This window comes from Pezoporus flaviventris, unplaced genomic scaffold (genome assembly GCF_033815535.1).
Source record: "Pezoporus flaviventris isolate CSIRO_AGI_PZ_B2104156 unplaced genomic scaffold, CSIRO_AGI_Pfla_v1 ptg000013l, whole genome shotgun sequence".
NCBI classification, from domain to species: Eukaryota; Metazoa; Chordata; class Aves; order Psittaciformes; family Psittacidae; genus Pezoporus; species Pezoporus flaviventris.
This window is the reverse complement of record NW_026892561.1, coordinates 23588187-23657992: the sequence shown is the minus strand read 5'-3', so window position 1 is coordinate 23657992 and position 69806 is coordinate 23588187. Positions and strand designations below refer to the sequence as shown.

The 69806-nt window shown below is 48.7% G+C and overlaps 3 protein-coding genes and 1 long non-coding RNA gene across 5 annotated transcripts; 1 reads left to right on the top strand and 3 right to left on the bottom strand.

Moving 5' to 3' along the window:
- Positions 1 to 15914: 15914 nt before the first annotated feature.
- On the bottom strand, positions 15915 to 20367 carry LOC133268701 (cytoskeleton-associated protein 5-like). Its single transcript, XM_061452187.1, has one exon. The coding sequence runs from the start codon at positions 20204 to 20206 to the stop codon at positions 16433 to 16435; it is 3774 nt and encodes a 1257-aa protein (XP_061308171.1). The 5' UTR covers positions 20207 to 20367; the 3' UTR covers positions 15915 to 16432.
- Positions 20368 to 25998: 5631 nt separating this feature from the next.
- Positions 25999 to 27775, bottom strand: SST (somatostatin). Its single transcript, XM_061452186.1, has 2 exons — positions 27529 to 27775; positions 25999 to 26513 (listed from the first exon to the last, which is right to left on the bottom strand). Exons 1-2 carry the CDS (start codon positions 27664 to 27666, stop codon positions 26301 to 26303), a joined length of 351 nt encoding a protein of 116 aa, XP_061308170.1. The 5' UTR covers positions 27667 to 27775; the 3' UTR covers positions 25999 to 26300.
- An 8164-nt stretch (positions 27776 to 35939) lies between these two features.
- On the bottom strand, positions 35940 to 54502 carry BCL6 (BCL6 transcription repressor). Of its 2 annotated transcripts, none has more exons than XM_061452184.1 (10): positions 54386 to 54502; positions 45613 to 45651; positions 44410 to 44577; positions 43109 to 43330; positions 41988 to 42971; positions 41282 to 41463; positions 40022 to 40189; positions 38557 to 38687; positions 38014 to 38151; positions 35940 to 37252 (listed from the first exon to the last, which is right to left on the bottom strand). In XM_061452184.1, the coding sequence occupies exons 3-10, from the start codon at positions 44568 to 44570 to the stop codon at positions 37109 to 37111; spliced, it is 2130 nt and encodes a 709-aa protein (XP_061308168.1). In that variant the 5' UTR covers positions 44571 to 44577; positions 45613 to 45651; positions 54386 to 54502; the 3' UTR covers positions 35940 to 37108. The 2 variants fall into 2 exon arrangements, with proteins under 2 accessions (XP_061308168.1, XP_061308169.1); XM_061452185.1 differs by having other exon boundaries at positions 44410 to 44580; positions 54386 to 54492.
- Positions 54503 to 56560: 2058 nt separating this feature from the next.
- On the top strand, positions 56561 to 67651 carry LOC133268698 (uncharacterized). Its single transcript, XR_009743146.1, has 3 exons — positions 56561 to 63779; positions 65229 to 65432; positions 65978 to 67651. It is a non-coding gene; the product is annotated as an uncharacterized LOC133268698 (long non-coding RNA).
- The last annotated feature ends 2155 nt before the right edge of the window (positions 67652 to 69806 follow it).

Here is a 69806-nt window from a genome sequence, read left to right as displayed (position 1 = left end):
AAAAAAAAAAGGGGGGGGGGGGAAGCAGCTTTGTAAACAAGCTCTCAGGAGAAGCCCTCCAGCTCGCCCTGCTCACCTTCTGCAGTCAGAATGCGAACACCAGCTTCCTCCTTCCAGATTCTGAGGTTCACTTAAACATTGCCAGATGGAACTGCTTTATTTTTTATTTTAAATACAGTTGGGAAACTCAATTGTAGTTTTGATTCTGCCACTGCTCAGCTTCTGATTTTTCTGGCTTGACTGTGAGCTGCACTTGCAGAGGAGAACAGAGACAGGGTATCTGGAGCCCTGGCTGCACAGGGAAAAGACTTAGGAATCACCCATTACCCAGGCAAAGCTCTCTGCTGGCTCGTTCTTTCTCTATAGGTTGCTCAGAGACTCTGCACCTCAAATGGGAGCTGCCTTGGCCAGACCTTAGGGTGCTAATGTATAGCAGGGTTGTGTGGTATCATTGCTGATGCATGGAGTTACTGCCAGAATGCAGCCAATCCAACACTCTCAGCATGTTGCTTCCTCATATTTACCTGCTGAGAAACTCTTCTGCAAGAACATTTGGGAATGAGACACCCAAGCACACCATAAATAAGCAATCACATTTTTGTTTGTTTTGCTATCCTCTGACTTTTTTATCCTCTCTTCTCTATTTTCACTTAGAGGTACTCAGACCAGACATGACTGCAATGGATGCCACACAAGCCACCTGCAGCTGCCTCATCCCCGTGCCAGGGCTCTGGAGCAGACACTGGCCGAGAGGTCAAAGCAGATGCTGATAACAATAAATGCTGAGATTAAACCCAGAAGAATAAGTAATTTTCTTTATGCCTTCCAAATAAAGCCTATTCCCATTGAACAGGGGCTCATTATTACAGCATCATGAGAGGAGTGATGTTGCCACATAACTAATGTGATGATTTCAGGTACAGTTGCTGATGCCTGATTAAACATTTCTGGGATCAAGCAGACTGCTTGGATTGAATGGGCCATTATTCTATCCTGCTAATAGCAGACTCACAGAAGCACATTATAATGAAACCTAGGATAAATGTCATCGCTAAACTTTGATGTGAAGAGCTTGTGGCTTTATGCATATCCAGGCATGTCGGGTGAAAGGCAGAGGACAGATTCTGCAGCATCCTTCAGATCGGCACATGGCAGCATGTTGTAGTTGTGCTGTACTGGGGGAGCTGGGGATAAAAAATATAAGGTAATTCCAGAGACCTGAAGGAGTAGACTAGACCTATTCCTACTGCCTGAACTGACGATAATGCCTGCAATGGCCTGGGTTCACAGAAGCTGGTGTGGGAGGTGGGGAATTGGACCCTGAGTCCCAAGCCCTGACGTGGGTTTGGGGATGCACCTGAGCACTGTGGGCAGCATTGGTCTCTGCACTGGTGTAGGATGAAGGGGGTTAGAGGGGTTTCAGAGAAGACTGGAGTGATGCAGGGGATGGGAGAGCTGCCTCATGAGGAGAGAATGAGAAAGCTGGGACTCTTAGAAGGGAGAGGAGAAGGCTTGAGAGGGATGAAATCATGCAGGCTTAGGTAAAGGTGACTTGACTTGTTCACCACATCCCACAGCACACTCACTGGAACTAGCAGGATACCTATTTAAACAGATACAAGGTGCCAGTTTTTTTCACAGAGTTGTCACATTTCTGAAACACAGTGCCTGGAGGTTGTGGAAGCTGACAGTGTTAACAGGGTCAGTGTTGCTGTTCAATGTAAGAGCTGGTGTTGTTGTGGCTGCCCTTCAACCTATGGCACAGGGCAGAAACAGCATCAGCACAGCACTACCCCACTGCTCAGTGCTTGGCAAACTTTCCTTGTTTCTCAGTGTAAGCTATTCAAGCAAAGGCTGAAAAATTCCAGGGGTTGCTTTGCAAGTGGTATGTTTGTCATTATCAGCATGGGGTGTCACTTAAAACCTGATTCATCCAGATCCCCCTGGAATGACATGTTTAATATGAATTATTTCTCACCCCACAGCAATTTTCTGACTGATCCTCGCTATGGATCTGCAAGATATAGAAAATGGTACATATCTCCTTCATGAAGCCAATGTGGAAATTAAACAACTTGGTTAGTTAAGGGACTTATTTTCCCCCTGAGCAGGAGCCCAGGCAGCAGAGCTGGCAGGCTGGTTTATCACTTTTGTTTGCAGGGACACAGCCGCCCTAGTCAAAGCCCCTTGGGGACACACCGTGTCCAGCAGCCGCTGTCAGGTAGCATCTCTCACGTTCAGTGCTTTGGCTTCCACCCCTCTTTCCCTGAGAGAAAAGCCAGCCAGGGATGCTCCTGTAAAGGTGAAGCCTTGTAAAGGTAAAACCCCCAAAACTGTTCAGATGAGGCATAAGAAAAGGGGTCCATTTTTTCATCCCACGAGAACCTGCCTGCCCCACCTAGCATAAGTCATTTCCCACTCCTCTTGGAAGTGTTTTCCATCATTTCTCTGAGGTTCTCCTCCAGCCCTCACCCTAGCTCAGTGCCATCTTGCTGGTCCTACCCAAGTTTCCCTCTCTGAGCTGGAGATACTGGCCCAGCCCTGAGAATCAGGGAGGCTACTGTGACCCAAAGTTCAGCAGAGAAAGCAGTCCTGTGGCTGAAGAATCCCTGGCCCATTTGCAGACTGAGGTAGCCATGCACAAACAGAGCCCTGAGCAGGACCAAGGTTTACAGCGTGGGCAATGCATAGGTCTGAGTCTGAAAGAGGACCATTGTCTGCTCTGCATAGCTCAGCCACAGTGCTCCTGCATGGGCAGCTCAGAGTACACCAGACACGTGTGACAGCAGTGTGTAATGAATGTGTGTGAGTCTCTGCATGTGTCCGCCCCATTTGCTTGCCTCTGAGAGTACATATGTTTGCAAGCGCACGTGTGAACCTGCATGTCCAGACTCCTAACCCCATTTCTCTGTGAAGAAGCCACTCAAGAGCTCTTTCCAAGTAACATTTCCAATAAAGAAACCTGCGTAAATGGTGCGTAAACCTTTTATGAATCAAGCCCTTAATCAGGACGTCGGGTTTCCGAGCACATCCTTCAGGCCTAACAGCCCTTTAATGCATTCATCACATTAAGAGTTAATTTACAACACGCGGTTTGAGACAAGCTCTCGGCCCTTCGGTGAGGATCTGCCTGAAGTGCGAGCCATGCTTTAACAACCCAAATGTATTCCACTCTCAGGGAAAAAAAATTACCCCTGATATTTTTGCCCTTCAAGGGAGACTCTGGGCCATGGAACAACATAGCAATGGTCTGACAGGACCACCACTGCGTTCATGAATTTTAGATGCCTGTGAGAAATTATCTATTTTGCCGGACCCTTGCTGGGCTCAATCAGTTCCTCCGTGGTTGGTGATAATTAAGAGCCAGTATGATGCAGAGAGGATATTTTAGAAACTGCTTGAGAACAAGGCTCCCATCCCAGTAGCTTTGGCCTCTTCTCTGCCTCTCAGGACATGTCTCTTCCCTCTCTTCCCCTAAAAAGGTTTCAGTGTGTTTGATGTGTTCCCAGTTTCCAGGAAATCAGCTTTCATGTCCAAAGGTTGTATATTTCTATGCAGAAATGATAATTATATTAGGAAGGAAAGGAGTTCATTGACTAACGTCATCTGCCCATGCAGGATGTTGGGAAGCCTTGGGGCTGGACAGCAGAGCACTGTGGTTGATGCAGAGCTACTATCAGAAAGGCAAATCTTTCCCTACTTCTCTTTTTTCTTGCTCTCTCTGGTTTCTAAGAAGATGGCAATTTACAGACCATTTTATTCTTTTGAGATGGTATTATTATGGAGCATAGCCACAAATCTGCTACTGAAATAAAAAGGCCATGTAAAATGCTTTGTTAAGCAGCATCTTACCCGGGTAAAAACACTTTGCAGATCCAGAAGGTCCCACTGTAACACTTACTGCATTGCTTGTCTCATATCTTCTTTCATCTTCTCTCTCACAGTAACAGATCAAAACCAGGAGACATGAAGGGAAATTGCAAAGCCATCTCCCCCTTCCTCAACCACTCCATCCAACTTGATGCACCAGTATCGCTGCATGACACAGCTACCTGCCTCAGCCTGTCACAGCTCAGCTGCAGACATGGGCTCCACTGTATCCTATAGACTCATACCAGGAGAAGGGAGATGAGAATCAGCTGTTCCCCTCATTGAGATGGCCAGAAAAGCTTTACAGTTTTGGATGAAAAAGGGCTATTTTAATTTAAATGAAAGTCTTTTTCAAACCATACCAATTTCAGCATAATATTGTCTAGGAAAAAGAAGCTTAAATTATCCTGTATTCATATGCTGCCATTGGATGATTTCCAGTTTTCATCTGTTTTGATTCAAAACCAAACCCACAGTTTATAATACATATATATTCACAATTTATAATATATATATCTTATGTAGCCTTAAAAGTCACAGCAAAATGAAGATGAAATTACTAAAACTAAACATTTAAATTAAAACAGATTTTGCAAGTTAGTAACATTGGAAAGATTTAAAACTTTGGGGTTTTCTACTTCAGAACTGGAAAACAAAGAGAAGGATTTGTGGAATTTTAATTAAAAGATCATGGTGCTCCCACCCTGTTCTTCTGCTGATGGACTGACATGAGGAATACAGGAAACATGGGTTCACATCCCTCACCTGCTTGACTTGGACTGGAGATTTAGATGTGCTTCTCCTACAGAAAAAAAGCTTTACTTATCTGTCATGGGATTCTCTCATTGCCCCTACTCAAATTGTTCCACTTTTCCACAAGGTAAATAGAATATATCTGTTAAACTTTGCCTATACCCTGCTTAGACCAGCATCCCTCCATCAGTAAGTTTTCCTTGGCCTGACTCATTTTAAACAGCTGGCGATGAAGATGGCATTGCTTTTGTGAGAAGTTTGCTCAATCATCTCTCCAAAATGGCCACTATTCCTCGATATGTAGTTTCCTTCCCAGTCTCTCTCTGCTCATTCTTTCTGTTGTGTCTGCTGTTGTCTCCTTTGCTCAGCAGAAAGTGTCTGCCCGCAAGCATCTTTCCTACACTGCAAAGCCTGGCTCACAACTGGGGACATCCGCTCTCTTTTCTTTTGTACAAGGACCACAGATAGCTTAATGCCAGCTACTGAGTTTTTCCTGTGTTTATACAAGATGGTGAAAGCTGTATGGTGGTATTGACAAGGCTTCAGTTTCTCAGCCCAGGCAAATACTCCACTGACTTTTGCAACAGAGCAGAGACAAGTTCTCCGCTGCACAACAGGCAGTCAAATAATCTTAACACAATTTACCACAAATCTCTTGATCCAGTCTTTGAGTCTGGGAGCCTTATAGCATGTAAATACATATGAAAGCCTATTAGCTCCTTTGATCATATTAACTTGCTGGTGTGCACAATTAGTTTGAAATCTTTGTCTGAAAAGCTCTATATTAGTGCAAGAAGAGACGCAGGGGAGGGCTTCAGCCCATCAGAAGAAAATGACTTTTGAGAAGATGAGTATTTTGTACAATTATCTGATTCAAAAATAATTCTTGCTAGTCTAACATGGAAACCAAGTCCATCTGTATGATAAAGAGCTCTAGGACAGCGTTGAGCCCTCTGCTAGGCATGCCTTGAGGCAGGCACTGTCCATGGCTGTAGGTGGACACAGTATACTAAATAGGGTGGTGAGAAATAGTGGCAGAATGGACGACAATGTCAAAACCTTAATATTAAAGAATTTACAATCTAAATAGACACAGTGTTTAGGGAAGCAAGCATGATGTTGTTCCTGTTTTAAAGATCTTATCAGTGGCTGGTATAGAAAAATTTCTGGATTAAATACTGAGTTTCCAGTCCTGTATCTTCTTTTATCAATGGGATGATCACTCCCTTTCCAAAAGGATCCAGTTTTGTGTTCTTTGAATATGTGTTGAACAACTCAGGATTTTATAGTAACTGTAGTTTCACCTTTGCTGTTGACCAGATCAATTTTATTGCCTTGAATACGCTGGTCTGGAAGGGATCTCCACTCTGTTTTCTCCAAACTCTGCCTGACATCCCATCATCCTTTGAGTAAGCTATTCAGGAAGCTCACTATCTTTGTGAGATCATCCTGGGCTCTGCTGAGACTGATCCTATCTCCTGTCTCCCACATGGACCATTCACCTGACAATTTATCATTCTTAACCTCTGCAATTAGGTGAAAAGATCAAGACAGTGATAGCATTGTTTCTCCTATATAATGCATGGGAATTACTACGACTCATAGATTTCTGCCTCTGACTTGGTCTTAACTGCTCGAGGAGGCTGGAGCTGTAGCCTCCCAAAGGAGATATAAAACCCCTCAAAGCCACTTCTCCACTTGTACAATAACAGCAGTGTCTTATCTGCAAAGACCATATAAGCAGTAAACCACTCCAACTAAGCTGGGCCCAGGCAGGTTTCCAATGTTATTAAATATGAGGATCGGTTATGGGGGGGAGGGAAGAAATCTAACCCTGTTCAATAAGGGTATTCTACAAGGAGCTGGTTAAAATAATCCATAATGCTATTTAGACATGTTATTTTCTTGTTTCTAGGTCCTCTGCATGGTGTTAGATGTTTGATAGTGGCTCTTCCACTAATCACCAGCAAAAGGATAAAAAGAGCATCCTCTAAACACTGTGCTGGTATAAAGTTCATTATACCACATCTTCATATGTGCAAGACCCAGTGAGCTCAGCGCCTCTATATAACTCTTTGGTCTCGGTGCTACCAAAATACAGTGGTTCTTCCTTGTTTCATGTGTCTGGCAGTGCTGATATGCTCTGGTCTTCCTGGAAAAAGCATATCCTACACTGCCTGAAAATCTGCTAAGCTCCTCACTCTGCAACTCACACTGCTGTCATACCCTTAGCTGACCGTCAGTCTACACAATTAAAGTGCTTTGTTTTTCGAGAGGGAGAAAGAGGTAGAGATGGAAGAGTTACACATGCCACATGTTTTGCATTTGTACACAGGCTGATTTAGCCTCTTGCAAAGGTTTAAGCAGAGCAGCAGATGGTCTTCTGGCCACCCTAAAGGACCTTTTTGGCAAAGGGATCCAGGTCCTGACATTGCCTCACTGAGCCCTCGGTATTTTACGCATCAGGAGTGCACTAAGGTGGTTAGAGGAGAATGTAAGTCCTCTTTGAAACCTAACTGAAGTCTGGGATATGTTTGCCCTGGGTATGGCATCCTGGTTTATGTCACAGCAAACTGTTGGCTTATACCAGGCAAAATGTTTTGGTGCACAGACCTAAACCTTCAGAAGTGGGAGGAATCAGGCATATAGGAGACTCAACAGTCATCAGTCACTTGGCATTGGATCTTCCAGAGGATGTGAGACCTCATCTTAGGCAGAAAACATGCACATTACAGATTAAGTCCAATTTAAGACCTGACTTTGTCCTTCTAGACACAAACAGTATCGCATGAGGCAGCGAGCAGCAGTGGGTAGACAGGAGGATTGCTTCTCTCTTAACTAAGCTAAGTGACACATACGCTTTTTTGGCATTGTGGGGAGGGACTCTTTGCTAAATGAAACAACAGCTAAGTATTTCCAGGCTTGTAATAATTTGTGGAATTGCAGAGAAATTAGTTGTTTACCAGTTGAATAGAAGAAAGAGAAGAAAATAGCAGGAAATGCAAACATGAGATCTCTTTTCTCTGCTCCCCTGTTAGTAACGGTTCTCTGAGCAGAGAAAACCCAAAAGCAGCCCTTTACCTTCACAGATGACTGAGATGATTTTGCAATTAGCCAAACTTTCATGTTGCCTCCTGTGAGCTCTGTGGAGAGCTCACATGTATTAATACAGCCTTGCTTGTCATTTTTACCCTTTCAACTCACCTTGCTGGCTGCTCCTCCTTGTGAAAACCACAGGAGCCAGGCACAGGTTCATACCTGGACATGTCTTGTACCCAGGAAAATGCCACAGAGCTGCTTTGTAACATTCGTGGCAATGAGGAACAAATGAAGGTAAAAGGAGCTCTGCTTCACTGTCTGGGGCTTGCACTGGGTGTTGGACCCCTGCAAATGTTACTGCATCAATGCCAGTCTCAGAGACCACTGTAGCAAAAGTGTTGGGCTCTGCTAGAATATCTGCTGGTCCCCAAGCAAGGAGGCACACAGGAAGCTCAACAAGCCCTTTAGCTCAATCATGTCCTGCAGGGTCACAAAGAAACTTGACTATCCAGGTGAAAACTAAGGAAACACATTGCCTCATTTACAGCAGTGATTCCCTGCTGATGGATGAAAATCCCCATAGCCTCACAGGTGGATCTTATCTTAAAATCACAGCATCACACAATGGTTTGGGTTGGAAGGGACCTTAAAGCTCATCTAATTCCAACCCCCTGTCATGGGTAGGGATACTTCCCACTAGACCAGGTTTCTCAAAGCCCTGTCTATCCTGGCCTTGAGCACTTCCAGGGTCTTACTCTGAGCAGACCTGGTCTGTGAATACCAGCTTATCTACTACATTCTCTTCACTGAATCTCTATTCTTCCTTGGGGTCTGCAGAGATGCTCACTCCAGTGACCCACCTGGGCAGAGGAGCGTGCTGGGGACAGGGTAAGAAATAACCGTAAGAAGGCAAGTGTTAGCCAATATAAAATTGGATTCTCTGTTCTGCTAACCTTAAACTTTCCAATGAACAGACATCTTTTGCATCTAGTGGAAGGTGACCCACAGCCAGTGTAGTCTGCCTGTGTGATGGACTCAGGGGGCTGGAAGAGCGATATTCCCCAGACATGTGAGCACAGAGTCAGGACGTCACTTGTGTGCGTCTGCTTTCATCGCTGCTGAGCACTGACACACGCTACTGTCACAGAAGGGAATCTCTCAGGGGTGCCTGTCCCTGAGCACCAGCACTTGTTCTTGCGCAAGGACGCAGACATGCAAAGTGGTCTCTCAGCATGAGGCACATACCTGTTACTGGAGCACTTTGAAGCAAGCTAAGGTCCTCATTATTTTCTGAGCCTGGCAACAGTGCTGTCGCTTCATCTGAGGCTGTTTCTTGTGCTCCTGTGGAGCTGACAGGAGTCCACCCACCCCCAGGCAGTGCACTCCTGCAGGGCCCAGACTGATTGCTGAATTGCTTTACAGACCAGGACTGTATTCACACTACCAATAATCAGTCAAGTAAGGAGGATCTGGAGAATATCCTGAAGACCTAATCCTGGCTAGATCTTTGCCAAAGATGAACCCGCAGACCATCTCTAGCCCAGGCAGCCTTTTCTAAATGTATACGGGAAGGCAAATAAAGGTGGCAGAGAGCAGCTGGAGGCAGGGAGGTATCTCAGATACATGATCAGAGCTATCTTGGTATTTCTTTTAGGTATGAAAAATTTTGATTAAACTTTTCTCCTCATCCCTCAGTGGGTTTTATTTCAAGCTCTGCAGGTCAGTTTGATGAAGAGACAGTGCTGCACTGCAGACCCCAGAGAGTGAATGGTTTCTTTGCTGGACTGTTTGCTGAGGTAGCATTTAGTCACGTTTCTCACACCGGCAGCAGCTTCAGCCTGATCCTGTAGGAAATCCATTGTGAAGAGCATCACTAAAAATCCTGTGAATCACACTGACCTCAGCAATGGGACTTGCAGGGATAGGTGTGTACTGTGGAAGGGCACAGTTTGGGAGAGGCATTGGAAAGCCAGGTTTCAGGTTACTGGTTTGCTAAAAGTCTGAAGATTACCTGAGTTTCTTGGGCATAATGGCAAGCTTCCCAATCATGATGGCTTCTTTCCATGGGCTTCCAGAGTTCTGAGTCACGCCAGGTACCTCAAATACTCTCAGATCTGTGTATTGAAGTTTCTCAGAGATGAATTACCATGTGTAATTGCTGTGATGGGTAACGTGGCAAGGTATTGAACAGGGCCCTGGAGTCATTCAGGACCTACATTTGCCCCTTTTGCTCAGATGGAAAATTAAATTATTCTTAAAATAATAAATGTGCACCCTGGAGAGAAATGCTCAGCTGCTCCCTCAAGAGGTGCTGTGCTGTTCTTGTGTTGAGCAAGGAATAATGAAGGTAATTGAAAAGTTATTACTTTGGGGCAAATTTATCTTGGATTGTATAGCCTTGCAAATGCACTTGGCTGGCGAAAGAAATCCTTGTACTGCAGCAGGGAGAAGAGCCGTACTTTAGAAAACCAGGCCATCAGATCTGGGGTCAGATTCTGCACTTCTGTATTTCTTGTCTGCTCACAAAGGTTTTGAGCTAATCCCATGCCAGCTGGTTACATGGTGCTGCCTGACCCAGCCAGGATGAGAGTGCACAAGCTAATGCATACCACTGAGGCTGGGGCAGGCTAAGACCTCCACTGGCCAGGCTGTGGAGGAGAACTTGCTAAGGTGCAGGCAACTGGTCAGGGAAACAGTGTGCTTGGATATAAGCAGCCTAAGTGCTGTATGGAAGATGTTGGCCCTAGTCACATCAAGGAAGACTGCAAGGATTTGGCCATGCTTCCTCTCGCTGGTAACAGCCATTCAGTCTCTTCCATGTAATTTTGTCTTTGTGGCTGTAGCCAAAAGGTGGAGATGGAAGTGGGATGGGGGAACCAGCAAGCACAGAACTGGATGGACCATCTGGCTTTAAGCACAGTGAGCTGTGCTTCAGATATGGTGCAGGAGCGGCTGCATAAACATCCAGCATGAAAGTGGTCCCCCCTGCCCTGCACATCATGAAGAGGGGAAAACAAGATAAATACGAAAGGGAAGATTTGTTCCTCAGTGTCTTCCTGGGACATGGCCTGGCTGCAGGGAATTTCAAAGCAATGCTTCGAAACAAGAGTTCTATTTGTTTCTTTCTTCCCTTCCCCCATTTGTTTTTAAAAATTAATTCAAATAAAATGAAAGTTTTCACATGTTTGGTACTTTTTTTTAGAAAAGCTCTTAAATAATTAGTGTACTCAAAGTAAACAGGCTCTTCATGCTTTATTACCTGATGTATATTATGGCTCCATTAATGTACTGTGGCACTTCTGCCATTTTCCGTATTTCAAAATGTTTTAAAGATGGGACTCAAATCATTAACATTAATTGCCAGCAAAACAGAAATGAACCTTCTAAAAGGGAAATCATTTTACAGCTCTAATTTGATTAAGTAGTAAAGCTCATTGTTTCCATCTTAGGTGGATGGCAAAAACGCAAGGAAAGTTAATATTTATTAATCTTAATGTGTAGGCCAGGTAATTACATTGCCCACTGCAGCAGTGAGGACTGCATGACTCTCACTTGCTCTCTTGCTGTACGTTTGCACTCCTTTTGGGTAAACAGGAAAGAGAGGAGGGTTTGTTACTAATTAGAGAGATGAAATTCTCTTTCCAAAGGGCTCCTGATTTCAATCATGTGCTCAGGACGATGGGTGCATGTAGGTAATTATGTTGGGTGACAATGGGCAAAAACCAGGAGTGGGTGAGCAGCTTTGGAAGGAGCTATGACTTATGCACACAGAAGTACATGTGTAGGCATGTGCACATACAAACACACAGCCACACATATGCTCTCCCCATGTGGTGTTCATTTCCCACACAGAATCTTTCCACACTTTCAAAATTACTCTTTTCCCCTCATGGTTTTGTGTTTTGTTTTGTTTTTTCCCCCTTTCCTTGCAGCCTTTAAGCAAATTCAGCTGAGACATGGAGCATCCTAATGCTGTGAGCAGGATCAGCACCACACTCTCACCAGCATGAGCAGTGGGACAGACATGTCAGGGGCATTGCTGGAACCTGAGTCTTGAGATTAGGAACTTTTAGGGCTGCTGTGCCTCTCCCTGTGCAGAGCATGACAAGGAGACAGAGCAAAGGCTGGGTCAGAACAGAGCAAAGCGTGCTGGCTGCCAGGGAGGAGAGGCTGCAGACCAGGAGAGCTCTTGCATCCCGTGGATAATTGCCTTTCCTTGGCTACTGTTTCGAGCCCACCTCAGGACAGCCGTGTCTGGAATGCTTTGCCTTTAACAGCCTCACTTGCTATGTGTCTGTAAATTTGCTCACTTCCGTGACTGCACTGTGCACTTGTCAGCATCTTGGCTGATAGACACCAGGAACTTCTGTAGGAAAGATGGTTTTACAGGGCAGGTGTAGATCAGTAAAATACATATGTTGGGGAAAGACAGTTGTGCAGGGCAGTTAAGCCCCATCACTGATAAGTCAGAACCATGCCAGGCGCAGGGAGCTTTCCTGCCTGATTTGCCTGTGTCTGTGTTGAGCCCACTTTAACCGCAGGGGCTTCAAGTGGCGAGCAGAGCGCTGTCTTCAGCTACACCATGTCTGTTCGAATGGCAATCCTGGCTGGGACCTGCAGAGCCAAGGCAAGTTTGCCCCCACAGCTCTGTGGACCAGGCTAGCTGGTGGTGACCAGATACTAAGCCTGTGACCTCTGGATCAGCACTGACCCAAATTAACACAAGCTATGTCAAAGAGTATTCATGCTGGCCATGAGCAAATTTAGATGTTTTCTAGCCTCCTCTCAATCAACCCAGTGAAGAAGAGCCCCTGAGCATCACAAGTCTACCATTTGATTTCACCACCAAGCCTGCTCAGTATCTTGCAGGATTGGCCCTCCTGCATCCTGCCTTTTAATTGCTGGCTGATTGTAATATAGGATTTTATTTTCCCTATAATGACTCTTGGGGCCCCCAGATGTTCTCCTCGAGTGTGGTTGCGTCAGCACTAGAGACTGAATGACTGATACCAGCAATTTTTACAGCTTGAAAGAGGAGAAATATGTGAAGGGGATTTAATTTAGCTCCAATATTGTTTCTTCATCTTCAAGACTCTACAAGAAAAAGACACCAAAGGTTATTTTACAACAAGAGGAGGGAGAATTAGCCTGAGAGGGAGAGATCACCAAGCTAGCTTTCTAATATCAGTTCATTACAGAGAACACATTTGCACAGCCACTTTGCTGCTGCTGTTAATTTAAGCCTGGATGATTAAAAGCTGTAATTGCACCATTTTAAATAAATGTCCGCTATCTGGATTATTAAATTTTTAATTAGTGTGGCTCTGTCAGATGTTTTTATCCCTCTGATTGATTTGTTTATACTGTATTTATTTATAATTCATTGATCTCCCTGACCCTGCTATCTCCTGAGCATGCAGTTTGGTCATGATTCCAGCAAATGGAAGAGGGCTGAACCGGGAAAGAGCAAAAGGTATCAGGTCAGCTCTCTCTTATGAGCTCTTTGCAGCTGTTCTTCTTCACCTCCTGGCCATGGTGCTCTTTTGCTCTTTGCTCTTCCCCAGTGCTATGGGGGAGGATGAACAGCCTGGAGGACTGGCTGTCTGGGAGACAGGGTGAATTGCTGTCCAGCAAACCTCAGCGCATGGTGCTGGCTGGAGCATCTCAGCACCCCAAGGTTTCATCCTTTGTGTTAGGATCTGTTCCTTAACCATTGCTTCACAGGCAGAAACCTGCTCCTCTGTCTCTGGGGATGGAAGATTTCCCTGGCAGAAGGCATGATTTCTGGGCAGGCTGGGTTACATGTGCTGGAAATAGTTTTTCCAAGGCACAGGCCTCCACTGCCCAGAGCTGAGTGCAAAGTTCTGCTCTCTTTCTTAACATGCGCCTGTTGTGCAAAATCCAGAGCAAGCACCTAGACCCATGCTGGACCATGAGACCCCACTGCCTGATGTTTGCTGTTAGGGTCAAGCAAGAATAACTTGCAGCTCATCATCTTGTTGTTCAGGGCACTCCTGACTGTTGCTAAGGGGCACATGTGAGAACATGCTGAGAATATTCAAGAGGCTGCTTACTCCTGAATAATTCCAGGACTCTGCTGAAGAACTTATCTCCTATCACATGTGATGTCTGCAGGACAGGGACTGTCACTTGTTCTGACTTTGTGCTGCACACACTATGAGAGGTTTCTAACTTCTGAAAGGGCCCCTGAGGCACTCTGATAATGTGACGCATCATTAATAGTCTGCCTACATGGCAAATACTGCAAGGCTTCCAAACACTTGACTTTCCCTCATTTTCTACAGCCTTTGGAAACCTTACAAATGGTTCAGTGCTGTCTGCTGGTTAACAGTTTTTTCTCTAACAGTGTGACAGATGCAGCACTGCAGTTGCAGTATGGGACAGGAAGACAGCCTGGTGACAGCACACTGCCAGAGAGGCTTTTGCAAGGGGAACGCTATTACTGGACAAGTTTCGTTGTGGTCTGACAGGGCAGTAGGTGTACAGAGGTGCATCTCTACAGAGCATTTCCAGAACATGGTAGAGAGGAAGCTGTAAAAGCAGCTGCTTGAGGGGCACTGGCTACCAGCAGAAAGAGAGCACAACATTGAAAGAAGCCTCTTGGAACAGCATGTCCGGTTGCCTAACCTCACAATTTACACATGAAGAGCACCCACTTGTGTTGCATGTAAGCTACAAAACCCCAATCCAGCCCCAAAGCTTATATCCTTTAGCACAAAAAGAGAAGGTGTCCCAAGGACAAAGTGGGAAGGAATCAAAGAATAGACACTGTAGAGGCATCAGTCATGTTCTCTTGGTGAATCCTTCAGCTACCCAGCCAGAAAAGAAGGCAGAAAGTAAATATGGACATACCAGAGCCTGATTTCATGGGTACTGGAGCAGCCCCTGGGCAGGTACGGCACTGGATGAATGGATGGCCATGACTTTGTATCAGCATTAGAGAGCATTTTCAGCAAACAAGTTATTCTGGCCATTCAGAAAGGGTAATTACACTTTGAGATCTCTGGGGTATTTTTTCTTGTTGGCCAATAATCAGACTCTGTGTTTCTTTTTTTCCCATTTTAATTAAAAATACAGTTTTGCTATGTTCACCAGGCAGCTAGCTCGCTCTGCCTGAGTACAAATGCTTAATAGTATTTTGTAATTGGCTGGATTATCTATTAATAAATAAGCCTTGTAATTTAGTGAGCATCCTTGAAGTGCTCACTGTTATATCTGGCACAAAGCTGAGGACTCCTGCCTTCAGGAACTCACAGGCAAGAGGGGTGTTGAAGACAAATTGTTTTACATAAGAATAGCAGCGTGCCTTGGGAAATGTGGGAACGATGGGCTGGGATGTGGCAGTCTTTCTGCAGTTGTATATAGCACCTCTGCTCTCTTGAACCCTTTCAGTTTGACAAGTGGAAGTGGTTTTGAAAGCCTAAGTCTTAATTGACTTTACTTAATAACAAAAACCCAGAAACTTGTACAGATCACTTTCCCCAATGAATTTCATATTGCAACCTTTGCCTTTGGTAGGCTTATTGTGCAACTGATAGTAAGGCAGAGATGCTGTTTGAAAGCCCTGATCTCTTCAGGCAGCTCCCAGCTTGGAACAAGGGCACTCTTAGTCTGACACTTTAATAATCATGATGTTTCAACAGCTAGAAAATCCCATGAAGTGCCCCTGCGGAGGTTGTCCTGGCAGGCTCAGCACCCTGATTGGTTCTCAGCCCTGTGCCCTGGCCAGATTTGTGTACTCTGGGTTCAACTTTGCCCCAAGGCATCAGTCTCATGCACCTTATTTTTTTAACGGTTAAAATGTTGTGCTGTGACATGGAAACACAAAGACTTTGACCTATGGAAACAAGCAAACCCTATACCTGTTCTCTGCAGTGCTGAGGGAACCTGGGAGACCCTATTCCCTTTGCCTAAAGGAATCTCCTGGTCTTCAGACTTATCTCCTCTCTGGCTTTAGGAAAAGCAGCAATTTGCTCTTCCTTCTATTTATTTGCATCACCTGGAGAAGGAATCAGTCTTTGCTTAGTCACCCAAGGAACCCAGCCTGAGCTGGAGTGACATCTCCCTAGGTACACACATGCTTTTAATGCTCCCCAGCTGACTACTTGTGCCCCAGCACTACCTGCCCTGCTCTTTCCTCTTCTGAGCAACAGAAACATCAAACAGAAACTGGGGCTGGCTCCTGGGGGCTGCAGCCCTGGGGTGCCAGCTCACAGTTAACTCACCTGGTATTCTTGCTGGAGTTTTTTCTTTATTGTTTTGTGGTTCATGTCATCTGTCCATTGATGTGTGTGTGGAGGAAGGCTAGCTGGTTCTGAGGTCCTGGTGCTATTTCTGCTGGTGTTTTTTCATGCCCCCATGGACACCGCTATGTGCAGTCCTGGTAAGGAGGGAGAAGCTGGCATTGCCATCCTTCAAGGGAAGCTAACTGTAAGGGAGCCTGCCATGGGCTGTCTTGCTCTCAAGGCTGTGTTGCTGCTGAAGGTTTTCCAGGTGGTAGGAATGGCATCATCTCCTTCCCCTTTATGGTCCCTCCTGAGATCCCAGTTGACCTAAGGAGAGATGCTTCCACCTTAGGGGACATCCCCAAGGGAGGAAGAGGAAGTTGCTCTCTGTGTCTTATTCTGGATGTTGGCCAGGCTTTGCTGCACATAGCTCTGCAAGAGGAGGGGGAGGTTTTCTAAGCAAGACTCCAGCTTTCCCTTGGGCCATTTTTTCTTACACTCACATAACCCCTCTTGAGCCTGCCTCAAACTCTCCTAGGAACAAATTTTCTAGAAGATGCTCTCTCTGGCCCTTCACCTGCTTTGTCCTTTGCAACCCTGCGAGCTGCCCGGGGGTTCTCCTTCCTTGCTCGTTCAGCTGTTTTATTTGCCTCCTGCTTGACAACAGGACTGACTGTCTTTTGTAGGTAAGCTTCCACCTCTGAGCCAGCTGCATCATCAATCAGGGTGAGGTGGTCCAGGATCTTCACTCCTTTCAGCTTGCCCAAGTGATGCAGCAGAGTTTTCAGGGCCCACAGCGGGAGTTTGTTTGTGTGCTGCCTCAGTTTTTCATTTGGGAGCGCCTTCATCATCAGCGTGTGGGCATTCAGCAGGATTTCATCCAGGTTGATGATGCTGATGGTGGCTGGGAGAAGCTGTGTGGTCTTCAACAGGCACTTGGCCAGCAGGTCAGAAAACTTCCCTGGGTTGCCATTAACAGTCAGGCTGTCTTGAAGCAGCTTTAGCAAGGCACAAATAATTCTTGTCTGGTCAGATTTTTCCAATACCCTTTTCACGAGGACTTTAATAGACTGCATGAGCTTCTGATCTTTCTCTAGGTGTCCATCCAGCAAGTCTAGCATTAAGGCAGAGAGACTGCTCATTACAACCTTAAGCACTTCCACTGAGGCCTCCTGAGCTAGCTTATTCTTCCGGAAGACACAGGTACAGGCCTGAATGACACAGTTACATTGCAGAATGATTTGTTCCTTACCCCATTTATCGTCTGCTTCCTGTTGCTGGTTGATAAACTTGAGTGATTGAAAGCTGGCTACAAGGAACTCATTAATGTACCCAGACATGGCTTCTACTTTGTTCTCTCTCAGGATCATCTCAATTGCTTTCATTGCCTGGATGCTGGTGTCAGTGTCGTCACTGCTAATGCGACAAATAAGGGAATTAATGGTGGAGGTGATGTTATGACATGTGTCATCAGTGTCTGAGGAGATAGGCAGGGTTTGGAATTCAGGGATTGTTTCTAACTGTATAATACCCTTCAGTCTAAAGAGACTGTATTTTCTGGAGACCAGCCTGCTCACTTGCTCACCTACCTTTGGAGGTAGTGGCTGGGGACACATCATATTGAAATTTCCTCCTTGAGAGGTGGTGGGCTCTGGCTTTGAGGGTGCATCTCCTGCATGCTTACAGGCAACTTCAGATCTTGTGTTTGAATCATGCTGAGGTTTCTCACTGAAATGCTTTGCTGAGGAAACTCTTGACCTGTCAGGTTCCTGTTTTGCAGTCTGTCCCAGCATCCTCATATGTTCTTTGGGAAGATCCCCAATCATTTTAAACAGGGCTTCCCCATGAGTTTTGCAAGCTGTAACCATAATGTTTAGAGCAGCTTTATGAACAGCAATGTGCTGGTCTCCAAGGAAAACAGCTATCGTCTTCAAGGCTTTCCTAGGGCTTGGCTCACATACGTCCAAGCCATAGGTTTCAAGGAGATAGCCCATCTCCACCAGGCAGCCTTCCTTCTGCTTAGTGTTATTGGACTTGATGCCTTCCATGAGGAAGCCAAACACCTTCTTAGGTGGATATATCAAGCACATCCTCTTCAGGATGGCATGCACCAATCTGAGAACAGTTTGCCTTGGCTCCCCCATCTTCAGGATCAGGTATGGCAGAAATGAAACGGCCTCATTATCCATCAGCTGGTACTTCTCTTGGATCAGCAAGTTTAGCAGCAGATTGAGGTAATCTAGGCTCTTGAAAAGGACCCATGTATTGGTGTCAAAAAAACGAAGGGTGAGCCATTTCAAGATCAGATCCAGACAGCTGATAACTCCTTCCTTCTCTGTCTCTAAGTGCTTGGCCATGATGGCCAAGGCTTTGATGTGGTGTGGGAAGCTAGGGTGGAACAATTCCACCTGGAAGCTGCTGGACACACAGTCATTCATCTGAGCTTTCAGCTGCTTAACATACCTGTCGCTAGGAGCTCTGAAGTTCCACTGCAGCACTTTGCTGCTTTTCTCATCTCTCATTCTCTGCTCTTTCCCACTGGGAACAATAATGAAGATAGGTGCCAGTTTGCTGACCCCATCCTTCTTAGTGGAATTCATTTCTGCTTTTTCCTTGGCTAAATCTGTGCCTTTCAGGACTGTTTCTCCAGACTCCAGCTCCTTGAGACCCCGGTTCTCCTCTCTGCTGCTATTGGGTGCTGGCTCTTTAGCTGGTGCTTGTGAAGACAAGGTTGTTGCTGCAGGTGGTGTGGTTAGAATGGAGGGGACAGTGATTGTGGTGATGTCTCTAGGGTGGCTGGGAAGTGACTTAGCAGAAGCAGAGGACTGGGCTGTCAGACTGTCATTGACATTCTCCAGTATCGCAAGCACATGGTCCTTTGCAGCTGCCTTCAGCCCACTGGTGGCTTCAGCCATCTTCTCAAAGCCAAGGTGCATTATGAAGAAAGGCAGGGCTGCCTGTGAGGCTCTCTGCACATCCCTGTTGCTGTCCTGCAGGGAAGAGTAGAGGTGAGGCACACACCGAAGCAGGTCTGAGGGAGCTGACTTGAGTGTTGGCAGCTGTTCAACCAGCCACTGCATCAGCTCTTGCTTCTGTAAAGGCATTTCTTCACCTGGATCTTTGGAAATGTCCTGCCCATCCAGCCACTCCAATATGTTCATCTGTGCAGCCCAGGCATTCACAGCAGCTAGGGCGGCAGCTCTCACATTGCTCTTGCTTTCCCTAAATAGAGCAATGAGGGGAAAGCCCAAGTCCTTCATGTGCTGTTTGACATTTGAACCCATGGCTGTGGACAGCTGCTGGAGGACCCTTAGGGTCATCTGTACTTGGATGGGGTTTGAGTTGCACAGACAAGCCCTCAGGGCTCCTGGGAGCTCTCCTATGTTTGGCTGGATGAATCTGGCACCCTGAAGGATCACTGCAACCTCTTCCAGGCCCTCCCTCTGGATGGTCCAGTTCTTCTTAAGCAGCTTTGACTCCAATTCTGGTGTGATCCTGTCACTAATGTCTATGGCTTTAGTCCTTCTGTGATTCCCTGGGTCCTCCTGGACCCTGTCATCTGGGCATAACCTGGGGTTGGCACGACTGGGAATTGGTGGGACCTGTCCATGCAGTTTTTTCAGTTCAGCATCTACTTGGGGAAGGAGGGGCAGCTCTTCACTCTCAATCAGTGCTCTTAGGGAGTCTCCCATGTACAGGTAAATAACACCCAGCAAGGTGATGGCTGATCTCTGCACACCTGAGTGAAGAGCAGCAAGAGCGATCTTCAGGGTCTTGACCAGTGCCTTGGCCTCCATCCCTTCAAAGCCAAACTCCAGAATTGCTTTTGACGTCCAGTCCAAGACCTTGGAATGGATCCTGGAGTTATTCTGTGAGAAAGCCAATGACATAGCTGCCTTTGCAGTCCAGGGCAGTGAACATGCCTCTGCTATAGCTGTTAGGGTTCCTTGAGCATTGCTGCTACATAGCACATCACCCACCATTTCCACCACAATTTCTAATGCAATTTGAGCAGATGTTCTGGAGAAGTCTCCTTTCTGGGCTAGCAAAGTGATGGTGTGAATCTTCTTCTGCATCACCTGGAGCTTTGTTTCATCGTGTCCTTGTAACAGCAGTCTCACTAGGGCTTGGCATGGTATCTCGCTTGTCTTCATCTCCCTGACAGTCTTCTGAATTGTATCCATGCTGGAAATCCTCTCTTTCCAATTGTTGCTTTCCAAATGTTGTATGCAGGTTTCAGGGAGAACAGCTGCTGCCTTTTCCCTACACTCTTCTGCTGAGAGCTCTGGTTCAGACATGTTGCTTGAGCTCAGTACTCCTCTTTTCTGTTGCTTCTGTCCTTCCAGGGAGAGTGAAGTTTCCTTCCAAGGACCCTAAACCAGGAGAGAGTATTACTGGGTATCCCTGCCATCACCGTGCTGATGGAGATGTTAGGGCAGCAGCTTCGGGCTGCATGTAGCCATGGAGCAGCCCTGGAGAGCATCATCCATTATGAGGTTCGTGCAACCCTAGCTGTGCTGAGGAGACAGCCCACAGGGAGCCGCACTGATGTGGGGGTGTCCCATTGCCACAAGCAGCTACCACTCTTCCTATAGTGGAGTCTGAGACTCTAAGATCCAGGTCCACTTCTTGTAGCTGAAGACATCAGCACAGGTAACATCACCTATGGCGCCCATTGCCTCCAGGGGCTGTTTATTCAAGCCGTGTAAGATGCAGTGTCTTGCAGCCTAGAACTCTTGTGTCTGGGCAACAGTGACACACATTGTGCTGAAATGCCACCACCATGGGCCATCTGGTCCCCATCGCTCTTCTTACCTCTGCCCCTGCTGTTGCTGCTTAGACTGTAGAGTTCCAGACGAGCTGAGTGAATAAGGACTTGTTTTGGATGCTGAATAACAACAAAAAAATGCCAGGGGAAAAAGATTTGCATGGAAGCAATTTCTTACAGGTTGCTGTTATTGAAACTCTGCTGCATTCAACCCTAGATAGAGTAGTTCACTTATTTTCATCTTATTTAACTTTCTTCTGACCCCTAAAAAATTGACAACTCTTGATATGAGAAATGAACAGCAGGCACTTAGTTTTGGGGAAAATTTCTGTTGGTGCAGACCTCTGTCTCCAGCCCATCTTCTGTGGTGAGGCTGTAGCCAGAGTTCGGATAGCCCCTGGCACACAGGACATCCATCCTCTGCTTTTAGATACAGATCATAACTAGGGCAATCTGTGCTCTTTGGCTCTCTCTGCTGGCTGCGGTGCACCCCATTCCAGGGCTTATGCTCAGCAATGTCCCCCCACATTGCACCCTTTGGGGAACAGGCTGACAGAGATGAGCAGAGATGCAGAGAAAGAAATACTGTATTTGAGCCTCTGGGAAGAATCACAAACTCTGACAAGCACAAGAAATAAAATAGGGGGAAAAAAGAGGTAGCAGCAACGATTTACAGCAAAGCCTTGCAAATGTGACAGCCAATTTCCAGGGGCATCCTTTTTCTTCCTTAAACCTCAGTCCTGAGCAAAAGGAGGGATTTTTCTTGAAGGCAGAACACAGATGTGCGTAAAGGAGCAAACAGTCTACCTCAGGGCGCAGCAGCACAGGCTGATTACTGCTCCAAGAGGGATTCACTGACTTGTGCTCTGTGCCCAGGGGGATCTCCTAACAAGGGCTGAGGGACGAGCAAGGGAGGGTCCAGGACCGACTCTCAGCACACCTCTTGGGAATGCTTTACCAAGGCTGGAGGCCAGGAACGCTTTCTCTCCCCACACCACAGAGAACTCCAGGCTGCTGGCTGCAAGAGCCAGCTGCATGGGAGGGAGAGGCAGGCAGTGGAGAGCATCGAGAGGGGTGCTCTGGTGTTGTGTGTGAGACCAATTGCCTCTTTCTCTAGTCCAGCAGCCAACACAGATGATAAATGGACTCTGGGTTTGGGTGCATCATTTTATACTTTATCAGTAGGAAATACTGGGTACCTTTACTAAATTCATTTTGTTAATTGAATTACCAGGTGGGTTTCTTTGTCAGATGATGCTGGAAATATCATTTTATGGCACAAGCTGGCATTTGTACTATACATATGAGAAAAACTGAACCATATTTGTGACCTTGTTAATTTTTTTCTTGTGTTTTACAAGTTATGGGGTAAATCTCCTAAGGCTGGGATTTAAAAAGATCTTCTGAGGTACATAATAACCAGTCATTCTCAGAAGTGCAATTACATGTTTGCAAAAGGTAACAAATAATTCCCTAATAAAACAAAGACAAAGGACAAGGAGCTACTCAGTGTAAGTGAGTTTTATTGCATTATTCTGATGAGAAGCTGTCAGAGTCAGAAGGTGTTCAGAGAGAGCAGAGAGTACAGTCTGTTCCTTTATCATAATAACTTTTATTGCCTAGGTATAGCTTTTTTCACCCTGGTCTATAAACATCCTGCTGCTTTCCTTTCAGAGAACTAGGACTTGGTGGCAGCAGCAAGTGCTCTTTCTAAATGCTTGCTGCTGACCCATAGGGGGACTGCAGGTTGATCCGATGTTCCCCAAAGGTGCTGGGAGTTGGGCAGGATGGAAAGGAGGAAGATTCCTGTGGTGAGAACTCGTCTGGGAATGTGACATGCTCCCAGTAGCTGCGGATCAGCGATGGAGAGATGGTGTAATGCTTGTTAGGAGCCACAGAGGCAAAGTAAAGGCAAAGGAAGGGCAGAGCACCTTGCAGGCTGTTCTGGGTGGAGGGTAGCTGTGCCCATGCATCCAGGGGCTTGGTCTTTTCTGCACAACCAAAGGGAGTTGACTGGTCCCAGAATGGTCCTAGGCAATGAAATCTGGAACTCACAGATATTTCCTCTGTTAGAATCACTTGAAGTTGTCTGTCACTAACAGTCCTTCTGGGCCAAGGAAGACTTGCCTTTTTTACCAGTTTGGGCTGCACATAAAGAAAATCCTGGCCTGATTCCTAGAACAAGTGACACCCTGACCCATATCATTAATCAGAGAGTTTGCTGCTGGGGGTGGCTGAGAAGCTTGTCACTGACTTCCCATTGGGGAATATGTGTTTCCAGGTCTTATACAATCTTTTCTGGTTTTCATTAAAAGCATCTTTTCAGACGGCAGTTTCAAGCCCTGTTATGTGGCTCCTCATGGACATTATGCTGCACTGCCTCAGATGAATCACTGGGTTGAAGGTACCTGCTGGGATGGGGATTGTTCTCGGTCTGCCTGTGACACCGAGTGCAAGAGGGGAGATGAATCAGCCATGTGTGGATCATCATAGCCCCTAACCTCCCTCAGACCTGTGCTGAGGCTGCTCCTCTGTGGAGCCTCAGCTCTGAGCTGCAGAGAACATCACTTGAAAACCTCTCGCAAAACCTGCTCCCCCTTTGGTAGCCTGTGGGAGCTGAGTGCACCTATGCACTCACCCCAGGTTCAGCCTTGCCCAGCAAGAGTCTTCCTAACCCAGGACGCTGTTTTGTGGCTGCATTGCCAGGGATTAAGTATAAAAGTTTAATCTCTAGCCCACAATGCCCACCTATCACAGAGAAACACGAAATCTGTCTTTGTCTTTCTAGTCTTTTCAGCTCAGCCAGGCAAGACCATCTCTGGCATTGTGTTAGTGCTGCTACCAGCACCTGGGATTGCTGGTGCTGCTGCAGTGCAATTATGTGTGGTGATACTGTATTTAATGCCCTAGGAATTGTCTCCCAAACTCCATGAGCTCCTGAGCTGATGGAAGGATCAGCTTTGTCTTTCTGTATCTGAATTGAGGACATTCGCACATATCTCCACCAGTATATCTTCATTAAGCTTTGCAGAAGCTGCCGTGACGTGACGCCAGCTGTATTGCTGAAACAAGCTGGTATAGTGTGTGAATCACTCTGTCTTTAATTCCTGCTTGTGCTCGAGGATCATCTGCATCCCTATTTATGATAAGTTTCACTCCAGCATTTGGCAGGATTAAACTCCCTTCAGAAGCACTGGCTGAGCACTGACCAAGAGGAAAAATCTCAGGCAAGTAGTGGTCTATTTATATCCCATGAAAGATGGACTCAGTGCATAAGAATATTCAAGCCCCTGGCACCTCCACCCCCATTCTGTTCCTGTAGCTGCTGTCTTGAGACTGTCTCAGCATTGAAGAATTAGCTGCTTTATGAAAGCTAAGTGGGACCTCAATCAAGACAGGAGTGAGCAGCCAGGGATGGGGACGTCTCTGCTTTACTGAATCCCCTAAAATCTGTTCCCTGGATGAGGCACAGCAGCCAAGGAATCAGACATGAGCTGGGGCTGTTACTTTCCCCTCAGAGAGTCTTCCTCCACGCTTTCAAACAGTGTCTGCTTTTAGGGCTCATTACCTGTGCTTCTCAAGTGTCTTTTTGGTGGCTTCCCCCCTGACAGTGCCAGCCCTGCCCCTCTCCCAAGGGTGATTTAATCCTGCATCTTTCACAGCTGCATCAGCTGCAGAAACCCAGGAGTGAAAAGGGGCACCCTATGTGCTGGGGCTCTCACTCTGCCTCCCCAGAGTGCCTGGAGGATCACCGTTCCTGCCCAGTCTACAAAGCACCCAGCTGCAGTAGAGGGCAGAGCCCTTATCCCCACAATACTTGCATGCGGGGGCGATGAGAATGAGGACTGTGCATATCCCTAGGTAATACCACAAAAACCTACCCCTCTAACAAGGGATGAGGAGAGAAGACTCCCAGGAGCTGGTGAGATGCAGGATAATGTCACAGCAAGGCTTGTCCAGAGGGTGCAGGGTCCAGCTTCCCGAGCAGCAGACAGGCAGGGAGCATGCAGCCCTTCACCCTGTCACCAGCACAGGCAGTAGCCATGGCTGCCCTGCTGCAGGGAAAGAGGGCAGCATCCAGTCCTCCCTCTGGGCTCAGAGGGGCCGATGCCAGGAGCTCCCCTCCCCGTGCACATCCACCCTGCCCTCGCCTGTTACCAGTCAGCTGTGGAGAGCCCAGCTGAGCCCTGAGGTGAGTGAGCATGGCAGGGCTGGGATATCATGTTGGCACTGCTATAGCTCCCAGTGATAAGGGATTCACCTGTCCCCAGCTCAAACCTAGCAAACCTCTTCCCACAAGGAAAGGAGACGCAGACCAAGAACAAAGGCAGTGGCCCATGAGCCATCAACAATGATGTCCCATAGAGAGCTATGCTCAGTAGAGACCAGAGGAGACTGAACACGCCCTCATTTGGGGAATTCACTTCTACTAGGATCATGCTCAACCCTCCACTCATGCACATCTCTAAGATCCCCCATCTTTCATCTTTCCTTCACATAGGATGGCTGCAAAGTGTTTGTTACCTCTAATCCTGAATAAGGAATTTCTCACCAAAGTGACACCTCTCCCTATTCAGGATGATCCTCTACGGCTCCAGCTCACCCACAGCTACTTGTCACAAACCAGCATGGCCAGAAAGGGAAGAAACTCTGCAAAAGCCTGAAGAATTTCTCTTCATTGAGAGAAACATGTCTTTTTCCAGATGATACCTCCTACCCTGCTGAACCTTTTAATGTTGCCTTTAATGATGATATACTGGATAGAAAAACTGCTGTAACCAGTTTATTAGAGAGAGTGGAACTAGCAGTATGGGACTAACATCTCAGCTTTAGAGAGATGCGAAACCTCCCCCTTCAAAGCAGAACAAAGGAAAACTTCCCAAATGAATCCAGAAGCAGTGTCTGTGGGGATGTTGCAAAGAATAAAATATGCCAGGTAAGAAAACCCGTTAGTTTTTGTGGCTGAGGGAATAAGTTATGTGCGGGGTAAACTTGCACCGTGAACCACTTTTGTGATCCCCGTCACTTGGAATACACAGCTGTGATTTAGAGTGATGCCTCTGGTGATGGGTGTAAATCCTCTAGTCTGACTGAAGTGCCAGCAGTGTGGATTTGGCTCAGCCACAGTTACAGGGAATTGATATCTAAAGTACCACTGTGTCTCTAGGTCCCTTAGAAAGTTCACAACAAAAAAAAAAAGAGTTTGTGTGTGTGCATATGGATGCTGTTTGCTGCTGCTGCCCTGAGACAGACGGCATTTCAAAGACAAGCAGCCCGAGAGGTAACTGAGGTTTTCCTCATTGACCACAAAGTCTCAGCATCACCGTTTGAAACATAAACTTTATTGCAACAAAGAATTAAAAATAGTACATCTGAAAGAGTTGCAGAGTGCATGTCATTGAAGAACTATTCAGAAATCACAACTCAAGCAAACCATGTACAATTGGAACAAAGTTTTATTAAAACGACTGGAAATCAAACTCAAATTTTCCTTGTTTCTTTAATTTCACCATAACCGTGGATTGTGTATTTACAGTCTTCGCCTCTGGTGGTGAAGGTTCTGCTCAGGGCCGGGGCTAGGAAGAAGGCAGGGATGGATGGGGAGGAGAGGTGGGTTTCAAAAGCTAACAGGATGTGAAAGTTTTCCAGAAGAAGTTCTTGCAGCCTGCTTTGCGTTCCCGGGGTGCCAGAGCAGGGTTTGAGTTAGCCGAGCGCTCCAGCTCCAGTCTCACTTCATCCTGCTCAGCCCCTCGGGACAAGTCCTCAGACTCCAGGGCTTCATTTTCTGTCTGGCTTGGCTCTGAGAGCAGTTCTGCCAAAAAGTACTTGGCCAGTTCCTTGGGGGAGAAGAGAGAGAGAGGAAGGGAGAAAGAGACCACAATTACTCCTTGGCTTTTGGGGGCTCACACTCCACCTCTGAGATATCTTTGTGCCCAGATTAGAGACAAGAAGGACTCTGGAGGAGAAGGGAAGCCTGGCTTCCCAAAGAGCCCAGCCTGACAGCTGCTATGCAGCAGCTGCACCTCCGCTTTATATGGAGCAGAAAAGCACTGACATCTACCTGGTGTGGGAAAGAGACTGCTGTCCTGGCCATGGCAGGGAACAAACTCATCTGAGCACCACATCACCTTTCCTTCCCACTGCTCCAACACATCTTGCCAGACTCAGCAAGGATGCTGTGAGACTGCTGCTGAAGTGACACAGGAAAGATCTCTGGGGGAATCTCACAGGGGAGGCTGAGTTGGGACACCCTCGCCTTGGGAGTTATTTCTCCTTTTGTGCCTCCAAGCCCTAGCTTCTCCCTTGCATGGATAACGACATCCTCCTGCTGCAACAGGAAAGCTGCCTTCGTTCAGCGCCTTGGAAAAGCCCTGGACAGCTTCACCAGGGTCTCTGCGCCCTGACCCGGCAGTGGCTGCTCCTCATCCCATTGCAGCACCCAGCTGGGCTGGAATAGAGGTGGGGGTGTGTCTGTCTCTTCCTGCCCTCAGCTGCTCAGCCTGACCCTGGCTCGGCCCTGGAGAGGGAACCAGGAGACCTGTCAGGGAACTGGGGTCTGCAGCAAGCAGCTGGAGAGGAGGGCTGAAACGGGGACATGGGGGAAGTCTGGTGAGGAGCTAGAGGTCTGCACTGACGGTACTGGGGTGCCCAGTGAGGAAGGGGAGGGGTCTGCAGCAGGGAAGCCAGGGGTACACAATGGGGCTGCCAGGGTCGCTGCTGGGGAAACGGAGGGTCCGCAGTGGGGAATCAGAGGGATCTCTGGAGGAGAAGCGGGGATCTCGAGCAGGACCGTTGGGATACCCGAGGGATGCCAGAGGGGCCGGGGTGGCCGCTCCTTCGCGGGGCTCTCACCTGCTTCCCGGCGGCGGCAGCCAGGGACTTCTGCAGGAACTGCCGGAGTCGCGGGTCCGAGGGAGCGGCCGAGACGGTGCTGAGGGCCAGGGCGATGGAGAGCAGGGCCAGGGCGCACTGGAGTCGGCACGACAGCATCTCGCCGGCGGGTCGGACGCGGAGAGGCGGCGGCGGGTGGGCGCTGACGGCTCCGCTGCAGCTCGGCTCCGGCGTTGGGGATCTCCTCGCCGCCCGCCGCCTTTATAAACCCTTCTCCTGACGTCAAGGCGGGGGCGCCCCCCTCGCCCCACGCCGCTGGGGGTGGGTCCCTGGCCGGGACCGGGGGAGCCTTGACCGGGGATGCTCCGCTCTGCCAGGGGCCGGTCAAGCGTCCATGGTGCCCCCCGAGTACCCCCACCTCCCCAGATCAGTGCCCCGACACTGCTCGTCTGCTCCCTCCGCCCCAGACACGCTGCTCCCCCCGGCGCAGCGGTGTGGGGTCCCGGCTGTGCACCGCTCACCCCGCGGGTCTGATCCCCATGCCGGAGAGCTGAGCCCCCCAGCAGCCCCGGTGCCAAAGCCCCTCGCCCTAACGCGGCTTCCTGCCCCGTCGGGTAAGAAAAAGATACAGAGTCAGGGGAGCTGGGAAGGGTGGCATTAAGGGCGGATTTGTCCTCAGCTCTAGCAGGGGATGGGGAATACTGAGCTGCCCCCGGAGGTCCTTTCTGCCTCCCCGGTCTCCGCGGGGCTCTCCGGCACAGGTCCTTGCCTGCCCGAACCCGGCCAGCTCCATCGGCCGTCGGGCCAGCTCCTTTGGCAGCCGGCAGCCTCCCGGGAGAGCGCACCGGCTCCGCCACGGCTCTGCAGCTCGGGGAAACAGATCGGTGCGTGCAGATCCGTGGCTGAGCCTGCAGGGACCCCTGTCTCCATCTCAGGGTCACTGGACCCACTGGCCCCAAGGGGGATGCGCCTGTCCCACTGGGATACGCAGCCCTCGAGTCCTACAGCCTGTCTCCGTGAGCTTGCTGATGCTCGCACTGGGCAAAGCTACTGCAAGCCCCAGTCACCCAGAAGGATAAGACCCTTCAGCTACCTCTCCCAGCTGGATGTGCAAGGAAGGGGCTCTACTACCACCCAGAAAAGGTGTATCAGGGTCTTAATTTCCAGCTGAGGAAATTTTATCATCTCAATTTCCATCTGAGGAAAGTCAAAGCCTTGTGGAGCAGGGACCCAAGTACTACACAAAGGTCTCCAGAAATCTTCAAAAGGATGTTTCATTTCATGAAGAATTAATGTGCCTCCCTTCAACCCTAGTACTGCTGGGTGGGTTTGCTGAGGCTGATATGGGAGCATGGAGTATGAACCAAGGTGGTTCTACTTGCTTTACAATCAGCAAGAGGAACTAGAGCTGGTCGCTGGCTTTAGACCAGACAGAACTCTGGGATGAACTAGGACTGCCCTCCCTGTGTGGTGCCTCTCTTCCTTTGTGCATCTGCAGCCACACACAGCATTCATCCTCTGTGTCCTTCCCAAATCATGGTCCAAGATGAATGACACCCACAAGAGAAGAAGCCTTCATTTATAGCCTGTGAGACCCTGTGGGTTGGGTTGACTTGGACAAGTGGGATCCGGATGAAATTTAAAGTCCCTTCCAAACCAACCCAGTCTGTGATTCTATGACTCTATGACTTGTGCTGCTTTTACAGCCAACTTTTCCTCAGCTGCCTGACCTGAGCAAGGCCAAGCCCTGCATTCCTTGGACCTTATCTATCTTCTAGCACTGGTGTTGCTCTGGGAGAACTGGTAGAGAGGAGTCAGCTGCTGCTCTGCTTCAGACACATACCCTTGTTTTGGGCACAGGACACAGCCTCCTGCCAAGGTCAACAGGAGTGGTTTGAAACCCAAAAGAGCAGATTGGCCATGAGTCCCATAGCTTCTCTCTCAACCATGTTCCTGCGGTAGCAGCTGGACCAGCATCTCTCTCCTCCTGCAGTCAAAGAATCAGAGCCAGTCCTCAAGAGTTTTCCTAGGCACGGTTTCTCTCAGCAACAGTAGTTTCCCTACTTTTCCCAGCTGTGCCAGCAGCAGCAGGCTGGGCTCTCCCAGTTTACTTGCACTGGGAACAGACTACTTTCTTAGCCCCCAGGCTCTCATCCTCAGCACAGCCCAGCCCAGCTCATGCCACGCTGCAATGCTACCCTGGTCTGGCTTTGCAAAAAGCCTCAGTTTCCCAGCAGCTCATGCCAGTTCCCACAGCTCAGGGCAGAGCATCTTGCTCAGGGCTGTATCTATCTGGGAGGAGCAGAGGTGGAAATAGGAGGCAGCACTGGGTTATTTCAAACTCCACTGCGGCTATGGGAAACTGTTACCTAATGTCCCCTGACACTTCACATAGCAGGCAACTGTCCAGTCTGGCACCCTTTGGCCATTCAGTGACCCTTTGGTCACACCAAAAGGAAGGGTACACTGGGAACTCCCATCACTCCTGAGCTGGGAGGAATGGCTACCAGCTTCTTGAGCTGCACAGCACTGGATCTGCACTGATGTGCTATGGGGCTCAGTTCAGCTTCTTCTGTATGTCCCAGGGCATAGAAATGGGCTGGAGTGCTATGTTTCATCACCACTAGGACCCATCTGTACACCAACATGGAGGGGGGAGTTGTAGGAGTTGCTACAGTGCAGGAACAACCTCTTGATGAGTTCTCCATCTTTCTTGTTACCTGCCAGCTTTGTGTTGGGCCAGCAGAGCTCAGACACATTTAATGGGATTACACAGAGGTACAGAGCTCAGTCTGAAGTGGATGAGTTCTGGGCAGGCCAGTAGGACTGTTTCTAAGAAGCTGGTAGGGTCATGCTGGCACAAAATGGGAGAAGATAACCAGACTTAAGTCCTTAAGGGGTTTTGAGAGGCCATTCTTGACATCCTGTACAAACCCAGACTGCTCATCACCCCACTCTTCTCCAGCTTACTGCAGCACCTCTGCGTGCATGATTCCAGCCCTACTAAAGACTTTGAGCCCAGAGCTGTTCCTTGCTAGCCCCTGTCTTCACTCCCCCTTTTCATTTTAACATATCAACTCCAGCCCTGCCCTGCGAACACTTCATGGCCATCTGGCAATGCAGGGCATCTGGCTGCAGAGCAACAATGCCCAACAGGGCTTCAGGTTAGGAATAATGTTGTTGCAGCTAATGTGCTCACCACAGACTAGTTCCAGGCAAGCAAAGACCCTCGGTCACGTTGGGGATCCCTGGTTTTGATGGTTACTCTGGCTACTGTGGCTCTTCAGCCACATGGGGACAGGGTTATAAAGACCAGATTGGCTCTGACTTCTCCTCTCTGTGGAGCTGAGTGGTTTTGCCCCTGCTTCCCCCTCTGCCTGCGGAAGGCTGGAGGAATGACACCGGTGTCCTCTAGAAACAGGAAAAATATTACTGAGGGAAATGTCTTGGGTTTGTCCCACTGAATTTCAGATGCTCACCAGAGGAAATCGAGGGTGTGCTCATTTTCAGCTCTGGTTCTGTGTCCCATCAGGAGATGACTTGTCTCCTGAGCCAGAGCAGCCTCAGGAAGGCTCTGATGTCCATCTTAGCTCTTTTCCCCTCTTGGGATTCATCTGAGGTTGTGAGGCTGGTGGGGGCAGGGCCAGAGCCAGGGTTTTGGTAGGGATGTTCCCCCAGAAACCTCTCAGCCTGTTTAAAGGAAAGAAACTGAGTTTCCATCGGGTCTGAGCCTTTTTGATGGGTACCATGTTGAATGAACCGAAGATCTTTGCATTCTCAGGTAGTATTTGGGAGAATCACTCTGATATTCTCCATCTGAAGAATTTTTACATTTCAAGGAAAATATAAAGGAAGAACACCATTTAAACAAGGATGAAAACATGTGCTTTGGTTCAGAAAAACATATTCTGCTGACCTGAAAGAGCCAGCAATAAGGCAGTGGAGAACTGGAGTTTATCTGTTCCATACATCTTCAGACTGTCTCCTACTGAGGGCTCCTGGGGAAGGGGTAAGGGCAGACCTTCAGACATCCTTACGACTCTGGCAGAGGCATGGAGCTGTAAATAAGTTGCAGATTGATTTACCAGTTCCTTCTCCCCCAGGTCGTCTATGAGATCAGTGTGTTCTGAATCTTTATGCTCATTCCCCAGCCAGATAAATCCATCGTCCCCTCAGCTGTGGCGAAGGCAATTCTGTTCCTTTCTTTCTGCCGCAGCGCTGCAGGGCATGTGGCTTTGCAGGCAATTGAATTGCACTGAATTCCTGTGACTGCTTCCTTATCCTTATGTTTCCAGCTTCCTTCACAGATACAGAGCAGTCAGTCCAGCAACTCCCGGGACTGTGCTCACCGGCTCAGCGCTGTACCAGCAAAGCATGCCCTCTGCTGTCACCACCGCCATAAGCCGGCTCTCATTGCACTTCTCTTCCCTGGCTATCACCACGTATGAAATACTCCACACACTGCTTTCATGAGCAGGAAAGTTTTGCCACGTATCACTTCCTTGCCAGCAAGGAAATCCCTTTTTTCTTAATCTTCTAGCACTCAATCCATTAGGGCCAAGCAGTGATCTGCGAGCCAGGGCCATGAAATTCCTCATCCTGGCTTTGGACATGCAGCCGGTGCTGCTGTGCAGTGAGGAAGCCACCACTGCCTTGCAGGTATTGCTGCTTGCCAAAAACACTTGTGGAGGGATCGTGCTGGCCCAGGAGGTACAGACGAATGGAGGAAGGATAGTCAGTTATAACCGAGTGATAATGAAAACCAAGAGCTCAATAATGGAGAAAAACTCCCCAAAAATGGTACCATATGTCCCCGGGATGGGCCATACAGAGAGTGGTGGTGTTGGGATCATACACAGACTTGCAACAGCCCTGAGAGTTTTCTGGATAAAACGCTGTTTCTATAGTAAAACTTACATGCAAATCTGAGAGAACTGGACTCTCCATTAATTACAGGCCTCTGGGATTGCTGCTCTAGGTAACAAAGTGAGAGAGGAGCTGGGCTGTGGAGGTTCACAAAGATTAATCCTGCTACCTAATTTTAGCAATGTCTGGGAGCCTGAGGTGTGGTCAGGATTTCTGTTGCTGCTACCTGAGATTAATGCCCAGTCTCAGCCTCCTAGGATGCTGCCATGGCATCTGCAGGGCTGAAAGCAGACACCTTGAAGTCAGACAAGGGAAATGCCAGCACAAACTTGTGTAGAAGGAAAGGTGAACAGGATGAGCCAGGAGCAGTGCCAGGGTATTTACCTGCACTACTGCAGATACGACTAGGAGCCATGGATGGTCTGTGTTAGGGACTGTAAAAACAGACGCTGGCCCATGCTATAAGGAGGTACTAGCATAAGGCAAGAGGTGATCGATCAGCACATGAAAACATGAAATAGTAGAGGGCTCTGATTTCTCTCTATAACTCTCTATAAACACCAGCTCCACAGCAAGAGCCCGTGCCTCCCTTCCCTTGGCTGTGACACTAGCCCCCTCTCACAGAGGCCAAGCCAGGAGACCACGGGCAGTTGACTCCGACCACACTACCAGCAGCGTTCATCCAGGGACACAGGATCCTGCCCTTGGGATTGCAATAGCTCTGCGGCTGCTTGTGGCCAGCTCGGGGTGCAGCTGCCATTCAACACAGCAGATCCACACGGGGGGGACGGGCTGCAGGCAAGCAAGCACCCTCCTTGTGCCTGCAAACCTTCCCCGGGATTGTATGATCTGCCCCGGCAGGAACAGATGCCATAGACTTGGCTGCAACACCGTAAGGCTGATTTTTTTTGGACCGATGTCTTTATTCCGGGGGCTCTTTCTTTGCTCAAATTCCGTCTTCGCCTGCCCTCCCGTGGAGACCCGGCAGAATACAGCCGAGACACGAGGATTTCAGTACCAAGACCAGACCCACGAACTAGAGAATAAACTGCGTGCATCAGGAGCTGGGGCCCACAGTTCACAGCACTGCTGCGGGCACACAGCCCACCAAGCAGTGCTCAGCTGCAGTAAACATGCATCTCCCTTTCTCTGCTGTGTCTTTTTGAAGCCTGTGCTGGGAAGTAGAACAGGGAAGGAGTTTGCAGCACGGCAAGTTGGGTTTGGTTTTGTTTGTTTTTTTTTTTGTGTTTTGTTTTGTTTTGTTTTTTTTTTCCAGAGCAGAATACATCTGAATAAAAGGAAAACTCTACAACATCACTGTCTATTGGGCAGGTATTTACATGGGACGAAGGGGAGACAGGTACCAAAAGAGCTGTTCAAACACGTCCTGGAAAGCTTCCTGGAAACCATCCACTTTAACGGTTTGGTGGTGACCCTGAGGCTTGGCAAGAGTCAGACCCTGTATCTGGAGCCTGGTTTTCAAAGGGCCAATAATCCAGCAGTATTGACAGGGGCAGGCCTAACCAGTCCGGTGTTTGTGCGTTCCGCAGCTGTACAACATGCGTAGCGCAGCTCTGTGTGTGACAGCTCCCTTGCCTCTGCAAACACTGCATGCTGAGCAAAGCTTGCTGGCACGGGCAGGCTGTGCCAGATGCCTGCAGACTGCTGCCCCATGGATAGTAAGGGATCGATTGCTATGGCTTCAGCTGAACTGCCTGGAAAAGCTGTGACATCACTGTTTAGAAAAAAACAGAACTCTGTCGGGAGGAGGAAACACAGCCGTGGTCCAGGAAAACACAGTGTTTGTTTTGCAAAGGCGGCTGGGCAAGTCAATGGGAATAGAGGTCATGGCTATGCAGTCTGCTTGTCTGGGGCAAGTGGGGCTGTGAGCCCAGTCCAGCCACTTCCAAAAGAGACAACTGCAGGAATCAGAGAGTTAGCAAGCTTACAGACCTGCAGCTCCCAAAAGAGAGGGGAGAAAGAGAAGTATGTGTGTCAAATGACCAGTTCATGTGTCAAAACCCCACCATGAAGACAACCAGATTTACTAAACATTAAAAACCTACCAGGGAGAGATGGTGAGAAGCAGCAAGGTGGGAAAGCAGGTTTTTGCTATTCTTAATGCGCAGGTGATGCCCCACTTGCTGTTTCCCCCTGCCCCCCCGTGCCTAGCACAAGGAAGCTAGTGAGGGCTTGTGCTGGGTTCAGCCCTGCCAAGCAGGCAGCAAGTGTACCCAGCCTGAGTGGTAAGGAATAGGCTTCTGTCCAGGAGGATGCACATGAGAGTCCTCGGCCCATGAAAAGCCTGCCTTGCAACCTGCAGGCACTTCCTGCAGGCTGCCTGGCCAAATCAAACAGCAGGAACAGGCAGAGGCTGACTCCAGCTCAGTCAGTTTTTTAGGCTTCTTATATTCCAGCAGATCTGGTCTGCTGGGAGGCAAGCCTGAGGAGTTGGGGGTCCTGCAAAGCAGTTTCTCCCCCCTCCCCTTTCTTGGCATTTCCCTCCTAAGAAGGGCTGCTTTGTTTGCATCATGTCCACATCTGTTCTATGGTGTATTGGAAAGCCCATCCTGCTCTTCACCTCCAGCTCCTGACCCTGGAATCAGTCAGGCCCTCCCCTTCAAGCCAGTGTTTCCAAGTCCCCCCACTATGAATCACAGCCCTAGCCCTGCACCAAAATTATCCATGAATTAAGTAAAATAAAATGAAACAAGCCCTTTGTGGCTCAGACCCCACCCCAGACCATACTGAGGAATGGCCAGGCTCCACACTAGAACTGGCTGCCGCTGGTCCTGCCTGTGTAATTCAGAGAAGCTGGTTGTATGAGGCTCTTTCCTTGGTTTTCTTCAGCTAGTGAGCCCTCACTAGCAAGGAGTGGCTGTATTCCAAGAACACAGGGCTGGATCACCCCATGGCTTCACCCCTGGCTCTGCACAGCCACGCAAATGGACTAAAGTATCTCTGCTCCCTGCTTGGGGAGAGCAGGGGGACTCCCTCAAGCTGGGCTTTCTCAGCTCTGGCCTGCAGCCAGTATGCAGTGGCTGGAAGCCCAGAGATACTATCAGCCAGCGAGCTCCTGGAGGGGATTACAGACCCTGCTCCACTGAGCAATTGAACAAGGCAGCTGAACTGCAGCCCCCCACTGGCCCAGGCCCTGGAAAGCAAGAGGAGCAGCAGGCAACTTTCTTCCCTGAGCAATTCTGGCAATTGCATTGGTTTCCAGGAAATATAAATAACTGCACAGCCATCTGGAACCAGCCATGGGCTGGTCAGCAAAAGCCCTCTTCCCAGCATCTGCCCTATTTCTGCTAGCTACTTGGTGCAAATGCAGAAAGCATCAAGGAGGTGGCATGGTGGGCAGACCCCCAGCACTCGGAGCAGTGAGCTCAAGTCTTGCCCTGCCTTTATACCAGAGACCATCTTCCCTTGACCTTCAGTGCAGGGCCAGAGCGGCTCCAAGCCTAGAAGCTTGTGCAGGGGCTCGGGATGCTCAGCCCCTTCCCAGGCCACTGACTGGCCTTCAAGGTGCTATGGACACAGGCAAGAACAGAACCCTCACTCCATCGTACTTCACTTTTCTTCATTTTATTTTTATTTGTACAGCTATATTTTACAGAACGCATTAATGCAGTTTAGACACAGCCCAAACCCTGTCTCCCGAGATTGTTTATAACACAAGCATGTAAAATAAGATCAAAAAAATAAAACAAAACCAAAAAAATAGAACATTCCCCGACAGAGAGTTCCATCAAAACTCCTTTTGCAACATCAGGCTGTACCTTGAAGAAACGGAGCTCAATATAGTCCATACATTGAAAACTTCCATCGAAAAGAAAGGCACCGTGCGAAACCACATTTTACATATATACAGACTGAGAACTAGAACAAAAAAAAATTACACTTTATTATTATTTTAAATTCCTTCTGCAGCTTTGTTGGTTTAATACACACTTTTTTGTAAATTGTAAACCTTCACTTGCAAAAAAATACAAATACACTGATGCATTTAGACAAAATATTTTCTTACTTGTACAGATGCAATACTTTAAAATATCTCATTAAGTGCTCTATCATAATAAAGATTCTCAGAATGGCTTCTGCCTGCAGAGTCCAACTGAGCCTTTAATGCATTATATATTTTTAATATAGCTTTTTTTTAAAGGTCTATATATATTTATTTTATATATATATTTATATATTTATATCTATATATATTTACAACTCTGCCATAGATTCCTTCACCTTTGGTTAAAAAAGTTAAAGCCCTCTCTTTAATAGCATACTTTCTCTTTAAAAGAACACACATTTTGCATACAAAAGAAAAAATCTGTTCCCATAAATCAACATTACATTCCTCATCTTCAAACGGCAAAGGCTGTGAAGGTTAGACTCCAGAGTTTATCAACACTCCACTGCACAGACATTTAAAATGACTATTTTGATTTTACGTTTTATATACAGTAAGATCTGAATAATTTTAATTTTCTTTCCGCTTCACATAACTGGGAAAAAATAAAACCCGTGTATTTGCAATTTCTGTTCGGTTTCTAATGTTTTTCCACCTATCTGTACTATGGGTTTAGAGGCACTCCATCATGTGATGAATTTTTTTCTTTTCTTTTTTTTTTTTTCTGTTTGTTTTAATTTTACTCCTTTTTCTTTTAAAGTGTTGCAAGTATCCTTTGGACAGATTCTCCCCATGGCAAGACAACCTTCTCCTACGAAATCCTCTGCTTTAGCAGGCCTTGGGGAGCTCTGGAGGCACCTCGCTCGCTGAGATGCGATACTGCACCTTGGTGTTGGTGATGGCCCCGTGCTTCTGTCGGAGGTGAAGCCGCAGCTGGCTTTTGTGGCGGAAGTGTAGGTTGCACTTCTCACACTGCAGGGTGAGAGGGAAAGACAGAGGGTGTGAAATGTGATGCTAGGGAAACACATCCTTCCTTTTAGGGCAGGCACCCATCCTGTGCAAATGCTTGTCCCCCAGCAGCTACCTCAGGATGCTGAGTGCATTATACTGGTGGATGAGGGAAATGTGGGAATATGGTGGAAGAAGCAGTACCTGGGGACTCTCCAACCCAGGCTTTCAGCAGCACACGGTTTGGTTTATGGGATGCTCAGAGGCTCAGGTCCCTTAGGGGAGGACCCCGGCTCTGATGGATGTAGCTCCAAGCTCCTTATCTAGATGCTGAAACCAGCTATGGGACTATTTCAGGAGCTGCTTTTGACCCCTGACAAGCTGGATGGCTCCAGAGGGATATGTGGATGATAACCCCTGCTCCGATTTCCTCTCTAGCAGATGGGGAAAGCCACAAAAACTTCAGCAAAGAGCAGGGAGTCCTCAGGCTGCAAGCAAGGGCAGGGCAGGTTGCTCAGCTGGGGACCCCAAGCTAGGCTTTGTGCTCCTTTCCCCTCATCTCTGTGCACAGCAAGCAGCTGTGATTTAAGCCACAGATACTTGGAGAAGTGTGACCTTCTTCCAGATGGGGTAGAAGAAAAGAAGAGCAGCTAAGATGTACCCAGCCTGGGCCACACATTAGTGTTTCCAACACAGCCGTTCATGACAAAATAACATGTCAGCATCAGTTAAGGCACGAGAGGGGTTGAGATCCCCCCCCCCCCAGACAAAGCTGAGTTACTCACATGATACGGTTTCTCTCCCGTGTGGATTCGAAGGTGACTTTTGAGGGTCTGCAGGTGCCGGAAGCGTGTGCCACAGATCTCGCAGGGATACGGCTTCTCCCCGGTGTGAATGAGCACGTGAGCACGGAGGTGGGCCACCTAGAGAGAGCAGTTCCAGGTGAGGACAGCCCCAGAGATTAGGGCATCCCAACCAGAGCAAGTGCATTCCACCAGGAACAGGGGTCTGCCCAGCCATCTTTTTTTTTGGTCTATTGGGCTCTAGTAGGGAGTCAAAACAACATGTATCTGATGCCCGGTATCTCTAATCCTTAATAGCAAATGGAGGAAAAGAGCTAAAAACAGCAACCACGCTTCCTTCATACTAAGCCAAACTGGCCCACACAGACCATAAAGTCCCTTTTTATACCACAAGACCACAGGAAGAGCTGTCCTAGGCAGCCTCATCAGCCTCCTCCCCGCCATGAAGTTATCACCAGTTTTGGGAAGGAGATCTGTCCATGTACCACCTCCCCAGGCTCTGCAGGTCCCAGAGGCCATACACACCTGGACGAATCTGGCCCCACAGGTCTCGCACTTGTATGGTTTCTCTCCGGAGTGGATGCGTGTGTGGGTTTTCAGGTTGGCCGGCCGGTTGAACTGTGCCCCACAGATGTTGCAGCGGTACGGCTTTTCTCCTGCAGAACCCAAAACAATGGGTGAGGGATTAACTATGGGCACGCTCAGCCCCCACGATCCACGGTGCTCCCCAAAGCTAAGTCCCTTCAGATGCCATACCCCAATGGCATGAAGCACTAGCCCCAACTCCTTGTCCCTTTTGGAGATGGCTGTGGACAAGCAACATCACCTCAGGGTGTCTCCAGAGCAGGGTGAGCTCAGGAGGTACCCAGGCACCACCAGATTATCTTTTCTTTTTCAGGCTGGGAGCTGCAGCCTTCAGGGCAAGGGAGAAAGTCAGGTAACTCTCCCAGCAAGGATTAACAACGTTGCTCCTCCTGGCCCTGCAACAGCGGCTGGCACATCCCCACAGCCATCACTAACCCACACAGGGCCACCTGGCTCCCTTTGGGCTCCTTGTGGTCCCCAGCCCATCCTGCCTCTGCAATTCGTCACCTCTTTAGAGGAGAGAAAGGAGATGATAGAGCAGAAAAACCAAGGCATGCCCAGCAGCCTGGCTTCTAAGTCATTATTTTGGCTATGGTCACTGCTGCTGGCCTCATCAGATGGGTTTGATGACAAGTGGGAATTAGCCATTGTCTGTCCCCTCCTGCTTTTTTCTTTTGTTTCCAGGCTTTGACCCCATGCACCCTCAAACTTTGCCCCGGCACCTGTGTCATCTCATTTGCCTGGAATGAACTGAGACTGCAGGGATTTGTGTCTAATTCAGTGCAGCAGCACTGAGTCGTCAGCCCAGACTTCCTTTCCCCAGCTAGTTAGCTGGTTGTTGACGTGTTAAGCGTTAATAAAGGCATGGGAAAAAAAAAAATCCCTAGGTTTGTCAGCAAATGACTAAACCCTTAATATCCCCTTCTTTTCTCAGCTTTCAATGTGGTGATTCAGACTCCATCCATTCACAGATTTTCCCATCAGCAGAGTTTCTGCCAGGCTAAGTATGACCTGGATTTCTAGGATGTAGGGGAAAAAAATCTCCAGACTTCTCCCTGAATGTTCTTTTTAAGTCTATCACAAAGTAACCTGGAGGCCAATGCATCCCAGCCATGCATTTTGCAAGATGCTTTTAGAAATGGTGGTGCTCAGGGCTTTACAGCAAAGGAGCTTGAGCTCCATCCTCCTGCTGTGAGGAGAGGCAGCATCTCCCCCATTCCCAGGTTTGGTGCTCTGCCCCAGGGATCCCTAGCAATGCCAAGAAAAGCACCTTGCTCTTCCCATCATGGACAGCTTGTGACACAGAGCAGAGGACGATGCACCTGGGACAAGCCCAGCCATAGATACCCACATGCCCAGCAACTTACAGCCTCCCCAGTAGGTCTTCCCCATGGCCAGCACCTACCTGTGTGGACGGTTTTGTGGCTGGCAAGGTTCCCCTTGTAGCGGAAGGAGGCCTGGCAGCGGTCACACTTGTAGGGCTTGTCACTGTGTACTTGCAGAGAGTGTCTCTTGAGAGAGGCCTCCTCAGAGAACCGGCAGTCACACTCATTGCAGAAGAAGGCTCCATTCTCTGGAAGAACAGAAAGGAGAGCAATGAGATGGGCAAATGCATGGGCAGCACTTTGGTGGGCCACGGGATAGGTTTGGGATTGTGGAGAGGGATAGCGAGTGTTGGAACAAGAAGCTGAGTGCAGGCATTTGTGGTCAGCAGTATTTGCACCATGCCATTACCTCCTGACTTTTTTGTGCACACAGCAATATAATGTGTGGTTTGAGAAAGCAAAGTCATCATGAGCTCTCTCTCCTTCATTGTGACACAAGCCGCTTCCAAGAAGCCAGCATCTCATATGAATACTTCCCAGAGGGGTCCACAAAGGCACTCAAGTTATCAAGCATCCTCTGAGGGATGGATGCTGAGCTCTGGAGCAACCCCAGCACTTTCAGATGTCTTGAACCTTTAAATGTACAGATGTCTTCCTTGGGCACGGGAAGACCATTATTATCTGAAGTACAAGGCAGGTCGCCCTCCATAGGAGGGTGCCTGTCTCTTAAGTGCTCTATATAGCTTTGACTGTCACAGTCGGATTCCCTCTGCGGATCTCTGCCCACACTACAGGTGACAATGCTGCACTCCCCCTCCCTGAGCTACAGGCAGATGGGTGCACAGATACTCGTTTCTGGGCTTATGGAGTTTTGCAACAGGATTGCAAGCCTCATTATCTGCATTTCTCCAGATGTGCGTATTGGACACCCTGATAATTAAGACATCATGATGGAAGTATGAGACACACCATCTTGCCTAATCCCCATTAGGGTCATTACATCTGCCAAGCTTGTTCTCCTGTGGTTCGGGGGGTGGGGTGAACTTGTTTCCTGTCCTTAGCTGACAAGTTTGCAGCAGGTGACTAACTCCCCACGCAAGATATCTAGATGGTGCTGGGGAATGGGAGGAAGGAAGCAATTCTGATGTATGCGTGTCCCTCACGTGTGCGCACAGCTGGTTAGCCACTTAAGAGGGGACTGTAAAGCACCTTGGGATCCACCAGCATCAGGGACGGGTCTGACTGCCTGTTTGGACACAGGGCACTGCATGGATGGGTACCTGGACTGCACAGCCCCCTTGCCTGCTGGCTGAAAAGGTGACCAGGGATGCAAGACTCACCGCAGCTGGAATCAGAATATTCAGACTGGGTTTCCCCCATCTCCTCTCCGAAGTTTGAGCCAGGGGTATGAAGGCACATCTCAGCATGTTGTGGGGACTGGCAACCACAGGAACTGCACTTTGATGAATGCATGTACAGCGGGGACTGCCCTTCACTGCTCCGAGGGGACCCATCCCGGGACCTGTGGAAAGACAGCAACACAGAGAGCTGTGAGAAGGCTCTTGCTGTGCTTCAACTACTAGGTCCTTGTTTGCACTCTTCCACGCACAACGGACAGACATGTTTTATGGGAACACTTCTGTGGCAAGATGCACAGCATAGCCCTGATCAACAACAGGTCCCTGAGCCTCAATCCCATCACCAAATGGCCTCAAAGCTCTCTAGGAACATCCAGGTTCAGAGGATAGTGTACTGTTCCCTGGTAATTTGGCCTTTCCAATGCTTACAGCCAACCAAAAGCTCAAGAGATTCTGGATCCAGCAATACTAGTTCCATCACTAGTCCAGGCACCACTACAGTGGGGACCGCTGGCACCCAGCTGATGTCACTGGCAGTGCTCCACCAAAGGCAGAGGTTTCCACCTGCTCATGGCTGGACTGCTCAGCCAAATGTTACAGATATTTCACACATTTCCAAAGTCTTACAAACAACACAGCGAGTCTTGTGTCTCCAGAGAGGGGCGCTGGGGAGAGAGAACCTTCTCACCTGTTAACAATATTGTTGAGTCTGCTTGCTTGTGGGATAGTAGAGTCTTCTCCACTCACGCTTATCTTTGTCGGGGATTGAACGTTGAGATGCTCCGGCTCCATGGACTGCTGGCAAGTGGACATTGGCACATAGGTGCGAGGAGAAAGGCTTCCCATCTCATTCTGGTCAGCATTGTCTTGTTTGGTGTTTTGATTGAGAGAGTTGAGGACGATGAACTTGTACTTCTTCCAGTTGCACGCTTTGGGGTCTGTGGGGCTCTTTGTGAAGAGGGAGTTGGAGTTCTGACTGATCCGAGCATTCTTGCTGCTGCTGGACTCGGTTGGCGAGTTGGGCTGACAGTCTGACTTCTGGGGGCTCTGGGGGCTGATGAGTCCCTTGCGGTCCAGGGGGGTGTTGGTAGGCTCAAAGTGCTGGCTGATCTCATCCTCTGAAGAGGTTCGCTCCTCCTCTTTGGCCACTTTGTCACAAGAGAAATAAGGATTGTTCCGGATCGAAGGGACAACAGGTTTGGGGCCAGAGGCTACGCTGTAGTGCATGTCACTCCTGGCTTCTTCAGCAGCACCTTCTTTTGGAGCATAGATGGTAGCGTGGCACATGTTGGCTGAGATGTCAGTAATGGTTCTCATGTACTCTGTGGGGATGGTCCTGGAGCTGTCGCATGGTAGGATCCTCTCCTTGGGGAAAGCACCTGCCCTCGAGAGTTCAGAGAGGGGCATCCTCATCTCTCTCAACTCATCATCCACAAGGAAGCTATTTAGAGGGAGTGGGCTGTATCCATGGTAGGAAATGGGGGATCCAGCCAAACCATTGATCAAGCCAGGTGCAAAGGCCCTCCCGTTGCAGAGGGACCCATTTTGGAGAGGCATGCCATTCTCTGAGACTTCTCTGCTCCGATAAGCCATCACCTCTGGGTGACTCAGCATCCGTCCAGCCAAAAACTCTTCCCTTGGGGTCTTCACAGCAGACACCATTTCTGCTTCACTGGAATCAGGCAAGAAGGAGGGAGACACAGTCATTTTCAGCCCGTAAGGATAAGTTCGCAGAGACTTTGTTGGCTCTCCCCGTTCCCACCCAAACACACCATCTCAGGCTCTCCAAAGTACACTCACAGTGCTCACCTAGACTTGACAAACCTTCGGCAAGTATCAACCACATGCTCCATCTGCAGGTACAGTGCAGTGGCCATCACGGCCATGATGTTGCTCTCCCTCAAGTTCAGGCGGGATGTATACATGAAGTCCAAGAGGATGCAAAACCCCTCAGGGTTAATTTCAGGGTCCAGGTTGATGACATTCAAGTTGCACTTGAGCTGGTCAGTGAAGATGCTGTAGAAAAGGCCACTGCAGAGAGGAGACAGGGGAGAGGATGAGTGTTATAACAATTCAGAGGAAGAAAGGGAAATTTGTCTGAAATCCCTTAGCACAGAGGGGTTCATGAAGGGGAAGGGAGGAAGAGACAGCAATTAAAGAATTCCCTGAGCTTTCCCCTTATTATCAAGCTTGGTTTCTCAGCTTAGTAAGCGTCTTCTGCACTGTACTTTTCCCGACTGGAACAGCCTGCTTTTAGATTTCACCCGCTCAACAACTCCCTACTGCCTACATTTAGAAATTCCCCCCTTTTTTTTTTTTTCTTGTCGCTGTTCTTACCAACACCCCCTTCCCACTGTGACTCATTTCTTTCAGAAGCCTCTTGGGGCACCCATGCTCACTCTTTAACCAGAAAAGAAAAAAAAAAAAAAAAGAAAAAAAGGAAATGTTGGCAAAACATTTTTCAGATGTCTTCATAGTCAGACCTTTGCTTTCTCAGATCTTTTATATCTTGTCAGCAGGAGACCCTGCAAGGCATCTGCCGTAATCCAACTGCGTAACGGTGGGATGTTATTTACCATACACTAGGAAACAATTCCAGCAATCTTAGGAGCTGGAAAGGGATTTCAGACCCCACCAGGCTTGGAAAAAGAAATCAACAAAGGTGGGTGCAGCCAGCAGCCAGGGAGGAATAGCTCTAGAAATAGCAGCAGCAGGGGACACTGAGGTCACAGAGAACACACTCACCCCAGCGAGCGTCCAGCCTTCCCTTTCCTTCCCGCTCCTGTCCTGTCTTTGCAGAGCATTTGAGCTCTACCTCAGGAATATGCCTCATATCTGCTCTGCTCCTGTTTGTCTCTGTGGGTTGCACGTGGGCAGATGTGGGTGTGCAAGGAGGAGAGAGGGTGTGGGCATTATGCTGGAGGCAAAGAGTCGCAGCTCTAATCCTGTTACAGGTACAAAATTCTTGGCGGCCCCTTTCACTTCTGCTTCTCTCCCTCCATTTCCCCTTCTGTAAACCCCACAAACCTCCCCAGTGCTGCAGCAGTACTGCTGACGGCCAAAGACAGAGAGAGTGGGGAAGGGAGGCAGGGAGGGAACCCTGCTCTCACCTGCAGGCCATCAGGACTGTTTTATGGGCTCTGAACTGCTCCCGGTTCACGATGATGACAACATCAGTCAGGATATCCCGGCTTCTAAGGCGATTGAGATTGAGAAGGACATCGCTCGCATGGCGGGTGAACTGAATGCAGCTGTCTGCTGGCGAGGCCATCTTGAGTCTACTTGAAAGAGAAGCAGGAGGAGGATGGGAATGGAGAAGCAGCCAGGCAAGCACCCTAAACCCAGCGAAGAGACAGCTGCTGCTCTAGGATGTGCTCAGACAGCCAACTGCTGCTGGCAGGGACAGCACTAGATCCTTGGTCCCAAGGCAAACAGCCCTGCACCCCTCCAAGCACCTGCCAGGCTGCTACCAACAGTGAGACCTGGCATGTCTCAGTCCCACCCAGAAAACTGGCAAGCAAAGGTGACCAGACCCTCCTGAAGGTTAGCTAACCAGCTCCTCATTCTCCCTGCCTCGCCCATGGCAGCTCCACCCCAGCCCACTCCTCCCACCACCACTTGCATTCATCTCCATGAAGCTCCCAGCACAGTTTCCTAGCCTTCAGATCTTCCTCAGAAGCAATCCCCCTCACTCGCCTGCTGGCTGGCTGAAAATCTAGCCACAGGAATCAAAACAAGCCATTAGGTTCCAAATGAAGATTTCAACACCTGGAAAATTCAGCCTGCAGTGGATCACCAACCCTCATTCATCAGCAAACTACTTTCTTGCTCCCAAGTGCTGGCCACTCTGGAGAAGACCTGTCCACAGTTTCCCAATGAACTGGTGGTGACAATGAAAAGAAGAACTCATCTAACCTGCTGAGCTGCTACCCACACTGCAGCCCAGTCTCTCCCAGTGAGCAAGGCTCGAGTTAATCGAGGAACATGAAGCCTTCCCTCAACACAATGCCTGTTGACCCATCTCAGAAATGTCCTCCCAGCTAGCACCCAGGGAAGACCACAACTCCCTGTGCCTAAAGTCTGAGCTGGAATGTGCATCCTCAGCATCAAATTCCCCCGTGATCAACCCCCTCCCACAACTTCAACTCCTCCTCCTTCCCCAGCAGCATATGAACGTACAGTATTTTCTACAGAGCAGCTGCTCTCCCAGAAACGAATTCCAGCTGGGTCTAATGAAACCTTCATTCAACATGGTAAAGGGAATGGGGAGGGGGGAGGATGGAAGGGAAAGCACAAAATTAAGATTTACATACCCAATGCCTCAATTCACAGTCCAAAAGTTTCTTTCAAACCTACAAATAAAGCACAAGAAAACAAACGCCACATTAGCTGGCAATTATGAATTGGCCATGGCAGGACACAAGCCTGCTGTTTCGTTCAAGTATCACTTGGATAAAAGCTAGAGATAACAAACCTTCTACTCTCCAGTAAGGTTAACATTTGTTTCTTCCGGTACAGTACATTCTTATCACAACCACAGGCTTTGAGAATCCAATCATAGCTTCTTCCACACCCTCTAGCCCAAACTATGGGCGTATGCCAAGGAGATTTTCATTTCCATGACTCAGGAACTTAAAGGCAGGTGGGGAAGGGAAGCCAAGTGAGAATTTTCTCACCACTTCTTCCGGAGATAACTCTTCCCTTGCCAAGATCAAATTCTCAGCTGGTGCCACATCCAAGACCAATGCCATATTCCCAGCACCTTGTTAACAGGTATGACTTACACACAAGCATCTGCTGCCACTCTGCTCAGAAACCTGGAAAGAGCCTGAATCCAGCCCTCAGAAACAGCTGCTGTCCTCCTCAGAATACACACTCACTCCAGCCACTGGTAAAAATGCCCTCGCATAGGACTGCCCAACAGACTGGGGAAGATACGAGCATCACGTACCAAAGTGACTTGGCTAGGATTGCATAGGAAGCCAGTGGTGGAGACGGATGAGGACCCAGAACAAATGCCTTCCTTTGGCTGCTGGAAATGCCTTCTCCCAAACCTCAAGCTTTGTTTCCAGCTGCTGGCTTCACAGGCAATGTGGTTGGGGCAGCATGGCAAGGAAACTCAGGAGTTAAATGCCTTTCAGAACTCACACTATTACTCCCAAACTCACTTAAAACCAGCAAAGACAATTGACCTGGCATCAATGCAGGAAGAAGTTCCTCAGGCAGCCACCCCAGCAGGGAAAAGCACAATATATAAGTGAACCAAGAAACCCCAAGACCTTCACCCCACTGTTTTGAGGACTGACCCTCAAAAAAAAATGGATGGACACAACAGGACTGCCAGCACTTGCAAAGAGCCCATCCAACTCTGTGAGGAGAAGTGCACATGTGGAGCCGAAGCTCCCCTCACATCCCTGGAGACACCGGGGTGGGATGATGAGGTGATAAATCTCATTCAAAACCTAGAGGGGTGCCTTACAGCCCCATTCCAGCTAGCAAATGCAAGTCTTCAGAGCTGTTCTGAGCCTGACTAGCTTAAAACTTAATACACACATACAGTGACTCATTTCCCAAACACTGCAGACTCTGATCTTTCTATGCATGCTTGCTCCCAACTCGCTACCAACAATCACAAGCCAGGGGACCCGTGGAGCTCTGCAAGGAATCCAGCATGCATCCATGTATCCACACAAGCGCAGATGTACGCATTTGGGGCAGCTGGGTGGCATCCCAACCACATATGCAGTGACAGATGCACCCCGCTGGGCTCCCAGGGACTCACCCCAATGTCAGAGACACAGGGAGGTGACCCATCCAAACACCAGCAAGGTTACAAACTGGGATGAACTCTGTGCCTGGGAGCATCATGTGAGAAGCTGCTGCTGTCGCCAAATTCCCTTACCCACAGCGAGGCCACAGTGCTGCCTGGGGAAACACATAGCTCTTCTCCCAGAGCTAGAACCCGGCACAGCTCTCTCCCCGCTCCACTCACAAATTATCCCTCCCCAGGGCAGCGCTGCTGCAAGGGGAAGGGGGGGCCATCCCAAGCAGCTTCCAGCTGCAGGATGTGGGCATGAAAAAGGGAAAGGGACCTTCCTTCCCCTTGCTATGCTGAGCTGGGTTAACCCTGCCCCTCCCGGCCTCTGCACAGCACCAGCTCTGGACTGCAGCACGGGAGGATGCTCTGACCAGAGACCAGCAGAGCAGGCTACAGCAATAAGGAGCAGAGACCAGCGATGGGGAGCAGAGAAGACCACTGCAGCCAATCATGGTCTTAATCATCCACCCCCTTCAAAGCCTATGCAGTTTCCCAAAACTAAGATGGATCCCCAGCACCGCCCCAAGCTCACCCCCCCTACCGTTTTCCTGCCCAGTACCTTGTAGGTGTGGGCTCTTCGGCAATCCTTGGGGCTGCACACCAGGGCTTGCTGTGCCCAAAGAGGAAGGTCTGGGCCCATTTCAGGGGTGGCCACATGGGACTGTCACTGCTGCTGCCTTCCAGGAAGGCATTGGTTCTACCCCAGTGGTTCAGGGAACGGCCCTTCCCTGCCGGCACCTCCCCGAGAAAACCCATTCCTGGAAGGGAGCCCAGGGCTGGCTCTACCCTCCCTGCAGCCGGCTCAAAGAGCATGGGGAGGGTGCACCTGTGCGGGGGGAATCCCTCTCAGCTCCACCCCATGCAAAGGTGAGACCCTCACAGATCTCCCACCCAGGTCAGAGGGAAGAACTAGGGACTTACCCCCTCATCCATATTTCTGCCATGCACAGGGAAACCCGTCCATCCATCCACTCCTCCATTTACAGGGAATCCCTTTTCAATCATCCTCCTCCCACCCTGTACACAGGGGAAACTTTCTGCTCCCCTACCCCCTTTTGCACGGGGGATATACCCTGTGGCCTCTTCCCCTCTCCCATCCCAAAATACATAGTCTGAAGGAGGGCATGGATCACTCCCCCTCCCTGGCACCCCTGCCTCTTACCCCTCCAGAGCCTGCAGCGCTGACTCCCTCACATCATCTTGGAGTGTGGCTGGGTGAAGTCTCCTTTCCCCACAGCCTCATCCCACAGTGCTTTGAAACTGCCCGCCCTAGGGAAGCTCCAACCTGTCTCCCAGCCCCTTTTCTCCCCAGTCTCAGCCCCATGGGAACATCCCCTTTGACTGCCAGGTCACTGCCTGGTTTATCCTTAACAGGAACCAGGACAGCCAAGAAAATGGGGTGGGAAGCCCTGGGCGCAGCCATAGGTGCTACAAGCCACGGTGAAGAGGATACTTTCAGCCAGGGGCACGCAAGCACCCAGCTTAGCTTTTCTGATATCATGCAGTCAGGGAGCACTAAGCGTCCTTTAGCTGTCACAGCAGAGTTTTATTAATTTAGTAGCTTCTGGTTGGTGTCTAGGCTAAAACGTGGCTAGGTTAATAATAACCCAAGAAGAGACTGAGAGAAGTCCTAGCGCACGGTGTCAGCACAGATCAAAAGCAGCATCACTAGTGCAAGCCCTGTCGTATTTTCCATTGTACCCTTCCGTGAGTAGATTGCGCTCACTCTATCGAGCGGTCTCAATCTGATCCAATTTCCTGCCAGCAAACAAATGTTTCTAGGAAATGCAATACGTTATCTGGACGGGTTTATTATCAGCATTTGGAACCAGGAAAAGTGCATACTTTCTCAAGCGCTGCAGGGAACTTTATAGTTTGTACTTCAAAAGAGGGTTTTAAAAGGATTGCCCTTGAAAGCTGGCCTGGCTCAAGTCTCCACATTGTTTTGGTCTTTGCAGAAGAAAACACGGAGGGGGAAGGCACACTGAAACTGCCTCCAATGTTTTCCACTGAGAACTCCCCTGCCCTCTCTGGAGCCAAGCTCTGACTGCGAGGCAGAGGCAGCACATGCCCTTGGGAAGCGAGGAGTCAAGCTTTCTTCAGCATTTCGAACGACCCCAAGCAATTTGGCACATTAATTTTTCAAGGAAAGGCAGTAACAGCTCCCCAGCTGAAGTCAAGGAGCTACTCCAGAGAACATGGATGGACACCATGCCCTGCCAACAGTAAGCTCTGCGGCAAGGTGCTGACCCAACAGCCGGATGGAGAGTTGGGCATCCCCAGAAACTGAGCTGGGTCCGTGGCCCAGCAAGGCTCAGAAGAGGTGCCCCATCAACTGCACCCTGCACTGGGGCAGTAAATCAGCAGCCAGCACAAACCCAACCCTCTCTGTGTCCTCCTGGGTTTGATGGTGGCACAGCTCATTTTGGCAGTAAGAAACCAATCTGGCATCCTGCCTAGATGGGACTAGACATATAGGCACTTTGGGAGTCCCTTGGCCAGGTGAAAGATACCCTCTCACCCTTAAATTTAGCTAAACTAAAGGAGACTCATTTCAGAGGGTACGCATTCAGGACACATTGTTCAGGACCCACAGTCCTGCACTGGGCTCACTCCAAGCTCCCCCCTCCATAAACAGGGGTCCCACATTCCTTATGGATACCTGGTATGCCACCCAAAGACAGCATGCTGACCAGGAGGATGAGGGGGGAGAAAACAGTATAGAAAAAAAGCCTTCTTGCCCTCTCTCAATGACCTGTGCTTCAGATGTGAAGCTCCACAGAGATTACTGGGGCTTTAAAGCAGTCCCAAACACTACACACTTGCTCCGATTTAGGGCTGTGTGTCTTTCGGCTGCCAGCATCCTGCAGCAATGGGAACACACAAGATCCAGCATGGATTTAAAAAAAAAAAAAATGTGGGGAGGACTTCATTTGCAGTCTAAATTTGCAGTCTGAAGGAGCTTTCTGGTCAGATGCTGACTTTTGGATACTCATCTAACCAAACTGCAAACTGTGAACTCCTGAGGTTTGCCAATGCCTGCTGTAAACATGGAAACCAAGTGTCACTTTTTGCCAAACAGAAGAATGGTTTAAAAATAGATCTAGAAAAGAATACAGGCACTCGGCATACAGGGCTCCTGTTTATAGACTCCCATGCTACTATAAAATGGAACAAGAGGTTATGAGCATGAAGGCAACTTTTAACCAGATTTAGATTTTACAAACTTCTCAGAAACCTGAAAGCAACATTTCAGGCTCCAGCCGAACCAGTAAAAGCTCTTCATGTGGAGTTTACAGTCCAAATACTACAGCACATGGACTAAAACTGGTGTGAAATGGTTCTTCAACCTCAACACCATAAATACACGAAGGTACGTAAGCTGCACACTGAGAAATGCACTTACTGGTTCCTTTTACTCACCTATAGACTTTGTAACAAGGTTTTCTTTTCCATGGGGTATTCACATAAAGTGAGAGGGCACCCATCCCTGCCTGTACATTACAGGACTGCCTCACAGAGTTTTACCACCTGTATTTGTAATGGTGTTTTGAGGACAGTGTTACTGTTTACTGTAAAAAAAAAACAACAACCAAACAAAAACACCCTGAAAACCAAAAACCACACAAACCAATAAACAATCCAACCAACCAAAACCAAACAAGCATCATTCCTACAAATTAGTATCTGGCTGCTGAAAGCTCACACCTCCTTTAACCCCTCCCAGCAAAAAAAAAAAAAAAAAAAAAAAAAAAAAAAAAAAAAAAAAAAAAAAATCGTAAGAAAGCATAGCTTTACAATGCATCCTAAATTAGGCAGAAATTCATGGGCAGATCAACACCACAACTCAGAAAGATTTTCACATGAGATTTCATGACCAGACCCGGAGAGAACTCCCTATGGAAATGTCAGTGACTTTAATAAGTGCTCGGTTGTTTCCAATTAGTCTTCTTAAGTAAGTTCAGTGGCATCCAGAGTTTCCTCTGCCACTTTCCTCCTAGCTGGCAAGCTTTGATTTTTCTGTTTTTAAAGGAGCAGTTAATAAACATGTTCCCACTCTGCGAAGCTGCCGGCTCCCTAGCCGGGAGGAAGGGAAGAGCTGACACTAGATGGCACCAGTTAGCTTTGCTGCAAGAGCAATTTTCCCCCTTGGAAAATAAAACACCCCAACCAAACCTGGAAAACATATAATTTTGCCGATGTAATTCTGTTTCTCTTAAAACGCGTCTGAGCAACATTACTTTTATGAGCTTTTCCAGCCTTGTTTTGAGAAACTTAATGTTTCTGCTAGGTTTATTTTTGTCTCATCAGACAGCAGGCTGAAGTCCTCCCCGTGCTGCAAACAGAGATGTCTGAAAAGTATCATAACGACTTTTGACGTAGTTTTTTTTTTTTTTTCCTTTTCTTGGGGGTGGGATTTGTAAGAATCACTTCTCATTCCGACTTCTTCCTTCACAATAATAACTAACCAGTTAACCTCCACTTCCTCTCCCAATATTGACTCAGACAGTCAGAACTGAAAGGGATTAGAAATTGGAATTGAAATGCATCCCAAGAGATCTTTGATCTGTTTTGCCAGTCAAAATTGAACACTCTGAGATGAAGTCTTTTCTCACTGGAACAATGCAATAACCCACTCCTCTGGAAAACTGCTAGACACCCTTTGAATATTTTTCAATATATTTGATGATTAGTTTCATGCAGGAAAATTTGCCATCTATAATGTAAGCTTTTAAGCCTGTGATCCTGTCATTACAGGAAAATAACAGAACCTCAGGTTCTGCCTCTCCATGTATCTATAAGGCGAGGCTTCCCCTCTTAAATATTTTTAAAGTGGTTTTTGAACTGTAAGGTTCCCCCCTACCCCCCTGAGGACTACAGGAAAAAAATCTGTACTTGCTTTTAAAGCACTTATCCTTAAAACATTTGAAACAATACAGCAAATAATAATTTTTAAAGCATTTAAAAGCTCAGAAGAGGAATCAATATGCATTCGCAGATCGAACAAGGACCTGATCCCATACCCGGCCCTGCTGACACTTTTACTGGCACATGTTTGAATTTGGCCCTGGACAGAGATGCTGGACCAAAGCAGAGCTCCTTGCCGAGCCTCATCTGTCTGGCCCCAGCCTCCCTTCGCACTGACCCTGCGCCTACTTAAGTCAGTGGAGAAAACACTAACCCGGGGCCGGGTTTGTTGTTGTTGTTGTTTTTGACTCAGGATTTTAATCTCAGATATGCCTCTTCCCTGGAAATGCATCAAGGGGTCAAAGGCAGCTTTTTAGGCACATCTGCGAGGCCGCCACGGATTTTTCTAAACAAACGCCTTGCTTTCTGTTTCCCTTCTTCCCAAGAGGCGATTTCATAACACTTCATGCTGTGACTTTGCAAACTAAAGGCGAGGGGGGCCGGGCAGGGGGGCAAGATGGGGGAGGGGGGGCGGCCGGGAGAGGTCGCTGCCGCCCGACCACGAAAGTTTTCATAACAAACTTGGGCTTTTTCGGTTTTGTTTTGCCTCCCCCCCCCTTTTTATACGGGGGGTGGGGTGTATGCGTTAAAAAAAAAAAAAATAACATAAATACACACACGCGCAAGCACACAGGTAACGAAAATAAAACCTTCTCTCTTCCCCCACCGGCTTTTGGGGGAGCCGGACGCAGGCCGGCGGGAGCAAAGGCGACGTGCGCGGGGGTTGCGCGGCTCTCCGCGCCCGGGCGCGCCGCTCGCTCCAGGAATAGCGTGTGGCCGGGGGCCAGCCCCGCGGCTGCCGGCGGCAGATTTACGAGGGCTGTCGCCGCGCCAAGTCCGCCGCGGTAGTAAACACAAGGGAAGGGCTGCGATGGGGGCACCGGGGGCCTCCCCCCGCGCCGCACCCGGGACCCCATCCTTTGCTCGGCGGCATCCCATTGGCCCCGGCGGCAGCCTTCTTCCCGGCGGAGGACCCCGTCTTCTCCGCCGCGGGGGTGTTATTATTATTAATAATATTAACGTTATGATTATTTTGAATCCTGCGCGTAATATTCAGAGTTACTCCATACACTTTCCCCCCTTCCCGAGCTTTGCCCCGCCGTTTATTTCCCAGCCGGTAAAAGCCCGTCGAGGCCGCCCCTGCACACACCGTCGCGCCGAGCGCGCCTCCTTCCCACCCGCACGTCGGGGCCGCCGCTCCGCGGTGTTCCGGGGCCGGCAGCCGGCGACGGCCGAGCTTCCCCGCGGGCTCCCCCCTTCCCCAGGCAGAGAAATGCCGCAAGTGCTCTCCATCATCGCCCGCTCTTAGCCCGGGGCTTGACAGATCACGGCGCAGCCCCGCTACAGGTTGCAAAACGCTCCAGTCGTTTTGCAGTTAGGTCGGGGACTGAACAACAATAATAATTGTATAATAATAATAACAGTAGTAGTAACGATAATAAAATGCGCGTGTGTGGGGGAGATGATGCGGAAGGGCCGAACGGCGGTGCCGGTGCAGCCGAGCCCCAGCGCTACCGTCAGCCCCGCTCCGCGGCGGCGAAACGGCAACAGCGACACAACACGCACCGAAAAGAGAAAAAGAACAGAAAAAAGGGGGGAAACAAGAACGGGGGGGATGCGACGAAAGAAAAATCACACACCCCGGACGAGAGATCCAGCCATTGGGACCCGACCCCGAGTCACGCAAAACGCCCCGTCTCGGCGGGCAGCAGCCGCCGTCCTGCGTCCGCGGGGCGGCTGCAGGTGCAGAGCGAGGCCGCCACCGCCGTCCTGCCCGTCCCCGCCTGGCCGTCACGCGTGCGGGAGCGCCAATAATCCCCGATAACCGATAATCCCCGGGAGAGGACGGCGAGGGGAGACACCACCACCCCCCCCCCCCCGTTTTACATGTTCCCACCGTTAAGACATGCAGCACCCCTGTTTTGCCTCTCCTGACAGCAGGCAAGCGAAGGGGTGCGTATGTGTGTGAATTAAATAAATAAAGCAGGAAAAGCACACGTTAAAATTTAAGAGAGTGATAAAAAATAAAATAATTAAAGGGCTGTTGGGGCACCTGCAGCGGGAAAGGGGGGTAAGGAAAGAAGAAAGGAGGGAGAAAAAAAAGGGGGGGGGGGAAAGGATAGAAATATATAGAGGCGGCTCCGCGCCAGGCGTCGGACCGGGGCAGGGAGGGAAAGAGGAGGGAAAAAAAAATGGAGAGAGAGGAGTGGAGGGAAAAAAAAAAAAAAAAAAAAAAAAAAAAAAAGCTAGCGAGAGAATTAAAGGGTAAAATCGGCCGCGGCAATAGAAGCAGCAATCACCTGGTCTCCGGGCTTTCCTAGAAACTCCTTGCATCACCACTTCTAAGAACCCCAGTTCTAAGAATCAACAGAGCCCAATTCTCGGAATTTGAGCTGCAGACTCTACCATTGCGCTCAGCACGGGGAGGGCCGCGGACCTCCCCTCGCCGCTCCGTTGCCGCCGCCGCTGCCCCCCAGGAGCGAGGACCCCCTCCGAGACACTCCCTTCGGGAGTGTCTCGGAGGGGGTCCTCGCTCCTGGGGGGCGGCGGCTGCGGAAGGGGTCCCACCGTATCGCCCACCCTTCTTCACCCCCCCTTTTCTCCCCCTGCCCAGTGGTCGCGCCCTGGGCGGCGGGTCACGTGGCGGCGGGTGCTTGTGTGTGACGTGGGGGCGCGGTGGGGTGGCGGTGCGCGGCCGCGGAGGACATCGGCGGCCGGCGGCAGAAGAGGAGGAGGAGGAACGGGGGGTCCCGGGTCCATACCCCGGGCGGTGCAAACACACATCCCACCACCTCCCTTCACCCCCGTTCTCACATCCCGCCGAAAGGGAAGGAAGAGAGCTGACAAAAGATCCGCTTTTTATTATTTTTTTATTATTATTTATTTTTATACTTAATTTGGGACCGGGGCGGAGGGGGGGGGGGGGGGGCACTTTCGCGTTTACAAAGCAACCCTCCCCCCCCTAAAAAAAAAAACAAACCAACAAACCAAAAATCAAACCCAGCGAGCAAAGCCAGGACCCTGCTGCATTGCACTGGATTTTTACTTTTTGTTTTGTTTTGGTTTTAACAATTATTTTTCCCTCCATCAGCTTTTTCACTAATTTTTGCAAATGGCCACGCTCAGCTCACGGCCTCCTGTGGGATTTACTCTGGGGAAAAGGAGCTTTTTCCGTAAAGGGCCCCTTCATATGCTCCCCTCCCCGTGGTCCTTTTTGTTTTCAATTTTTTATTTTCTTTTTTCCCTTTCTTTGACAGGATTCTCAACACAAACAAAAAATTACGCTTCTTTTTTTTTTTTTTTTTTTTTTTGACATGCGTTTTCTCTTTTCTTTCCCAGGACTCTGGAGTGGTGGGTTAAGTCTTTGTAGCTGTCGTTGTTATTGTTGCAAAATAACCTGTAAGTCTGTAAATAACTCTGCTTGTACGGAAATGTCGGACTGTGCTGGGGATGCAAAACCGCGCTGGCTTTTCTGGAAGGGATTTTGTGTCGGCAGTTCGCTGGGCAAAGGCCTTTGCTGGGAGGCATGGGGTGGCTGGGCAGGGGGAATAGTGCAAAGCCTTTGCAATCCATGTCTCGGGTGGGTTTTGCAGCAGGGCGCAGCGGGAGGGGGCCTGTCACCCCTGCCTTCCGCTGGTCCCGTATGGAAATGTATCGCTCTGTATGTAAATCCGTGGCGATTTCGGCCTTTCTATCCCCTGGCCTTGCGTATTTATTTCAAGTGGGCCTGCTGCGGGAGTTTGTCTCGGGGTAGGGGGGATGGATCAGCAGATCCCAAGTCTCATTTTCCTTTCCCCGTCGGTTCTTTGGGCTGCGAGGTGCCGCTGCCGCTCGGCTGGCGGGGAGCAGGGGAGGGCGCGCTCCGGGCTGCGATGGCATTCCCGGCCCGTTGCAATTAATAGAAATTGTTTACAAGAATAACCACTGCAGGTCACGGTGCCCTCGGTCCACTAATGCAATTGCTCACAGCTACTGGTTCAGCCACTGCCGAGCCCCACGGAGCAGCCACCTTGGACGCAAAATCGCCGGGTGCTGCTGTTATTTCATTTCTTAGCTGAGCTCTGGAACTGAAACACTTTAAAGCAAGGAGGGGAAGGAATAAAAAGAAATTAGGAAGAAAGCCCTTGTGCTAATCTGCCTCATCATTCAAAACGGCCTGGTGGCAAGACAGGCATGGTACTCCCGAGATGCTTGAGGTAGTTCAGATGTGCTGGGGAGACGGCTTTCCTGTAGTTAAAAAGCAATATGTAATTCCCAGTGAGCGAGCACACACAGCTTGAGCTGTGCAACTCTGATCCCGGCCCTGTGCAGGGAGGAGGTCCCTGGGTGTCTGCAGGCTGCTGGGGAAGGAATGGACCCAATAATATAAATTCTGCTCTGGGATTTTTATTTTATTTTTTTTTCAGCACTGAAATTAAAGGAAGGGGATTGGGGGCGGGGGGGTGGGGGGGGTGGGGTGGTGGTGGTGGTGTAGATCTTTTCTGTCATTTCTCTGCAGTGTGGGATGCTTTCACTTTATCCGGAGTGTGTGCTTGGCGGAGCCCAGTGCCTGCGGGACGATCGGGAGCAGCTTGGGTGTTTCTTTTTTAGTGGAGACCCGAGGTCGAGCACAGCTTCTGTTCAAGTAGCACTTTTACAGGGGAGATTTCTCTCTCTGGCTGGCTGCAGCCAAGCTGGGCTTGCATCAGAGTTTCCATTCTAACCCTCCTCGTTACAGGGACGTAGAGAGCAGCCACCACCATCCTCTTTGGGCTGGGAGCTGGGCAGCCTGGGCTGCTTTATGGGGTTTTTGGCCTTTCTCCTCCAGTTTCGTACCATGCGCAGCCACAGCTCCCCAGGGACTGCTGCCACCCGCCTCCACTTGCTGCCGCTTCCTCCTGCCCCCCAAAAGCTGCAGCAGTCTCTGTGGTGCCTTGCAGGGAGCTTCAGGGTGCTGGGGATGGGGTCATTTCTCTGGGACCTGTGCCGGGCGAAGCCTTGCCATTCTCTTCTCTTGCCTGCTCCATCTGAGTCCCAGCTCGGGACCAGCCGGTGGAGGTGACTACCAAGCAGGCAGGGCAACCATTCGCCGGCGGGGCTGCCTCTGTCACTTCAGTGGGCTGACAGCAAGCGCTTCACTTTGGGGGGCAAGGTGGGCTCATGGTGGGGAGGGCTGCCAGAGTGGGGGGTGTGGGAAGCCACCAGAGGCCCCTGTGTTGGCTGCGGGGCACTCCCCACCGGCCTTGGCCTTGCTCTGGGTCCTGCAGGCCCATGAGGTGCCTGCATGGCACACAGCAGCTGGCCCCGCTTGCTGGGGGCTGTGGTAACCCCGCTGTGGACAGCCAGCCCCACGCACCCCCTCTGAAAAACATACCCCACCCTGCACAGAGCCCTCACCCAGGCAGGGGTTTGAACCCTGATGAGCCGCCTGGCAAAGGGGTGGCGATGATGGGAGGGGAGTGATGCCGCTGGAAATGGGTCCTCTTGGAGTTGGCAGGGGCATTTCTGGGCACAGTGAAGGGGGTGCAGAGGCAGGAGCAGTGCTGGGCATCGCTACAGGTGCCTCAGGACCCCACCGCAGGGTGTCCCGCGTCAGTCTCTCCATTCCCCCCCTTCCTGGCAAAGCTTCTTGGATAGAAAGCAGCCCTTCTGCTGTGTGTTGGCATGTAGGGCACAAAGCAGTGGAATTACTTAGCCCTCCCTGAGAGCTGCAGCTTAGTGTCGAAAGCCTCAGAACTGAGGTGCTGCTTGGGGGCGATGAGAGCCCCCAGGATTTGGGTGCCCTCCCCTGACAGGGAACACAGAGCGGGTTTTTAAGCAGCATTGCGGCGAGTACGTATCTTTCCCAGGTGAACTGCACCCCTGGAAAGAAGCGCCTCATCTTTTACAAAATACTGCTTAAATAAACAATGACCCACTATAATTTTTCCTTTTGAAATTAACTCCTTCAGGCCATGAGGCTTACCCGTACCCGTGCAAAATGGTTCTATGGAAACAGCTGCCAGGAATTTCAAAGGGAAAAAAAGAAAACAAAAGTGTCTGGGAGAGAAAAGTTTAGCTTGACAGGAGAGAGCCTGTAAATCTCTCCCCTTCCCCATGGCAGTCAGAGATGGGTTGTGAGAGCAGCCTGCCCATTTCAGAGCTGGGTGCTGCCACGCAAGTGTTACTTAAAAGGAGTTCTGTGAATATTGATGCCTGTGCACTGAGGCCAGGCTGCACACTGTGCGGGGACAGCCTATTCCCTGGTTGAATTGGACTATCTTGTTTTCTAATCTAACCTAGTTTTTTTCTGTTTCTTTTCTTCTTTTTTTTTTTCTTTTTTTCTTTTTTTGTTTTGTCAGAGGTTGGTGCTTTGCGGGAACCTGTTCTCAGTGCAATCTCAGAGCTTTTTGTGGGTGTCTAATTTCTGTAACATGTTTTGGTTTCCAGTATGAATGTAACGTACAAAAAATATCATGACACTGCTCTAGGTGTATGTGATCTTATCTACCTGACATTTAGGGTTTTTTTAACCGTCCGATTCACCTGATTTGCATAAAAATCACATGATTTTTTTCTTTTTTTCCTCCTTTTTTTTCATGCATCATCATAACAAATTACTCTAGTTTACCAGGCTGTTTTCTGTCTGTCGGCATGAATGCAGTGCTCAATTCTTTCCCCTTCTTTCCTCCCTGATGGAGGTTTGGGATGTTAAAGGTAGCACCTGGAGGGGACCTGTGATCCCAGTCAGCCACGGGAATCCTTAATAAGCAAACATCTACGGTTCAACTTCCAAGAAAACAAAGCAACTAAGCACGCATCCCATCCGGTTCTTGTTAATTAAAATAGATGACATTTCTTTTTTATTGATAAGGAAACTCCCCCGGAACAGTCCCCCCGATCCCAGAAGGCTCCCCCTGCCGCCGCTGTCCTCATTACAAAACAAGGCCGCAATTAAAATAAACTCCAAGAGCTAAACAAACTGCTGCCTCTCGCTGGTCATGTGTTAACTTTAGCTTTTAACGCAGAACAAAATGTTTTCCCGGGTATCGGAAGAGGCATGGGCTCTGGCTGGGAGGGGAAGAGGGAGCAGCAGCCGGGCGTATGGAAATGGCAGGGAGTGGAGCACTGCGATGCTCATCGGGGCTTCTTTTTGTTGCCTTTTTTTTTTGTTTTTTTTTTCTTCTTTTTTTTTTTATTGGAGTGTTTGTGATCTGGCTTGGTCTTTACTGCGAGGGAAAGCACTGGAAGTAGAAAAACTTGAATGTCATGGTAAAGCCTGGCTGTTCCAGCACGCCTTGGGCACACCTGACCGTACCTCACCCCTGCCCAGCCCGGCTCCAAGTCAGCCCACTGACCGCTCGCTCATCCACAAGCCCTTGGCCCAATTTGTGTTGCTCCTATCACGCCTTGTGCAGAGGCTTTAGGCAACCATAGGTACCACTCCACATCTGCTGGCATCTGCAGCTGGACTGATATGGGAGGGGGAATGACATGGGGCATCCCAGAGAACAGGACCAGAGGGACGGAGCGATGGATGGAGGGAGGGACCGCCAAAGGCTGCAGAGGGGCACATGGCTGGCTGGTCCACAGGTCCTCCATACAATGATACAGCTCCCTGCACTGCCTGAGAGCATGCTGTTGCCTCCATGCCATGTGCAGACACCCCATCTGAGGTTACAAATTGCACTCGGACCAAAAACGCATGGGAAGAACCACTCCGATGACAGAGGAGTGCGCATCCACGCCACTCTCAGATAAAACCCCAGGATAATATTCCTGCAAAATTGCCCAAATAACTGGCATATCTGCTTGGCTTTCACTGCCGGGAGACAGTGCAGACTTGCCTGTCAAAAATTACTTTCCTCCCACGTAGGCAAAGGAGTAAGATATCTACCTGTCTTTTTGCCTAATCTCCCAAACACTGACTGCAAGTAAATATCAGTTACCAGGAGGTGCACAAGGATCATTTCTGTACCACTGTGCACCAACAGCCTTGTGCCATGTCTGCACCATCTTTGATTTAAAAGGGAAACTTCATCCAGAAGTTTTCCAGCCACAGATGATTAACCTCCCACTCCTCCCTGGTCCTGTCAGTTTTTAACCAGTTATGGACCAAAGCCCAGCAGTGCTTGGTGGGGCTGTGCTGGTAAGGGGTCTCCTGGCAGGGTGCATGGTGAGGGAGCCTTCACCCAGCCAGTATCCCCAGCCTACTCACTTGCTTGTCCCAAGATCTTGTCATCCTGGTGCCTACGAAGATATGGAGCGTGTGACCTGTGGAAGCTGAAAATCCCTGGCCCGTGGCTGAGCTGCACCACTGACCTCTTTCCTGTTCAGCAGATCTGTCAACTTTCAGCTGTCAAGATTAAAAAAACCTGACTAACCCCTAAAGATACTTCCCTGATAAGGAGTTGTGCTGAGATATTTCAAACTTAAGAAGTAAGTGGTTGCTTTGTTGGGGAAAAAAAATCAAAAAGAATAAAGGCAGTGCTTGCTTTGGATGGTTAGCAGTATTATTTGTTACTCTTATACTCATGCAGCAGAGAATCTTGCAGATCCCTAATATTAAAAAGCAGAAAACAGTCTAAGAAGAAGGACGATGCCTCAAAGTTTTACCAGCACAAGCACATTGAAATTAAAAGAGGGATTTGCATCGGTCCTGATAATTTTTGAATCAGGCCTTTAAAGCTCAGGCTAAACTAGCCTGGGTTTTATTTTGGTTTTGTTTGTTTGGTTTATTTTGTTGTTTTTTTTTAGTAACTCCTCAGCCATCTCAGCCAGGAGAGTGCTACGTGAATTTCTATTTCTCTCTTCAAATAAAACATCAACATAAATTTTATATTCTTTGAAATGATCTGTACAATTTTGTTGATGGAAAGCCTTTGATTTAGACTTAAAGGATTTAGTGACTGGATGAGAGGGTATCTGAAAGCAATGGTGAAAATTGTAATTATTTGTTTTACTGCCTCTGAAATTCTTATATTTCTCTGTTCTATCTCTAAAAGCATGTCTGGCAATAACAAGCTGTCTCTGAAAAGAATTCAATTAAATGTATTGCCAACAGAATATTTTATATATTTTTTTATACTAGTAGTTACAGTGTTAAATAATATATTAGTAGACTACATTTAGGTATGACTATGAATAGCTACAGTAAAGCCCAGGAATATTTGTGTAATAAAAGGGGGGAGGGTAGGTGGTTTGGTTTTGGGGATTTAAGATTTTTTTCCCCTTTTGCTTCTTATTTGAATTACAATTTTAGGACTTAAAAAGAATTGTATTTTCTGATCTGCTATTCTCAAATGACAACAATAAGTCAGCTATTTCTTTGAGGCAAAAATTCACATGGGATTTTTCCTTGTTTTAAATAATTAAATATTAAAGGAGTAAGAAAGAAGCAGGCAGATTCTACGATATGGACATGAATCAAATGGGATATTTATTTGCATAAGTACATGACAAATAGGGAAGGATCGATCCCAAAACTGTATGAAATTGCCAGTTACTCCATTACAAAGTTACAAATAGATTATTACCCGTAAGAAGTAACTCTTAATGTCCTAAAAATAATTTAACTCTAGAATTATTTTTATTTAATCTGGTAAATGACAAATATATTTTTAATTGCTATAAAGCAAAAATAAAATGTCTTCCAGGAGCTCGAAACTAAACCAAACTGCTCCCCTCACTCCTCCTATTTTTTTTTCAATGGACATTTCTTTCTGTTTTTTTCTTTTTTTTTTTTTTTTCCTTCTTTTCTTTTTTTTCTGTCTGAAGTCTCCTCGGCTCTTCTGAATTTTGCAATTTATTTCTCCTTCCTTCTGCCTCAAGAAAAATACTTTTCATCTGAAAACATGATACCTTTTTTTCTTCCGAGCCTCCTTGCAAATTGCCTCGCTCTCTCCAGACAAGTTTCTAGGATCAACAAGTTAACCTTCAGAAAGATTACAAAGGTGCAAGTGGGCTGCTTAAGAGGTGAATCATTAAACATAAGGTGAAGTATACGACTGCAGAAGGTTTCAATTAAAGTGACAGTTCGGGCAGCCTTTGCCTGCCTAGGAAAGGTATGCTTTTATTGTCAGCACCGCGGGAACTGTATGCATCCTGGGCAGGAAGGGTTGGTTCCCCCCAGCCGTGTTCTGCAGTGCCAGAGCTGCTGTTGCTGCTGCGGTCCTCGCTCAAGCAAACAACTGCACCAGTTTCAGAGTGATAAATTCAACTGTGACAGCATTAAATATGGGAAAGGGGCCAGATCTCCTTTCTGTCCCACCCAGGATGGAATGAAGGAGCCTGCTTTGGACATGCCTTCCCAGAGGCTTCACCCAATGCTCTTCACCACCCTGGCCTGAGGCAAAGCAGGATCAGGCCCACAACTTTCCCCATTACTTCCCCAAATCCTGTTTGCTTCTACTTATTATTATTTTTTAAGGTAGCTTTGTTTTAATATTACAGTATATTTAATAAGCAGCTCCAGGGTGAAGGGGGGAATGCAAGATCCTTCCTGAGTGATGGAAATACCGCAGTTGTGCTGCCTCGTCCCACCATCCCCATGGCTGCTCAGAGTGGGGCTGGCATGTTGGCACCTCTGGCCCCCTTGCCAAATTTCCCATGGGTGCCCAGGGACTGTCTGCCCCCATGCAGAATCTACAGCTATGAACAGAAGGCAACACATGGGTGACCAGTCCACAGGCAGCTGCCTCTGCTGTCTGACCTGCATGGAGGCATCCTGCATGTTTGGAAGGGGCACATGCAACCTTGGGCTTGTTTTCCCTGGCTTTAGGGAGTACAGTCGGCATGGTGGTGAGGCAGGAGGTAGAGGGGGTCATTTCACTGTTCCCCTGACCTGGAGCAATGTTGTGACATTTTTCTGGCACTTTCCTGGTTTAAATTTTAAGTATTTCTGGGATTTGTATTTTGCCCCAACATGTTTCCATATGGCAGCCCTGAGTGTGGATGAGATCCTCTCCACAAGGATGTTCCAGTGATTGGGTTAATTCCCTCCTGCTAATTCCTTACATAATCATGTGGGCTCGGATCCTCAGAAGTATTTGTGTGCCTCCCTCCCTTGGAAATCAGGGAGTTTAATTGTCTGCTAAAATTATTGTGTTTTGTTTTGAAAGCAGAACAGGAAATAACAAACTTGGATTTTATGAGATTTATTTGCCTCTTTGTGGCCACAGAGCATTTTCACAAACAAATTCACAGTTAGATGGTGAGGTGCCCAGGTTACATATGGATTGTTAGAATGTGACCAGTGGTAATTGGGTGCCATCATAGGTTAGGGTAGCTGGGTCTTGGCCTGTTGGTGCTTCTGGTCCCAGCTGGTAAAATGCATATAGGACAATGACACGGTCTTGCAAAGACGCTGTAGGGAAGAATCCATTAGAGACTGTGAGATGCTGAGATAGGGGGATAATAGAGATCACGTCAGTGAGAGATGCCATCTATTACAGATAACGATTGCACAGCTGACTGCATCTCCCTCTCTGGAAATGGCTCCTTTCTTAGTTTCATTTTTAGCTACATGACCCAAAAGAATTCTTCTCACTCCTTGGCATTTGTCCCCTTCAGATATTTCATGCAACACGGAAGAAGGAGTAATCAAAATACCGTGACATTGAAGTTTATTGCCGATCCTGCTTGTGTCGGTCGAAATCAGTTGCTAAAACCTCAGCCTGCAGGACCCCGTGCTCTGTATTTTTCTTGTCTAGGTAATCACGATGGCAGCAGGGGGAGGTAAGTATAAGGGAAAGGACTGATTTTATTAGGTGTTAGAAGAGCTTATTAGAAAAGAGGGGGGGAAAAAGCAATAAAATCGTAAAGACAGGAATTAAAACAGTGATGAAATCCTGTCCCTGCTGACTGCAACGCGACACTTCTCATGCACCCTTTCTCAGTCTGGAAGATCCCCAAGCATTGATAAACATTTTAGAAGAGCCCAATTCCACAGCAGCAAGCGGTGATGAATACCAGGAGGAAAAATTCTCGGGTGCCAGAATCATCCCGGCAGCTTCAGAGGCAGTGTTTAACCTGCTGCCTTGCAGCCTGTGGGCCCTGTTTGGGTTTGTTGTCAGTGAGCAATTTAGATTCACAGTATACCTGGGTTATATTTAGGCCAATTAAATTAATTGCTGGAACAGACAACCTTTTTTATACCCAAGGCAGTTTTTGCCCCCCTTCTCGATACCGTAGGGCTGATGTAGTGATTCTGGAGCTTTGGTCTGGCAGTCAGAGCATGTGTGCATTTTACGTTAAGAAACAGCAGCAGGGATGGATGCTGCTAGACAAATATTTGGTTAGTTTTTTTAATTATTAGTAATAACAATACACTGCTCTCTCAAGCATCTTTCATCTCAGAGCATTTTCAAAATGCAGGTAAAGCCAAGCCAGGCAACTCTGCTCTAGGGGCTGTAATTAGCTTTAGTTCCACTTTGTAGATGTGGAAAGTAAGACAGAAGGAGGTGAGAGGATTGGAGGTGAAGCAAAGCCAGGGAGCAGTGCCCTGAGCAGCAGCCAGCAATGCCTGCCTGAAGCAAAGCTCCAGCCACCGTCAGGCTCTTGGTGGACCTGTCCTGTAAGGCAAGCTCATTTTGCCATGCTGTGCTGATGCTCAAGCCAGCTCCTGAGCCACGAGCCTCAACTTTCCTTCCTGGGAGGTTGAAACACACCTTGGGCAGGAGGATATCCCTTGGTCAGATGGTTTCATGCTGTTCTCCTTCGCAGCCCTCCTTGTGCCTGGACTCCACAAACAAGAAACCCACCAAATGGAAATGGTTCCTCAGTGACCAAGAAGAGGAGGGACCTGGTAGCCTTTGGAGCCTGGTCCCCACAGCTCTGGGCTCTCATATCTTCTTTGGCAACTACAAACTCACCAGGTTGTCTTTTTGACTCTGTCTGCCTGTTGCAGGATCTCTTTCCCCACATGGTCAGCGTGCTTCTTCCAATTTCTACCCTATGTTTGTTCATAGACTGTTGCCCCCTCCACCATGCTTATGTCAACTCTGTACGCTCTAGGTCCCTTGGACATCTGTGCCCAGGCTGTGTTTGTTTTGTTTCAAAATGGGTAGAAAGCTCAAAAATTTGGGATTATGTCCTAGGTAATTTGAAATCTTATTCCAGAATAATTTAGTAGATGTCTGCCCATTTCTGACTGACTGATCCCTTTCCTTCTTTTTGACCCTGGAGCAGAGGTAGCAGAATGCGCCATGTTTCCTGGACACCAACCTGGCAGTCTGCCCCGTGGTCTTATCAACAGCTTCTTCTGCAGTTATTTCATGGGTCTTTGGTTCATGACCCTTGTTGGACACAGCTGTGGTGGCTGAAAAGGTTGCCATTCCACTCATGGATGTGGAGGACACATATCTCAGGAGATTTCAGCACATGGATAAGGTGATTCGTATGGGTTCTTCTGGTCTGCACCTTCCTTTAGTAGGGCCATGCCATGTTAGCCAGGATCTAGGCCTAAAACTAAAATGGGTAAGCGCTAGGTCTAATTTTGAGGGGAAAAGTAACAGAAACAGAAAAATGCAATGACTTGAAATAGTCTATTCTACTCTACTCTACTTTGCTCTACTCTACTCTATCCTATTACACTCTGTTCTGTTCTGTCTGTTCTGTTCCATTCCTTTCAGTTCCATTCTGTTCCGTTCTGTTCCATTCTGTTCGGCTCTGTTCTGTCCTGTCTATTCCATTCTGTCCCATTCTGTTCTATTCTGTTCCTTTCTGTTCCATTCTGATGCACCATGAACGTGTGTTCCCAGCAAGTTTCCTGGTTTGGGCCCTAAGTGCCAGCACAGAGATCCTGGCTGTTATACTGAAATTAGTTGAGCTCAGCAGATTGTCAGGGCTTCAACCCGACACAAGGATTCAATCACTTAAGTATACTTTAGATCCCAATTGACCTGGTACTTCTCTTTTTTATTATCTGTGCACAGTCTCACCTGCTGTGCCAAGATTTCTGTGTTCTTCATTTCTCTTCCATCTCTTATGCCACAAAGTCAAGTGAATGTCTTCAAGGAAATCTCAGTAATAAAACCTATTTCCTCCTCTCTGCTGCAAAGAGAAAGCAGAGTAATAGTTTCTTTATCCATCAGGGACTGGTTAATGCCTCACTCCTCATCATCACCAAATGCAGCTAATAAAGGAGTAAAGGAGATTTGGCAGTTTAATGCAGCAGCTAATTTTGTGCCTGCTGCCCTGCCAGAAAGTATTTTCACTTTTGGGTGATGCCAGAATAACAGAGCTGATTAATTAGCCTTCTCTTGAGCAGGAAGAGCTCAGCTAAGATGCCTGCAGCCCCCAGACATCCCAGGCATTAGCCAACTTTGCTAGTAGCTGGCGTTCCCAGTATCTCAAGGGTTAATCAGTCTGTCTGGGAAAAACAGAGCTTTTCCTCAGGAGGGAGCAGGTCTTTTATACAGATCAGGTATAGCTGTGTCATTGAGAGAACTGGATAGAGAAAGCTCCTAGTACGTAGGTGCTGGCCAGACACCACCAATGTGGTGGCTCACAGTGGGTCACTACGCTCTGCGTATGAGGGAGGCAATGCAAAAACTTTCAAGTCCCTCTGTGACTCTGCGGATTCATCTTTGGAAGGGTCAGCACTGTAGCTGTTGCATGCAAGCATGGGGATCTATGGAAGATGGCTCTCAGGAGTAGCAAATGTGTTTATGCAATGAGCAGAAATGCGAAACAAGGAAACCCCAGCTTTGATGGGGAAGTCTCTCAGCAGAGACATTCAAACACATTCACTGACTGAAGTCAAATACACAGGAGACACCAGCCACACATGAGGGCAGCCCCCCCCAGAGCAACATGGACCCAAAAGGGCCATGATAAGCAGAGCCCCTGCACCAGCTCAGCAGTGCTTTCCGTGCGTCATTAACTTCTCAGGAGCTTTCCCTACCTTGCCTTTGTCTTCCGCAAGGTGCTTCAGAACATCTTAAACCTGTGCACAGATTAATTAAACTCAGAGACAAGAACAGATGGTTTCCGTAGGACCTGGTCATCTTCCTTTCCATGTAATTTCTCTGAGGTTTTATTATAATGCCTGTAAGACGTTGCAAGACCAGGAACCTAGGGAATATATTCGTAGGCAGAGAAACTCCCTCCAAGCATGGGATGTGTATAATCCAGCAAAACAAGTCCTTTGGTCTTGGTTGAGTTCCTCTAGATCGTAGAATCATAGAATAGTTAGGGTTGGAAAGGACCTTAAGATCATCTAGTTCCAACCCCCCTGCCATGGGCAGGGACACCTCACACTAAACCATGTCACCCAAGGCTCTGTCCAACCTGGCCTTGAACACCGCCAGGGATGGAGCATTCACAACTTCTTTGGGCAACCCATCCCAGTGCCTCAGCACCCTCACAGTAAAGAACTTTTTCCTTATATCCAATCTAAACTTCCCCTGTTTAAGTTATAACCCATTACCCCTTGTCCTGTCACTACAGTCCCTAATGAAGAGTCCCTCCCCAGCATCCTTATAGCCCCCCTTCAGGTACTGGAAGGCTGCTATGAGGTCTCCACGCAGCCTTCTCTTCTCCAGGCTGAACAGCCCCAACTTTCTCAGCCTCTCTTCATATGGGAGGTGCTCCAGGCCCCTGATCATCCTTGTGGCTTGTTCCAACAGTTCCATGTCCTTTTTATGTTGAGGACACCAGAACAGCACACAATACTCCAGGTGAGGTCTCATGAGAGCAGAGGGGGAGGTTCACCTCCTTCGACCTGCTGGTCACTCTCTTTTTGATGCAGCCCAGGATACGGTTGGCTTTCTGGGCTGCGAGCGCACACTGAAGCCAGCTCATGTTCATTTTCTCATCGACCAGCACCCCCAAGTCCTTCTCTGCAGTGCTGCTCTGAATCTCTTCTCTGCCCAACCTGTAGCTGTGCCTGGGATTGCTCCAACCCAGGTGTAGGACCTTGCACTTGTCATGGTTAAACTTCATAAGGTTGGCATCAGCCCACCTCACAAGCGTGTCAAGGTCCCTCTGGATGGCATTCCTTCCCTCCAGCGTATCAACCGAACCACACAGCTTGGTGTCATCGGCAAACTTGCTGAGGGCGCACTCAATCCCACTGTCCATGTCAGCGACAAAGATGTTGAACAAGACCGGTCCCAACACCGATCCCTGAGGGACACCACTCGTTACTGGTCTCCATCTGGACATTGAGCCATTGACCACAACTCTTTGCGTGCGGCCATCCAGCCAGTTCTTTATCCACCGAGTGGTCCATCCATCAAATTGATGTCTCTCCAATTTAGAGACAAGGATGTCGTGTGGGACAGTGTCGAACGCTTTGCACAAATCCAGGTAGATGACATCAACTGCTCTACCCCTGTCCATCAGTTCTGTAGTCTCATCATAGAAGGAGATGCTGTGACAGTAATAAAAATACTGACAGTTTTGGTCTGGAGATTTGAACAACTTCTGCAGAGAGCTGGTGAGCAGTTGAGTGGCTGTGAAGAGGGAAAGAGGCAGATGGTATGGTGTGCTTCTCCTCTGGACCTGCTGCTGGGCTGCAGCATGTACCTAGGCAGGTACCCCACCATGAGCATCTGCACTAGGGCTGGCTATCTGTGCTGCTTTTGTAATGGGCACAGAAAACCAGATGCCCCGCAGAGGCCCTTCATCTCACTATGAAGGAGCATCTCATGGAAGGCTGGCTATGCCTTACAAGTACTTTTATGGGTGACCCAGATGGCTACATCAGAGAACTTGCTGTTGAAACACAACCCCCATTTGGGGTTCCCTGGGCCTGATGGACTGGTGCTGAGCAGGTCAGAGCACTGGCTGTGCCCTGGCTTGGGGCCGGGCTGTGCCCATGCTGCTCCTGTATGGCCAGGGTTAAAACAAAGGACAGAAAATCAGGGCAGGCTTTGGGAAATATGGGTCTCCACCTCTTCTCTTTGCAGACCCTATAGCAGAAGGTGGATATGTGTTTTTTTGTGACGTAGGAAGGACAGAAAAGTTAACTAATGTCACAGAACCCTCCAGATGTGCATGGTGCTGCTATTATAATGAATGTTGCTTTACTATCCTTACACAGTGTCATTACTCTATTAGAGATGTTGCTGCAGGATCAGTGCCTGCACTGTACCATGCAGCAGCAAAGCAGAAGATCCTTTCAATCCCACCTACCCAAGTCAGCTTTCCTGGGAGCTGCACCCAGGCATAGCTGTGTTTTGCCAGGCTCACTCGGAGAGACCTAATTTTTGGTTTGCTGTTGATTACAGCACATCCTGATCACCCAGAGCACAGTGCCAGGGCTTGCTGTCCATCCTGGTCTGCCTTTGCCTCTCAGATGCCACTGTGTCGTTCAGGACAGGGATGCAACCTTGCCACTGTGCGCTTCCGGCTCTGAAGTGGAGAGATTTCTGCCCCAGTAAGTGGAAATCACCCCCACCCTGCAGGTAGCATGGAACTTCCGGCTATTCCTGCCTTCTTAGGCTTTCTGAGCACCACTTCTGCCAGCCCCATGTGTCAAGCTGAATATCTCCACATGGGCGCTTTTTCAGGGACACACAGACTTAACTCCATCCTTATCCACCAGGGACCTTGAACGCATCCTTAGCTGAAAGCAAGGGCTTATGCCCCATTGCAGGTAGGTGAGGTTTAAGCCAGTCTGCAAAGCAATCATGTCAGAGGGAAATGTGGTGCCTTTTGCAGAGACTCAGGACAGCTGGCAACAGCCGAAACTTGCCAGGCTGCTAAACTGCAACACAGAGAGGGAAGACCTTGATCCAGCCAAGGAGATAAGATGTT

What these genes read in the sequence shown, in the direction of transcription:
- LOC133268701 (XM_061452187.1), bottom strand. Translation starts at nt 20,206, where the DNA reads ATGTCTGAACCAGAGCTCTCAGCAGAAGAGTGTAGGGAAAAGGCAGCA.
- SST (XM_061452186.1), bottom strand. Translation starts at nt 27,666, where the DNA reads ATGCTGTCGTGCCGACTCCAGTGCGCCCTGGCCCTGCTCTCCATCGCC. An exon ending in CTGCCGCCGCCGGGAAGCAG is followed by an intron (nt 26,514 to 27,528) that starts GTGAGAGCCCCG and finishes TTCTCCCCCAAG; the next exon opens with GAACTGGCCAAGTACTTTTT.
- BCL6 (XM_061452184.1), bottom strand. Translation starts at nt 44,570, where the DNA reads ATGGCCTCGCCAGCAGACAGCTGCATTCAGTTCACCCGCCATGCGAGC. An exon ending in CGAAGGTTTGTCAAGTCTAG is followed by an intron (nt 42,972 to 43,108) that starts GTGAGCACTGTG and finishes GCCTGATTCCAG; the next exon opens with TGAAGCAGAAATGGTGTCTG. An exon ending in CCACAAAACCGTCCACACAG is followed by an intron (nt 38,688 to 40,021) that starts GTAGGTGCTGGC and finishes TGGGTTCTGCAG; the next exon opens with GAGAAAAGCCGTACCGCTGC.